Source organism: Nannobrachium achirus (genome assembly GCF_963921795.1).
Source record: "Nannobrachium achirus genome assembly, chromosome: 4".
Classification (NCBI taxonomy): Eukaryota; Metazoa; Chordata; class Actinopteri; order Myctophiformes; family Myctophidae; genus Nannobrachium; species Nannobrachium achirus.
Window position 1 is genome coordinate 1,949,786 of NC_137813.1, and position 72,089 is coordinate 2,021,874.

The following is a 72,089-nucleotide window of genomic DNA, read 5'->3' on the forward strand; positions in this document are numbered from 1 at the left end:
GTGTGCGTGCGTGCGTGTGCGTGTGCGTGTGTGTGTGTGTGTGTGTGTGCGTGCGTGTGTGTGCATATCATCTTTGATCTCATCTCATAGTGTCCTCCCCATGTCGTCATGGTAACTGTTACTGTGACCTTTGATCCCTTGTCCTTTGATGACTTCCTGATCAGTCATGTGACCACACCCTGCGCCCGAGGCCAACACACACACACACACACACACACACACACACACACACACACACGCACACACACACACACACACACACACACACACACACACACACACACACACACACACACACACACACACACACACACACACACACACAGGGTCTCAGGAATATAGAGTGTCCACAGATCTAAGATCAGATCTTTAAGTAATGAATGTGATTGTTGTTCTTGTGTCATTAAAACTACAGTGTGGTTCACTGCAGGTTACTAGAGTTCAACTAACACTAAACTATAAGACAGAAAGCAGAGACCAACCGGTGCTCAAGGGAGATCAAATCATATTAAAAGTATGTGGTGCTGCTAGGATCAGAGGGGAGATACAGTAGAAAAAGGAAGCGGTGATCCAAGCACTCGAGGAAATTCAGGCCTAGAATTATTGAATGCTTTAACCAGTGAAAAATAGCAGGTATACAAGCTCGCAGCGCGGCACCGAGTGCCGCGCTGCGAGCTTGTAGATCTGCTATTTTTGAAAAAGTCATGAAAATGTGTGCAAATCTTTGAATATATGCATTTTCAAAGCGAACGTTTGTAGCTCAAATTTTGCTTCTGGGTGGTCCCTGGAACTAAATATTTTGAGATGGGGGTCCGTGGCCGAATAAATATAATTTTGGGGGTCCTTGACATGAAAAGGTTTGAGAACCACTGACATAGTAGTCTCTCAAGAACAGACTAACTGAGCTCCAGTTAAGTGAAAAGGAGCTTTTCTTTGACGATGGCTGGCCAGATTGCTGACATAGAAACATAGCTTTTTCAAAAAACCTTAGAAGGATTCAAAAGACACTTATAGAATCGGGTCAAAATTCAAATTTTCATGATTTTTCAAAAAGAGCAGATCGACAAGCTCGCAGAGCAGCACTCGGTGCCTGTATATCTGCTATTTTTCAATAGTTAAAGCATAAAATAATGATACACAATAATGTGTACCCGTTCTGAGTGGGTTAAGATTATTTTAATCTCCTCGAGTGCTTGGATCTCCGCTTCCTTTTTTAACACTAAACCAGAAAGAAGCAATTGGAAATTGCAAGTGTGGCTGCCGTGACTCGAATTTCACACATGCATTTTGTCACCGTTTGGATTTATTCAAGCCATTCATGGGGAAAATGTATTCACTAATAAATGAATGGCCATACTGTATATGGAGATCTCTGTGTCAGCCCTTGCCCCTCTTACCTTGGAAAGCTGTTGGAAAGCCCATATATAGACATACTGTGTCAGTCTCATCTGGTCTATGATATCAGACATAATGATGTCAGCCATCTCCACGTTTAGGAAAAGATCTATTCAATTCAATGGAGAAAATGTATTCAGGATAAATGAATTTCAGATCAATTAAACTATATAACGTATCTGGTAGCATAATGCACCCAAGCGTGTGACGATGACGCCGGACAATTTGAGGAGTAGCAATACAAATAAAATAAAAAAATAAAATAAAAAAAACCACACACAAAGTGATATGGAAAAAATCCAGATGGTGCCACCTTGTACCACTCAGCCTTTGAGAAGCCCAGAGAGATGGCACCTGGACCTCCCACCAGATACTGAGCACAGAGGACCACCTGGACCTCCCACCAGATACTGAGCACAGAGGACCACCTGGACCTCCCACCAGATACTGAGCACAGAGGACCACCTGGACCTCCCACCAGATACTGAGCACAGAGGACCACCTGGACCTCCCACCAGATACTGAGCACAGAGGACCACCTGGACCTCCCACCAGATACTGAGCACAGAGGACCACCTGGACCTCCCACCAGATACTGAGCACAGAGGACCACCTGGACCTCCCACCAGATACTGAGCACAGAGGACCAGTGTCCATGTATTATCTGCTTATTGTAAGTCACTCTGAACTAAGAGCGTCTGCTATTGCCTGTTGCCGCATGGAAAACGACTACGCAGTCTCAAAGCTACTAGCAACAGACTGCAGAAGAGCTTCTTTCCACAAACAATCGGGCACATGAACAAACTGTCAAAGACGAGAACGGTCCAGGGCAAAAGGAATCGCTAGCCGAGCCCCCCCTCTCCCCCCCTCGTCCCTTCCATGCACTACTATGCTCAAGCCTCACATACAGTAGAATATATACTGTGAGGCTGATCTGCACCTATTGTACATAAATACTGTATATTTACTGTGAAGTTTATAACTATACAGAAAAATATTGCAAATAGAACACATTGTGAAGTTGTTTACAAATAGTTAAAGTACAGTAGCTACGACGGGAAAATAATGCCATTGGTGCATAAAATACACCAAACTTTATGCACAGCTGAGGATGCTTCTTTCATTCTCTTTGCTCTTTTGCCTTTTGCACTCTCTTTCTTCCTAAGTCATTATTACTTATTATTTTATCTTAAGATGTGTTGTTTTCTGTTGTTCTGCTTTATTTTATATACCACTGCATTGTCTGTAAGGAAGCCGACAAATAATACGTTTTACTCTTATGTACCTGTACAAAAGACGTAAAATAAAGTACAACATTGAACCTTAAATACCTCCGTATAGAGATCTGATGCCACCCTTTCCACTCCATATAGATCTGATGCCACCCTTTCAGCTCCTAGAGATCTGATGCCACCCTTTCAGCTCCGTAGAGATCTGATGCCACCCTTTCTGCTCCTAGAGATCTGATGCCACCCTTTCAGCTCCGTAGAGATCTGATGCCACCCTTTCAGCTCCGTAGAGATCTGATGCCACCCTTTCAGCTCCGTAGAGATCTGATGCCACCCTTTCTGCTCCTAGAGATCTGATGCCACCCTTTCAGCTCCGTAGAGATCTGATGCCACCCTTTCAGCTCCGTAGAGATCTGATGCCACCCTTTCAGCTCCGTATAGATCTGATGCCACCCTTTCAGCTCCGTAGAGATCTGATGCCACCCTTTAAGCTCCGTAGAGATCTGATGCCACCCTTTCAGCTCCGTAGAGATCTGATGCCACCCTTTCAGCTCCGTAGAGATCTGATGCCACCCTTTCAGCTCCTAGAGATCTGATGCCACCCTTTCAGCTCCTAGAGATCTGATGCCACCCTTTCAGCTCCGTAGAGATCTGATGCCACCCTTTCTGCTCCTAGAGATCTGATGCCACCCTTTCAGCTCCTAGAGATCTGATGCCACCCTTTCAGCTCCGTAGAGATCTGATGCCACCCTTTCAGCTCCTAGAGATCTGATGCCACCCTTTCAGCTCCGTAGAGATCTGATGCCACCCTTTCAGCTCCGTAGAGATCTGATGCCACCCTTTCAGCTCCTAGAGATCTGATGCCACCCTTTCAGCTCCTAGAGATCTGATGCCACCCTTTCTGCTTCGTATAGATCTGATGCCACCCTTTCAGCTCCGTATAGATCTGATGCCACCCTTTCAGCTCCGTAGAGATCTGATGCCACCCTTTCTGCTCCTAGAGATCTGATGCCACCCTTTCAGCTCCTAGAGATCTGATGCCACCCTTTCAGCTTCGTATAGATCTGATGCCACCCTTTCTGCTCCTAGAGATCTGATGCCACCCTTTCTGCTTCGTATAGATCTGATGCCACCCTTTCTGCTCCTAGAGATCTGATGCCACCCTTTCTGCTTCGTATAGATCTGATGCCACCCTTTCAGCTCCTAGAGATCTGATGCCACCCTTTCTGCTCCTAGAGATCTGATGCCACCCTTTCTGCTTCGTATAGATCTGATGCCACCCTTTCAGCTCCTAGAGATCTGATGCCACCCTTTCAGCTCCGTAGAGATCTGATGCCACCCTTTCTGCTCCTAGAGATCTGATGCCACCCTTTCTGCTTCGTATAGATCTGATGCCACCCTTTCAGCTCCTAGAGATCTGATGCCACCCTTTCAGCTCCGTAGAGATCTGATGCCACCCTTTCCGCTCCGTATAGATCTGATGCCACCCTTTCAGCTCCGTAGAGATCTGATGCCACCCTTTCTGCTCCTAGAGATCTGATGCCACCCTTTCAGCTCCGTAGAGATCTGATGCCACCCTTTCAGCTCCGTAGAGATCTGATGCCACCCTTTCAGCTCCGTATAGATCTGATGCCACCCTTTCAGCTCCGTAGAGATCTGATGCCACCCTTTAAGCTCCGTAGAGATCTGATGCCACCCTTTCTGCTCCGTATAGATCTGATGCCACCCTTTCAGCTCCGTAGAGATCTGATGCCACCCTTTCAGCTCCGTAGAGATCTGATGCCACCCTTTCAGCTCCTAGAGATCTGATGCCACCCTTTCAGCTCCGTAGAGATCTGATGCCACCCTTTCAGCTCCGTAGAGATCTGATGCCACCCTTTAAGCTCCGTAGAGATCTGATGCCACCCTTTCTGCTCCGTATAGATCTGATGCCACCCTTTCAGCTCCGTATAGATCTGATGCCACCCTTTCAGCTCCGTAGAGATCTGATGCCACCCTTTCAGCTCCTAGAGATCTGATGCCACCCTTTCAGCTCCTAGAGATCTGATGCCACCCTTTCTGCTTCGTATAGATCTGATGCCACCCTTTCAGCTCCGTATAGATCTGATGCCACCCTTTAAGCTCCGTAGAGATCTGATGCCACCCTTTCAGCTCCGTAGAGATCTGATGCCACCCTTTCTGCTTCGTATAGATCTGATGCCACCCTTTCTGCTCCGTATAGATCTGATGCCACCCTTTAAGCTCCGTAGAGATCTGATGCCACCCTTTCAGCTCCTAGAGATCTGATGCCACCCTTTCAGCTCCTAGAGATCTGATGCCACCCTTTCAGCTCCTAGAGATCTGATGCCACCCTTTCAGCTCCTAGAGATCTGATGCCACCCTTTCTGCTTCGTATAGATCTGATGCCACCCTTTCAGCTCCTAGAGATCTGATGCCACCCTTTCTGCTTCGTAGAGATCTGATGCCACCCTTTCAGCTCCGTATAGATCTGATGCCACCCTTTCAGCTCCGTAGAGATCTGATGCCACCCTTTCAGCTCCTAGAGATCTGATGCCACCCTTTCAGCTCCTAGAGATCTGATGCCACCCTTTCTGCTTCGTATAGATCTGATGCCACCCTTTCAGCTCCGTAGAGATCTGATGCCACCCTTTCAGCTCCTAGAGATCTGATGCCACCCTTTCAGCTCCGTAGAGATCTGATGCCACCCTTCCCTGGAAAGGGCATCACCTGAGAGAGGAGGATCTACAACTAACGTCTCAGCCGTGCCAGGTTTGTGTTTCAAATATTTTTTATTTGAGCAAATAACATAACATGAAGTCAGAAATGAAACGAATTTATACCTGCAACAATACATGCTCTTTTTTCATTTGTATTCCCAATATGAAGCTAATTTCCGTTTTTCTGCCAGGTTTGTAATTGAGAATGCATTTGGCATCCTCTCTATGCAGTGGCGTACTTACTGTACGTACCATGGCGTCATTGGGGTCTCGAGGTGTATCGAGGCCACATCACAACCACATGAGGTTGGCATCTGTGAGGGGGAACAAGAAGTCACTGCAGCTTCCAGTTTCCAGGAGGTCTCCTAGAAACAAGATGAGAAGGAAATTACACCAACGTCATTTTCTCTACCCTGCAATCCTTGCCAGGCAGATTCATCAATCTCGGTGGCAAATTCACACTGGAAGTTTGGTGAATAACATTAAAGAGTCTATGAGAGCCAGCTGCACATGACTGGTATCGTTAATGCACGGGTAGTTAAGACACCACCGCTATTGTTTTCTCATTAAGGTTTGTCCTGTTTGTAAAGTCACGCTGTTTGTTTCTTTTCCCTGTTTTGTATCCCACCAACACGCAGAGCAGCGCTGCTTTCATTGGATTCAAGAGCTCAGGTAGATATCATGTCCGTGTCGTTTGAGAATGAGGGGCGGAATGAGAATGAGGGGCGGAGGTTGGGTCCAATTCATTCTCAATGGAGGTCACATGGTTTTTTGTCTCTTGCTAATCTCTTGGCCAAGAGACAATAAGATTCAAGCCAAGAGGCTTGGAAGAGACATGAAACCATGTGACTTACATAGAGAATGAATTGGAGTCCGCTCCCCCCTACATTCTCAAACGATGCCCCCCCACATTCTCAAACGATACGGAGAAGATGTCTCACACTTATGTGTGATTGCGGCCTCACAAGCCTCCATTGGAAATGAATGTGATGCCTTTTATAGTGTTTGGGGAGGGCCTGGCCTCCGCCGATTGCCTCAGACTCCACCCTCCAAACCAGCACTACAACAGATAATAGGGAATGTAAGGGGCGCGTTTCTACTACGGCAACGTGAGGCGGGGCTACGGCTGCTATGACGCAATCGCCGTTGCGGTCCAGATTGTTAAGCAAAGAGCCGACGGCGACAGGGTCCCACCCCTTTTACTGAACACTTTGGTTCCCATGGCGACGCGTCTACGCAGCAGGCGTTTTGGGCGCAACGTGGAAAGGGACCTTCTGGCGTAGTACAGACGGCTGCTACGGCGGCAGGTTGATCTATCGAGCGCTGATCATTTCCGGTTGCCGTTGTCATATGCCGTTACCGTACTAAGCTTAAATAGATTATTGATTAGTAGTACAGGCACACCTTTAAGACCCCAGGGGGCCGTCACACTGGTGACTTGATACACTGTCAGATACATGAATGTGTCCTCCTTATGTTGTCATCACTTTACCCACATACAGCTCAATGGAGTTAGGAGGTTTTTATATTATCATCACTTTACCCACATACAGCTCAATGGAGTTAGGAGGTTTTTATATTATCATCACTTTACCCACATTACAGCTCAATGGAGTTAGGAGGTTTTATATTATCATCACTTTACCCACATACAGCTCAATGGAGTTAGGAGGTTTTATATTATCATCACTTTACCCACATACAGCTCAATGGAGTTAGGAGGTTTTATATTATCATCACTTTACCCACATACAGCTCAGTGGAGTTAGGAGGTTTTATATTATCATCACTTTACCCACATTACAGCTCAATGGAGTTAGGAGGTTTTATATTATCATCACTTTACCCACATACAGCTCAATGGAGTTAGGAGGTTTTATATTATCATCACTTTACCCACATACAGCTCAATGGAGTTAGGAGGTTTTATATTATCATCACTTTACCCACATACAGCTCAATGGAGTTAGGAGGTTTTTATTTTATCATCACTTTACCCACATACAGCTCAATGGAGTTAGGAGGTTTTATATTATCATCACTTTACCCACATTACAGCTCAATGGAGTTAGGAGGTTTTTATATTAATCAGGCTACCTCACAGTCACTGGCCTTAATTGGCTGCCCCTCTCATCAGTAGCATGACATCACCTGTGCTGCAGCAGGTTAGCATTGAAACTTGGAAACAAAACTCACCAGAGATCACAAAGTGATCAAACACAAAAAGAAAACGTCTTGATGGGCATCTCTGCTTCACACTTAGAACAAACTCATGCAGCAACTTAAAATAATTAATGTAGAATGCAGTGTCCTGCAGTCTGCTCCCTCTCACACACACACGCACGCACCCACGCACACGCACGCACACAGCCCAGAACTACTAGTGTAGTGTGTGTTGATGGAGGACACAGTCAGAGGTAACACACAACACAACACAACACAACACATGTGGACTCTGTTTGAAGCTACCAGCGGCAGATAGGAGGAAGAAAAGACAACAATACTCTGACACGTGGTGCTTGATTGATTATTTACCGGTTTTAAATGAGTGATTCTGTTGCAGCTTTAGCAGGTAATTATGTTCACTTAATGTATGATTGTCACCAGGCACTGTGTTTGTTGTAGCCAGTGGTGTGTAAAGTAACTAAGTAGATTTACTTAAGTAGCCTACTGTATATGAGATGCATAAAGTGGTTCCTGTGTAAATAAGCTGAAAAGCTTACTAGGATCTCCTTTTAGAGCTTTAGTTGACCTTGTAGCCTACCAGTGATTTGTACTGTCATGAAACTGTACTTTTTCCTATGAAAACTTATAATAAATCCTTCAATCAATCAATCAATCAATACTTACAATCTTTAAGGTAGGCTACTTTAACTATATTGGAGTATTTTAAATTGTCAGTAGTTTTACTCCACTATATCTCAGAGACAAATATTTTCTACTTTTACTTTTGGTATTTTGAGTACATTTTAATGCCAACACTTTCATACATTTTGATTTACAGACTTTTACTTGTAACCGAGTATTTCTATATTGCAGTATTGATACTTTTACTATTTTACTAAGTAAAATATATGAGTAATTTTTCAACCACTGCATTTAATGTTGTTGCGACCGTAGGTCGCATTTACTATCAACAGCTCCACGGGCTGTCCGTCAGTCAGTGAGTCAGTCACACTTTTGCCCTGCTCATATCTCCACAACCGTTGCCCCGACCCATGCCAAAATTTCCACACAAACTCCTTGCCTGCCAAACTACAACCTCCAAGGACCCCCGGAGTTCCAGGGACCCCCAGGTCCCTGGGGGACCCCCAGGTGTAAACACATTACCACATACACGTCACACTTTCCCCCTACTCATATCTCGGCCACCGTTGGCCCGATCCATGCCAAAATGTTCACACAAACTCCTTGCCTGCCAAACTACAACCTCCAAGGACCCCCCCAGTTCCACGGACCCCCAGGTCCCTGGGGGACCCCCAGGTGTAAAAAAAATACCAAATGTGCAAAAATGACCAAATCACCACCCCCACGGGGCTGCTCACGGGGAATTCCCGGGGACCACCCACTCCTGGTGCTCCAGAACGGATGCAAAAGTGGTGGCGCCCCCAGTGGAGGACCCCCTGCCACTGCAGCTCACATAAAATGCCGTAACTCGGGCTAGGAGCGACCGGGAGAGCCGGGGCCGGTACCTATTCGTCCGCCTTGCCGGCGCGGAGACCCCACCCCTCATTTCTCACATGGCCCTCTAGCGCCACCATGAGGCCGATTCAGATTTTGCCCTAAAATCACGAAAATCACTACACAGTATGTCTACACTCATGTCATCAACATGGATCAGGAAGATTTTGGAAAAACAAATTTTTGCTCTATTTGTGGAGATAAGTGACCTACGGTCGCTTATCTCCCGATTAGGGAGTCTTACTGGTTTTATGTTGTTTACGTTGTTTAAATATGGTGAATTATTGAAGTGCAGGTAATGGCAACAACCAGCCATTGCTGTTCAATGTGTTGTCACATAATACATTTTGATATTTCAACAATTGCTACAAAAACTAAACCTTTGGATATATATGCCATATCATTTGGGAAGGGAAATTTATCATTGTTTCAGAGTCAGAATATTTTTCAAAGCATTCTTTTAATTCTTTACTTTAATTTCCATATTTTTAAAGAAATGTCCAGTTTCACATTGAGGTGCCCATGCAGATTTCTCAGCTGCCCACTCTTGAAAGTCTATTCTCTGCGGTGGGAAACCTCTCAGCACCCCAGTGACCCCACCCAGGCACCCACTCTGTAAAATACACTATTTTTGTCATGAAATAAAATGCATCCAACTCCACCCTCGCAGACACAACCCGGTCCAGTTGGTAACATACAGTACTTTCAACAACGCAAAACTGCCTTTGTTTAGCTGAGTAGCAGAGTGGTTTAGTTTTTTTTTTTTTTTACTGAAGTGGAGCCCTTGTAGGACAGTGGAAATCCTGGTCTGTATCTGAGCCAGCTTAGAGAGAACACTCTGGACCAGAGCTAGGGTAGGAAGCAGTGGGACAAACATAAATGAAAGTGTGATATAGCTACTGAAGTGAGTGCATTTCTGCTTAGTTAGTATAACTGTCATTTATTCCACAGGTTGGAAGCCACAAGGGAAAAATGCTCCCCCGAAAACGTTAATATTAAGTCCATAGATGTATATGGATATATATTAATAAAGGATAAAATAAATAAAATGTCCAAATACAGTATGGGCATTCCCAGATGATGCCCTGTTAGGGTACCCCTTATGCCCATAATGTGTGGAGATCCCCAGGCATCAAACCCAAGCCCTAACTCGCCAAGGCCCTGCTTGGCTTTACTAATTAACACACGTTGTATACCCATATATGGAGATTCCTATATTATCAATATTAAGGACATTATTAAGGATATTATGTTATCAATATTAAGGACATATCTTGGAATGCCCATATTTGGTAATGCCCATATATGGGCATGTTTTGAAATAACATTGTTGACTATCATGCAGGGGTTTCCATATATGAGTAACCATACCCATATCACTGGCCAGATGGGCAAGAATTGTCTCATGCCACCCTGAGGTGTCTTACTAGTTGTAAGTACAGGGAGATGATTATAGGTGGTGTCAATGTGAGGCCATACAGGTAGAATTGGCAGTTGCCAGTTGGGCATCTGGCAAATCCGGTGACCTCGTAACAGTGGGCACCTGGCGCTAACACTGAGTGCAGGGGTTGACACTAAGGTAGAGCACTGCTTCTATTTTATATTTTAATTGTTGTACCAATTGAAAGTGGTGTAAGCAGATGTAACAGTGGTGTGTTGTGTCAGGAGTGTAAGCAGATGTAACAGTGGTGTGTTGTGTCAGGAGTGTAAGCAGATGTAACAGTGGTGTGTTGTGTCAGGAGTGTAAGCAGATGTAACAGTGGTGTGTTGTGTCAGGAGTGTAAGCAGATGTAACAGTGGTGTGTTGTGTCAGGAGTGTAAGCAGATGTAACAGTGGTGTGTTGTGTCAGGAGTGTAAGCAGATGTAACAGTGGTGTGTTGTGTCAGGAGTGTAAGCAGATGTAACAGTGGTGTGTTGTGTCAAGGAGTGTGTCCATATTTCGACATAACATTTGTTCAACCTGGTGAATGTTAACCTGGTGAATGTTATCCCAGACTATGCCTAAACCTAGTCTGGGATCACTTCACTTTTCGGGTTTGTAACCGGTCTGGAGCGGAAACCACAACACTTCATGTTGTAGTACTCAAAGGACTACAATTTGCCGGAAAGATCAAACCGGATTCAGTTTCAACCCAAAATATTCCCCTGCGCTCAATGACATACTTTTAGGGCCTACCTAATAAACTCCTTGATGCGGAGTAGTTTTGCTTTTGAAAAATGTGGTATGTGCATCTTTTAGTCCAACAGTTAGCGACTGGAAAGACTACACTAGGCTACTGGAGCATTTAAATAGGGATTGGGGAAACAAACGGGGGGAACCAAATCAAACTGACGCCGCTTCTTCTAGTGGTTTCCGCGCTTTAGGCGGAAACCAAACGGCCTGTAGTGAACGAACACCAGGCTTTCCCCCAGAAAGCCTGGTAGGCGAGGTTAGCCTAAACCTAACCCTAACCCTAACCTAAAGCTATGCCTAACCCTAAAACCTAACCCTTGGTCAAAATAATGATGACATGTAGAAATAATAAGATTTCACTGTTGTGTCTGCAGACTCCTCAGCCATGGATGACAACGTACCCGCTGCTGCATGCGGGAGTCAACCATCACAGGCTGCCAAGAAGAAGAGACTGGACTCTGACCAGGATGTGAGTGTCTTTCACTACTAAACCTGTTGAATACAATATGGTATATTTGACAATAATGACATACCCAACATAGGGGGAATACCAGGCAGGTTGAAAGTGGGTTAAAAAGAAAGTTATGGGTTTATGTTTAAAATGTGGGACTACAGTAGGGATGTGGGACTACAGTGTGGGACTACAGTAGGTCTGAACAGACATGAGCTTTGCTGGTCTAAACTGTAAATTGAAGGAGATCAGCCGGAGAATGGGAGCAGCAGGAGCGGTGTTGCAGTCGCTTTACCATCACTGAAAAGAGAGCTGAGCCAGAAGGCAAAGCTCTCCGTCTACCATGCAATCTTCGTTCCTACTCTCACCTATGGTCATGAAGTGTGGGGCACACAAATCACACTTCATTGTAAATCCTTTTAATTGTCATTGAGGGACTAATAAAACCCATTTCACAGGGACTGTATCAAAGCCACCGTTACGATCTGGTGTTTATTTGTCTGATTATATTCTTCTTCTTCTGGACTTCAGGAGGACGTCAGCAGTGCTCCTCCCCTTCCCTCCCTGGATGAGGAGCTGTTTGAGGAACCCAGACATCCCAGCAGGGTGTTGGAGGGTCTGAACAGACTGCGTCTCAACGGTACCCTGTGTGACCTGATCCTCTGCTGTGAGGGCCAGGAGTTCCCCTGCCACCGCTACGTTCTGGCCTCCATCAGCTCCTACTTTGAGGTTTACAGTTTACAGTTTACAGTTTAGGCATTTAGCAGACGCTTTTAATCCAGCGACTTACAATAAGCAGATAACATCACAATAATAAACAAGATAATATGTCAGTACATCATCAACAATATAACAAATGCAAGTGGATATCTATCTAGAAAAAACACAGTATAATCAAAGTTCTAAAAAAACCTAAAACAAAAACAAATGCTAACTAGCTTCATGTATGGTCATTGATTTTTTGGGTTTAGGTGAAGTCTGAAAAGGTGAGTCTTCAGTCCACGGCGAAAGCTAGCGAGTGAGTCCGTTGTTCTAAGTGCGACAGGGAGTTTGTTCCACAGCTTGGGGGCCAGGAGGGCAAACTGTCTTGGACGAGTGGATTTTTGCCCTGGAGTTTTTAGCGAGGGTTCTGTCAGCATCCCTGTGTTGGCTGATCTAAGGGCACGGGTGGGGGTGTAGGGGTTGATCAGGTTTTGGAGGTATGGAGGAGCCATACCTTTGGCTGCTTTGAAGGTCAGCATCAGTGTTTTGTATTCAGTGCGGGCCGCAACCGGGAGCCAGTGGAGGCTGCGGAGAAGGGGAGAGACATGTGAGAACTTAGGCTGGTGAACACACAACATTTATTCACCTGCTTCTGCTGAGGGAATGACCTTCAATTCTGGCTTGGCTTACATGTGAACCCAAGAAGAACCAACATTGTTCTCTTAAAACAGGAAACAAACCAACATAAAGTATAAGTGTCACATTTCTAAAGTTACAATTTAATTACTTTAAGACCTTTTTAATACCAAATTATGCAAATTGTGAAATATTACATAAGAAAGAGTCAAACATTGTGAAATATACAAGCTCACGTGAGCTTGTATACTTTGGCTATTTTCACAACATTTATCTGTGGAACCGATTCAAACGTAATGCCTTAACTCCTACAATTCTTCTCTGGTTCTTATCGGGGTGGGGGGTCCCCAGTTCAAATATGATGTATTTTGGGGGGTCCCCAGTTCAAATATGATGTATTTTGAGGGGTCCCCAGTTCAAATATGATGTATTTCCGGGTGCTCTGGGCCAGCCACTCACCTTTTCATTTCAACCTCACAGGCCATGTTTAGCTCTGGTATGAAGGAGTGCAGCCATGAGAGGGTGAGCATCGCTGAAGTGGAGCCTCAGACCATCGGTCTGTTGCTGAGCTACGCCTACACATCCAAGGTGTCCATCTCCACGGACAATGTGCAGGTGATTACTATCATTAAAACCTTATGAAGCTCCAAAAACAGAGACAATGAATAAACGTATCTCTAGGTCTCAAAACCCCAGGACAAAAATCGTATCATCCTAGACTCTTCTCCCTCCTGGCCCTCAAACTGTGGAATAAACTCTCTGTCACCCTGAGAACTACAGACTCACTCCCTAGCTTCCATTAGAACTACAGACTCACTCCCTAGCTTCCATTAGAACTACACACTCACTCCCTAGCTTCCATTAGAACTACAGACTCACTCCCTAGCTTCCATTAGAACTACACACTCACTCCCTAGCTTCCATTAGAACTACAGACTCACTCCCTAGCTTCCATTAGAACTACAGACTCCCTAGCTTCCATTAGAACTACAGACTCAGTCCCTAGCTTCCATTAGGACTACAGACTCACTCCCTAGCTTCCATTAGAACTACAGACTCACTCCCTAGCTTCCATTAGAACTACAGACTCACTCCCTAGCTTCCACAGTGGACTGAAGACTCACCTCTTCAGACTCCACCTAAACCCATAGCACTACTGTAGCACTCACCTTCCCTCAATGACCATACATGAAAGTTAGATCGCTTTTTTTCCTTATATATAACGTTTTTACTGAATATGTGCTTGGTCTACCTACGTTCTTTTTCTTAGATTACTTTTTCTATACGTTTGATGTATTGATTTCTTTACTGGAACTATATCTGCACTGACTCTGACCTCCAAGGACCTTCCAGGGAGGGTGCTCTTGTGCGTCTTGCGGCATCACCCTTTCTTGTGTTTTTCTTTTGCTAGTTGTTTTTATCGCTCTGACTTTGGACACTGCACTATTAGGTTGTGTTAGTAGTTTTTTTTTTTTTTTTTTAATTTCTGCTTGTGTTTGACATGATGTAGAGATTCTTGTTGCACTAACTAGCATTGACTGTTATGGTCACTTTCATTTGGGCACTGTGTTATATTGATAGTTGTGCTTTAGGACACTTTATGTATATATATTTATATATATATATTATTTGTTCCCTTTCTTGTACCTTGCTCTTACTGTACGTACTGTACTCTGTTCTCTGTTCTTGTTTTTTCTTTTTATCTTTTTCATACTTCTCTGTAACTTTGTAAATAACCTTATACTGCTGTGCTGCCTCTGGGCAACTGATTTTCCCCCTTGGGATAATAAAGGTATCTATCTATTACCTGCTTATTGTAAATCACTCTGGATTAAGAGTGTCTGCTAAATGATAAATGATAAATTCTAGGCCCTGCTGGCAGCGTCCAGACTGTGGGACATCAGGGCGGTTCTGGAGGCCTGCTGTGGCTTCATGCAGCGTCGTTTGGACGCCAGCAACTGTGTGGGCGTTTACTGCTTTGCTGAGGCTCACTGCTGCAGAGCGCTGGAGAAACGCAGCATGGACTTCATCCTAGAGCACTTCACTGTGGTCCACAAGCAGGTCAGAGACTGAGGGAGCAGACATAACCCTTTGTTTGATTGTTTGTTGTTGGCCTTATCTCCTATGATAGACAGACAGACAGACAGACAGACAGACAGACACACAGACAGATCAGGGGTTTTCAAAGTGGGTGACGGGGCACCCTGGGGTGCCGTGATGGCAGTCCAGGGGTGCCGCAAGATAATTTGGTAAAACACAGCCCTGCTTCATCATACAAGACTGTTGCGCACAACTCGTGAACTGTTTTCACTAGTTTAGTACATTTTATAGATGATAAATACAAAACGAACGGTTTTGGACATACAAGGTTTCCACCCGACAACGACGATATCCTATAAATATAAGGTGCTGGGAGTGCCTCGGATTAAAAATATATTCATGGGGTGCCCTGAGACAAGAAAGTTTGAAAACCCCGGAGATAGATAGATAGATAGATAGATAGATAGATAGATAGATAGATAGATAGATAGATAGATAGGTAGATAGATAGATAGATAGATAGATAGGTAGGTAGGTAGGTAGGTAGGTAGATAGATAGGTAGGTAGGTAGGTAGATAGATAGATAGATAGATAGGTAGGTAGGTAGGTAGATAGATTAGATAGATAGATAGATAGATAGGTAGGTAGGTAGGTAGGTAGGTAGGTAGGTAGGTAGGTAGGTAGGTAGATAGATAGATAGATAGATAGATAGATAGATAGATAGATCGATCGGTCGGTAGGTAGGTAGGTAGATAGATAGATAGATCGATAGGTAGGTAGGTAGGTAGGTAGGTAGGTAGGTAGGTAGGTAGGTAGGTAGGTAGGTAGATAGATAGGTAGGTAGGTAGGTAGGTAGGTAGATAGATAGGTAGGTAGGTAGGTAGGTAGGTAGGTAGGTAGGTAGGTAGGTAGGTAGGTAGGTAGGTAGATAGATAGATAGGTAGGTAGGTAGGTAGGTAGGTAGGTAGGTAGGTAGGTAGGTAGGTAGATAGATAGATAGATAGATAGATAGATAGATAGATAGGTAGGTAGGTAGATAGATAGGTAGGTAGGTAGGTAGGTAGGTAGATAGATAGATAGATAGATAGATAGATAGATAGATAGATAGATAGATAGATAGATCGATCTGCGCCAAACGATGCCCAGCCTGAACAGGCTTACAAGACACTCAACACACATACATACAACATACATACAACATACATACAACACACATACATATAATTTACATTTACACCAAGATACACCACACACAGAATACAGTTATGGACACAACGTTCTCCAACTGTCATGCTTTCTCTACACATTTTACCAAAACAAAAACGTCCTTATTGAACAGCCAGTTCAACATATAACATTCAGACCTCCAAAACAAATCTGGATTCTTGTCTTGCATTTGTTCAAATAAGGAATTTCTTAAAACATGGCCCTGCAAACCAAATGACGTCATGATGACGTCATGATGACGTTATGATAACGTCCTCCGGTGACGTTCAGAACTAGCGCCAGATCACAGCCCATATGGGGATGATCTTGACGTCATACGGACTATAGGATTATTGTTATTGTTTGTAATGTTAGTTGAAATATGACCACATAAGGTTATATTCTGGGACATATCTGACTAGTTATCTGGCCTCGATCAGACCCTCTCTGATTAATCCAGGACGTCCGTTTTCGTAGGCAGGATTTATGTTGGTTGAAATCAGGTGATATTCTAGGCCAGATCTGACTAGTCATGGTTTGACTTGATCTGGCCACAATTGAGACGTCACTGATTGGTCCAGGTCCTGACCGTGCTTGCTGGGGGCCTATGACTTTGTTTCATCACCATTACTCAACCTTTCACCATCACGACCCACCTTGGGTCAGTGAAACTTTGGGTCAGTGATTGAATATTATATTATGTTAACACATGGCCTGCTTAGGTTTATAACATTTATAGCTGTTGCTGGTGCCACCATTGACTTACGCTTTGTTTTGACGTGCCTCGCAAGCTTCGTGCGTGTGCACGTGCGTGTCCAGAGAAGATTGAGGAGGATAATCCATTTGTTTACAAACGCTCGCGAAACTAAAATCCAAAAATCGCGGTAAAATCGCGGTAAAGTGTCGCCGTGAAAACAATCAGCTCTCTGCTTCCATGGGGCAGTTTTCATATCATTCTCAGATAAAGCCGTTCTTATGTTTCAAAGTAGAATCTAAAGCCATGTTAAGTTCTTCCGTGAAGGGAGAGACAGAGGGGCTGCGTTCACTGACTGGGTGACGTAATGGATTCAGGTCATGCAAAGGGCATCTGCTGCCTCAAAAAGTTAACTGTTTGTTGCATCGTTCACAGACGATATAACTTCCTGTGGCAGGGGGACACCTAGTGGCCATAACTCGTCCCTGAACGAGTTTGGCTCCCCAAGTGTTAATAAGCTACAGTCACTGAACAAACCTTCTATCACCAATGAACACTTCAGAAAGGTTGGAAGTGTGGAAGGGAGCTGAAAGGACCACTTCAACACTTTTCAACCTATGTTCATATAATTGGTCCTCACCAATGTTCATGATAAAATAGCACAGAAAAATCAACTCTCTGTGTCTCTTATGAGAGCTGTGGGCAGTTCAAAACCCTGTCTGCCAGTGACGCTATCGTTAGGCAGCCCTAGAAAATAATGGTGCTATTTTATTGTGAACATTAGTGAGGACAGGTTGAAAAGTGGTGAAGTCCTCCTTTAATTTATCAGACAATTCAATGGTCCTTGATGTGTTTCTCAAACATATTCATCACTTTCTCATGAATAGACAAAACAGTCTCTCTCTGTTGAATCCTGACTATTATTGAGAATTTGAAGTGAAACATTGAGCTAATCAAGCGTATTTATTTTCATCCTCAGGCAGAGTTCCTCTCTCTCCCTCTAGAGGGCGTAACAGCGGTCCTGTCCAGTGACCATCTCAACGTTCCCCAGGAGGACATGGCTTTGCAGGCGGCCATGCTGTGGTTGAAGCAGGATCCCAGCCGCAGGCAGAGCTTTGGAAAGGTCACTTATCTCTTCTAAAGGTCCTTGTAGACTAGTGTTGTCAAAAATATCGATTTATAATATAGTATCGATTTTCAATATGACTATGCCATAGTATCGATAATATCGATACTCAGTTTTTACCTCTCTCGTTGTTTTACACCAACGTTACTTTTATGTGTATCCTTCCTACTTTGGCTCATTCCTAGTTATGTGAAAACATCAAAGGCAAGCCTTTAAAAAGTGCACTACCATCTACCTCAAGAATTTCTGTATTTTTATTTAAATAAGAATATTATATTTTTGCACAAAAATCGCAGTGGTTGCATGGTATCGAAAATGGTATCGACATTTTTCAAAATATCGTATCGAAGTTAGAAATCCAGTATCGTGACAAGCCTATTGTAGACCAAACTGAGCTGTGCTGACTAGGGGGAGATCTCGCTCTTTCCATGGGTCATTCTTTCGACAACGCGTCTGTCGGCAGGTTAGCTGCTCACACCGCATCATGGTTACCGAGGTTAGGGTTAGGTTTTGGGTTAGGATTAGGTTTAGGCATAGAGGTTAACATTCACTCGTGTCGGTAGGTTAGCTACTCACACCGCGTCGCGGTTACTGATGTTAGGGTTTGGGTTAGGTTTAGGGTAGTCTCGCGTAGCCAGACAACTATTCCACAATCTCCGAATGCTATGTAGAGTCTGGAACGGCAGCTCCCGAACGGCGAGTATCGGAAAGTAGCCACTGCTGCACGGAACTGTAGTCCCACTGGAAACATAACAGAAGCACACTCGTACAGAGTCATTCGAGCGGCATATTCTTGTTATGGGTGTATAGTTTAAGAAAACATTTGAAAACATCATGGAGGTAACACCAACAACACCAGAGAAAGACGAAATAACGCCCCAAAAAATGTTGAAAGGAGACATAACGCTTCCAGTAGGACATGTTATTGCTACTGCACCAAGGGAGCGGTTGCGTCACATCCGCTCTATCTCGCACTCATGGTTTCTATTTCCGTGACCCAGACTGTATGCCGGGAGCATTTGCAAATCGCGGAGGCAACAGTCTGGCCACGTGAGACAAGGTTTAGGGCATAGTGTCGAAAAGAATGGACTGTCAAACAGATTCTACGTCGCAATATGGACACGCTCTCGCTGACGAGGCCCTGTTTCCACTGGCTGAATCTGATCTGTGCCACATCCAGAGTGGAATCCCATTTGTTTAAATAAGGCCATGGCTACACAGAGCTGGATATTTCTGAAGCTAGACATTTTTTGTGCTGTTGGGGCTTGCAGCCACATGAAGCTGGATATTTCGGCTGCGAAGCTGGATATTTTTGAAACCGGATAAAGAAGTGGAGAGATTGAAAAATATCCGATTCACTGGATCCGTGTGACAGGGAACCCGGATATCTCTGAAGACTTTACTGTGTGCGTGCTTGTTAGACCTAGATATCTTTGTCGTGTGGACCTAGATATCTTTCTATGTGGATATCTGAAAAAACGGGATATATGAAATATCCAGCTCCGTGTAGCCATGGCCTAAGTCTAAACACAAACAGGTCACATGGAATCTGATTGGTCAGGCTAATAAAGGTATGTGTGTGTCTATCTATCTTAAGGTGCTGGAGCAGATCCGTCCGGCTCTCCTCAGCTGGTCCTGCCTCCTCACTGTGACGGAGACTCTGGACGGGCTGAAGGACCACCAGGGGGTCGAGAGGTTCATCCTGGAGGCCAGGGAGCAGACCAGGACCCTCAGAAAGAGGAAGAAGCGGGGCAGGGCCCGGCGCAGGGAGCGCGGTGCCATGCGCCCGGGCAGGAGCACAGGTACCCTGCATGATGGAACCAGGGCTCGTCAACATGTTCCTACACAGACACACGTGTCTGTGGCAAATTCTAGATTTTACACACCATTATAATTTACTTATTTTCATCATACAGTTTACAGTTTAGGCATTTAGCAGACGCTTTTAATACAAAGCGACTTACAATAAGCAGATTAAAAACATCTCAATAAAAACAAGATAATATGTCAGTACATCAACAGCAATATAACAAATGCAAATGAATATCTATCTAGAAAAAAACTATATAATCAGTAAGGAAAAAAAGGTTTCTAAAAAAAAGAAGAAAAAAAAAACACACAATCACTGAATGTCAGTATCCAGGTTTTCTTCAGAATATGTTTGACGACAATGATTTACTGTGACACTATGGCTTATTAGGAGTCCAATATTTTATTTTTTATTTGCAAGGACCCCCATGGTCATTCATGGCTATATCATGTTGTTTGTCCGTGGCAAAGTTTTACATTTCAAGCTTTGATTTTGAATAGACTTTTGTGCTTTTGTAGAAATTAAAATGTGTACAGATTTTGTCTGGATTCATTCAGTGACTGCTGAATCACTAATCATTTGACCTGACGACTGTGTTGTTTATGTTCTGTTCCTCTTTATTAATAACCACTTCAGACTCTTGTCTTACTACTAATAAGTGAAAATATCAGATCTACAAGCATGTCACAATACGAAGGGTAATGAGCCAGCTTGTAGATCAGATCATGCTTCAAACGGTTCAACACATTTGGCAGGTTTCCCAGTTTCAGTGAAATGAGAAACTGTTTTACAGGCCTGGAAAAAGCCTGGAATTTATCAAATGTTTTGTAAAATGTTTGGATATGCTTTTCTTTTCTTTTTTTTTACTAAATGTAGCACCAACGTCTGTGTAACGCTAAGCGCTGGAAGGCGTTGTGGAACGGGTGGTGTGCGTGTCGGGTAGAGAGTTTTTAGGGAATTATGGAAAGCCAACCAAACTTGCCCGGTCGGCTACTGGTTTGTTTTGGTCCGAGTTGCCTCAGCTTCTCTGAGCTGACTACTGCCACCTCCTGGTTGAACTCTGAACTGAACCTACTCTTCCCCGCCTGTTGCAGTGATCGTGACGATGGGAGGATCTGGCAAGATGAGGAGCTTTGATCTGCAGAGCAAGCAGTGGAGGACTCTGGGAAGTCTGCCCTACGCAGGGTTCAGATGTAATGCTGTGGCCGTGGCAGGTGAGGAGAGGGTCTGTATAGGCCTAGAATTATTGAATGCTTTAACCAGTGAAAAATAGCAGATATACAAGCTCGCAGCGCGGCACCGAGTGCCGCGCTGCAAGCTTGTAGATCTGCTATTTTTGAAGAAGTTGTGAAAATGTGTGCAAATCTTTGAATATATGTATTTTCAAAGCGAACATTTGTAACTCAAATTTTGCTTCTGGGGGGTCCCTGGAACTAGATATTTTGAGATGGGTGTCCGTGGCCAAATACATATCATTTTGAGGGTCCTTCACATGAAAAGATTTGAGAACCACTGACATAGTAGTCTCTCGAAAACAGACTAACTGAGCTCCAGTTAAGTGAAAAGGACCTTTTCTTTGACGATGGCTGGCCAGATTGCTGACATAGAAACACAGGTTTTTCAAAAAAACCTTAGAAGGATTAAAAAGACACTTATAGAATCGGGTCAAAATTCTAATTTTCAGGACTAAAAAATAAGAAAAAATAGCAGATCTACAAGCTCGCAGCGCAGCACTTGGTGCCGCGCTTTGAGCTTGTATATCTGCTATTTTTCAATAGTTAAAGCATAAAATAATGATATGGGTCAATAGTCCAGTAATTTTAGGCCAAAATTAGGCTAAACCTAAAACAAATTGCGATAGTAGCAAACTCAACTGATTCTGTATCCTCATTATGTCCTTAGTGAGGGGAAAAAAAGTCCCAAGGAATCCCACCGGGGCAAAGTTTTGAAAACGACCTACCTACCTTCACTTACTATAGGAAAAATGACTCCCAAAAAAATCTGCTTTAAGTGGGATGTGAGGGGTCAAACTAGGGGTTTTTAATTATTCTGAATCCATTGCAAGCATTTGTTTTGCATGAAAAACATTCCTTGGGCAAGAAATGGCCCCTCAAAATGATGGTTTAGTGATGAATCATCAATTTTCACAGTCTTTTGGGGTCCGTTTTTAGCCCAAGGAATGTTTTTCATGCAAAACAAATGCTTGCAATGGATTCAGAATAATTAAAAACCCCTAGTTTGACCCCTCACATCCCACTTAAAGCAGATTTTTTGGGAGTAATTTTTCCGTTACAGTGTAGTGTATAGTAAGTGAAGGTAGGTAGGTCGTTTTCAAAACTTTGCCCCGGTGGGATTCCTTGGGACTTTTTTTCCCTCACTAAGGACATAATGAGGATACAGAATCAGTTGAGTTTGCTACTATTGCAATTAGTTTGAGGTTTTTTCATATAATGACTGGACTATAAGGAGGAAAATCCAAGATCTCTGCACCTACTGTATATATCATAAACCAGCAGGCATAAGGCCATGTTCAACAATAATATAGATCGTAGCATTCACGCTGTGTCTGCATATTAAAGTCTTTATTTATTTGACAATCATTTTAATTCTTCTCTCGTCCCACCACAGGCTCCACTGTGTACGTGACCACGTTCGGCAGGGACATGTGGCGCTATGACATCACCTGTAACTCCTGGCAGAAGACGGCTCCTATGGACCAAGGATCTTCCTTCTATAGTAAGATCAAAGATACAGTATGACACCTCCATACCTCCACAGCCTGATCAACCCCTACAACCCCACCTGTTCACTCAGATCAGCTAACACAGGGATGCTGACAGAACCCTCGCTAAAAACACCAGGAAATTCTACTCGTCCTAGACAATCAGCCCTCCTGATTGGCTAAGATTGGCTTCCAAAGTTTGCAACAGTGCTCCCTTTTGAACACAATCGTTCAGATTTTTCCTGACTATTACCTTTTGAGGAACGAATGCCACTAAACATTTTTCAAATCAGCCTCATGGTGGCGCTGTAACAGGCCGATTCATGTTTTTACCAATAACTCTGTGTAAAACTTTGTATGCGCTGCATTCTTCACATCTGCTTTTATAGCGCCACCAGAAGGCCAACTTATGTAAAACAAAATGTTTTGATATTACTCCTTAATTTAGATTTGTTCCAAAAATCATGCAAATCACTACAGAGTATCTCTATAGTCATGTGATCAAGACTGATCTGTCTGATATTTCATATTAATTAGCTAAAATTGCTTCCAAAGTTAGCAGGAGTGGTCCGTTTTGAAAAGAACGCTTCAAATCATGAATTCAGCGTCCGCACATTCCCACTAGGCCGAGGAAGAAATGCCAAACCTTTCACATTGGCCTTTTTTTAGCGCCACCAGGAGGCAGAGTTTTGCCAAGCAATTACTCTGCATTTTGTCCAAACATCAGGAAAATCGCCGCACATTACGTCTCTAGTCCTGTGACGGCAGTGTTAATTTTGTCGACTAAGACTAAGACTAAAAGACTAAAAGAGTTTCAAAAGACTAAGACTAAGACTGTTATTTGTGTTATTCAAAAGACTAAGACTAAATCTAAGTCTAAGACTAATGGCTGCAAACATTAACATTGGCATGTAACTGCAATGAAATTAAAGCCAAATACATCTTTTATGTATGGTTTATGTTGACCAAGTGACAGGCAGTAAAAGACAATGACTTGTTCAGAGTTATGTGGTTATATTAGGCTAAAAAACGTATCCTAAAAGACAAAGACTAAAAGCCTGAGACTAATCCCAAAAGACTAAGACTATGACGGATGTGTTTTTAGCCCACAGATGCCTGGTGATGCTGGACGGCTACGTGTACGCAGTGGGCGGTCGGTTCGAGTCCCTGGAGCGCTACCACCCAGACACCAACCACTGGCAGGTCATCCAGTGTGAGGAGGTGGAAGCCTACGCTGATGCCAGACTCCCTCCTGTGGTCTCACTGGATGGACTGCTCTATTTCTTTGGTATGGAAGGTTTGCACGTCAGCCGTCGACACGCAGACAAGCCATCAGTCTGCTGAAGATATGTGTAATCGCAGTTTACCATGAGAAATGTCACAGTTTGTCCGCGTGTAGACATGTGTGTACACATTTTTACAGTCTATGCGTTGGTTCCCTTTACACATCACGAGTTGCGTTTCCATAAAGCTTGTGTGCACACAGTGCACTGTGTGCACACAGTGCACACAGTGCACACTGTGCACACAGCGCACACAGTGCACACAGCGCACACAGTGCACACAGCGCACACTGTGCACACAGCGCACACAGCGCACACAGCGCACACAGCGCACACAGCGCACACTGTGCACACAGCGCACACAGCGCACACTGTGCACACTGTGCACACAGTGCACACAGTGCACACAGTGCACAGAGCTGGGATGGGGCAGATTTTTTCAGACCGAACCCGAGACGCGAGCACTGCACGTCTGACTGCTGTGCCTCGCTGCATCTGCGTCTGGAAGGTGGCCAATCTACAAGCTCACAACGTGTCGCGGATGCGAGCTGCTGTGAGCTTGTAGATCGGCCACTTTTGGCACGCAACTGCAACACGGTGTGATGACGAAGGCTTAGCCAGGATTTACTTGGGTGATGTGACGGACGAGGCTTGCACACAACAGTGCCGTAAAATAAACGTCCAATGCAAGGTACAGTAGTTGGGAACACGGCACTAACAAGTTGGTAGCTCCCTTCAGCTCCCTTCAGCTCCCTTTAACCAAATCGATATCATGCAAGTTCAATGCATTTTAATTCAAAACTTATTCGCTTAGTGTTTCCATTGCACTAATGCTATTATGTTTTTTTCGATAAAGCCTCAAAATCCACCTCCTCCAAGCACATACAGTAAATGTTTTTGTGGATAATGAAAGTTTATTCGATTTTTGAAGTGTTTCCATAAAAAGATTCATGTGCAAAAGCCTTAGTGCGCAAAAAACTGCTTTATGGAAACGTAATTACTGTGACATCACAGGTGATATCACAGGTGACTAAAAGTAAAAGTCCATATATGGGTATTCCCCAGAATCCCTTTTATGCCCATATATGAAGATCCATGATGTAATTGATATACTGTATATCACCCCATGGCCCATATCTGTGTGGCTGGTTCAGATGGGGATCTCCATGTATGGGCATAAAATATATTGTATGTTGTGATGTCATGGGATCCAGTCTAACATAAACCCTTTTATGCCCATATATGGAGATCCCTGATGTCATCAATATTAAGCCCATATCTAACAGGACTTCATATGGGAATGCCCATACAGTATATGGAGGAAGACAGTCCATATCTGTCAGGCTGGTTCAGACAGGGATCTCCATGTATGGGCATAAAAGGGATGTACTAGTACATGGATCTCCATATATGGGTAACTGGTCCGATATCCATCACTGGCCAGATGGCCAAGAATTGGCGCGACCTAGGTCGTGTGTGGGTGCACACTCCCTGTCCTTCCATCCTTTTTCCTCCTGTGCTCTAGGGGGCGCTCCAACTCCTCATAAGCCCAGCCCGGCCCAGGTGTCCTCCTACAACCCAGAGACATCGGTGTGGAGGGAACTCAGTCCTATGAAGAGCCCCCGTGACAAGGCAGCCACCTGTACTATGAATGGAAAGATCTACCTTATACATAATGTTCTATACATCTACCTTATCATAATGTTCTATACATCTACCTTATCATAATGTTCTATACATCTACCTTATAGGTATCATAATGTTCTATACATCTACCTTATAGGTATCATAATGTTCTATACATCTACCTTATAGGTATCATAATGTTCTATACATCTACCTTATAGGTATCATAATGTTCTATACATCTACCTTATAGGTATCATAATGTTCTATACATCTACCTTATAGGTATCATAATGTTCTATACATCTACCTTATAGGTATCATAATGTTCTATACATCTACCTTATAGGTATCATAATGTTCTATACATCTACCTTATAGGTATCATAATGTTCTATACATCTACCTTATAGGTATCATAATGTTCTATACATCTACCTTATAGGTATCATAATGTTCTATACATCTACCTTATAGGTATCATAATGTTCTATACATCTACCTTATAGGTATCATAATGTTCTATACATCTACCTTATAGGTATCATAATGTTCTATACATCTACCTTATAGGTATCATAATGTTCTATACATCTACCTTATAGGTATCATAATGTTCTATACATCTACCTTATAGGTATCATAATGTTCTATACATCTACCTTATAGGTATCATAATGTTCTATACATCTACCTTATAGGTATCATACTGTTATTACACATCTACCTTATAGGTATCATAATGTTCTATACATCTACCTTATAGGTATCATAATGTTCTATACATCTACCTTATAGGTATCATAATGTTCTATACATCTACCTTATAGGTATCATACTGTTATTACACATCTACCTTATAGGTATCATACTGTTATTACACATCTACCTTATAGGTATCATAATGTTATTACACATCTACCTTATAGGTATCATAATGTTCTATACATCTACCTTATAGGTATCATAATGTTATTACACATCTACCTTATAGGTATCATAATGTTCTATACATCTACCTTATAGGTATCATAGTGTTCTATACATCTACCTTATAGGTATCATACTGTTATTACACATCTACCTTATAGGTATCATACTGTTATTACACATCTACCTTATAGGTATCATAATGTTATTACACATCTACCTTATAGGTATCATAATGTTCTATACATCTACCTTATAGGTATCATAATGTTATTACACATCTACCTTATAGGTATCATACTGTTATTACACATCTACCTTATAGGTATCATAATGTTATTACACATCTACCTTATAGGTATCATAATGTTCTATACATCTACCTTATAGGTATCATACTGTTATTACACATCTACCTTATAGGTATCATAATGTTATTACACATCTACCTTATAGGTATCATAATGTTCTATACATCTACCTTATAGGTATCATACTGTTATTACACATCTACCTTATAGGTATCATACTGTTATTACACATCTACCTTATAGGTATCATAATGTTCTATACATCTACCTTATAGGTATCATAATGTTATTACACATCTACCTTATAGGTATCATACTGTTATTACACATCTACCTTATAGGTATCATAATGTTATTACACATCTACCTTATAGGTATCATAATGTTCTATACATCTACCTTATAGGTATCATACTGTTATTACACATCTACCTTATAGGTATCATAATGTTATTACACATCTACCTTATAGGTATCATAATGTTCTATACATCTACCTTATAGGTATCATACTGTTATTACACATCTACCTTATAGGTATCATAATGTTCTATACATCTACCTTATAGGTATCATAATGTTCTATACATCTACCTTATAGGTATCATAATGTTCTATACATCTACCTTATAGGTATCATAATGTTCTATACATCTACCTTATAGGTATCATACTGTTATTACACATCTACCTTATAGGTATCATAATGTTCTATACATCTACCTTATAGGTATCATAATGTTCTATACATCTACCTTATAGGTATCATAATGTTCTATACATCTACCTTATAGGTATCATAATGTTCTATACATCTACCTTATAGGTATCATAATGTTCTATACATCTACCTTATAGGTATCATAATGTTATTACACATCTACCTTATAGGTATCATAATGTTCTATACATCTACCTTATAGGTATCATAATGTTATTACACATCTACCTTATAGGTATCATAATGTTCTATACATCTACCTTATAGGTATCATAATGTTATTACACATCTACCTTATAGGTATCATACTGTTCTATACATCTACCTTATAGGTATCATAATGTTATTACACATCTACCTTATAGGTATCATAATGTTCTATACATCTACCTTATAGGTATCATACTGTTATTACACATCTACCTTATAGGTATCATAATGTTCTATACATCTACCTTATAGGTATCATAATGTTATTACACATCTACCTTATAGGTATCATAATGTTCTATACATCTACCTTATAGGTATCATACTGTTATTACACATCTACCTTATAGGTATCATACTGTTCTATACATCTACCTTATAGGTATCATAATGTTATTACACATCTACCTTATAGGTATCATAATGTTCTATACATCTACCTTATAGGTATCATAATGTTCTATACATCTACCTTATAGGTATCATAATGTTCTATACATCTACCTTATAGGTATCATAATGTTCTATACATCTACCTTATAGGTATCATAATGTTCTATACATCTACCTTATAGGTATCATAATGTTCTATACATCTACCTTATAGGTATCATAATGTTCTATACATCTACCTTATAGGTATCATAATGTTCTATACATCTACCTTATAGGTATCATAATGTTCTATACATCTACCTTATAGGTATCATAATGTTCTATACATCTACCTTATAGGTATCATACTGTTCTATACATCTACCTTATAGGTATCATACTGTTCTATACATCTACCTTATAGGTATCATAATGTTCTATACATCTACCTTATAGGTATCATAATGTTCTATACATCTACCTTATAGGTATCATACTGTTCTATACATCTACCTTATAGGTATCATAATGTTCTATACATCTACCTTATAGGTATCATACTGTTATTACACATCTACCTTATAGGTATCATAATGTTCTATACATCTACCTTATAGGTATCATACTGTTATTACACATCTACCTTATAGGTATCATAATGTTCTATACATCTACCTTATAGGTATCATAATGTTCTATACATCTACCTTATAGGTATCATAATGTTCTATACATCTACCTTATAGGTATCATAATGTTCTATACATCTACCTTATAGGTATCATAATGTTCTATACATCTACCTTATAGGTATCATAATGTTCTATACATCTACCTTATAGGTATCATAATGTTATTACACATCTACCTTATAGGTATCATAATGTTCTATACATCTACCTTATAGGTATCATACTGTTATTACACATCTACCTTATAGGTATCATAATGTTCTATACATCTACCTTATAGGTATCATAATGTTCTATACATCTACCTTATAGGTATCATACTGTTATTACACATCTACCTTATAGGTATCATACTGTTATTACACATCTACCTTATAGGTATCATACTGTTATTACACATCTACCTTATAGGTATCATACTGTTATTACACATCTACCTTATAGGTATCATAATGTTATTACACATCTACCTTATAGGTATCATAATGTTCTATACATCTACCTTATAGGTATCATACTGTTATTACACATCTACCTTATAGGTATCATAATGTTCTATACATCTACCTTATAGGTATCATACTGTTATTACACATCTACCTTATAGGTATCATAATGTTCTATACATCTACCTTATAGGTATCATAATGTTCTATACATCTACCTTATAGGTATCATACTGTTATTACACATCTACCTTATAGGTATCATACTGTTATTACACATCTACCTTATAGGTATCATACTGTTATTACACATCTACCTTATAGGTATCATAATGTTCTATACATCTACCTTATAGGTATCATAATGTTCTATACATCTACCTTATAGGTATCATAATGTTCTATACATCTACCTTATAGGTATCATAATGTTCTATACATCTACCTTATAGGTATCATAATGTTCTATACATCTACCTTATAGGTATCATAATGTTCTATACATCTACCTTATAGGTATCATAATGTTCTATACATCTACCTTATAGGTATCATAATGTTCTATACATCTACCTTATAGGTATCATACTGTTATTACACATCTACCTTATAGGTATCATAATGTTCTATACATCTACCTTATAGGTATCATAATGTTCTATACATCTACCTTATAGGTATCATAATGTTCTATACATCTACCTTATAGGTATCATAATGTTCTTAAAGGTTGACAACATTTCTTTTTGAGCGGTGCAAACCGCTCTTATAAGTGGCTGTGCGTGTGTCCGTAGCCTTTTTCCTCAGCGTTTTGCCATAGTAAAATGTGTGTACGTAGCATCATGTTTGTCTAGTGATGTCATATGTCGTATGTCTATAGCCTTTTTCCTCAGCGTTTTGCCATAGCAAAATGTGTGTGTGTAGCATAGCCTGTACATCCTAGACTTAAATCCTAGTCTGAAGATGTCATGGAAGCACGACCACCGCTCACTTCACATTGGGTGTGATTTTTTATTTTTATTCTTAGGTTTTTTTCATGAACTCAATTCCACCAAAAAAAACCTGACCTTTCAACATTCAGTGGTTTAACTGTAATCTGTAGTTTTGGGAATAATTAGGCTCAGAAAGGTGACGTACGCATCATCATCCAGGGGAGGGTGTGGTTGTAGGGCCTCCCCTACAACCACACTTTACATTGTGTTTGCATCGGTCCAATGCACCATTTACCATTTACCATTCACCATTTACCATTTACCATTTACCACTTTGGTTGTTGAGTTCACCCTCCCCTGGATGATGATGATGCGTACGTCCAGAGACAAATGAACTCACCTTTCTGAGCCCAGTAATTAAAAAAAAAACTACAGATTACAGAAAAACCACTGAATGTTGAAAGTTCATTTTTGGTCTGGACCCTGGCCCTTGGAGATGTTGCGTCTGTCACAAGTATGGCAAACGGTGGGATACATTTTATCCATTGATTGTTGTTGATCAAACAGGTGGTCTAAACATCCGTGGCGAGGCTGAGAACACGGTGGAGTGTTTCAACCCCCAGACAGACACATGGAGCCTGGTCTCCCCCATGGCTGAGCCCCGCTGTGAGGCCACCGCCCTGGCCGTGGAGGGGAGGATCTACGTGCTCGGAGGGAGGGACGGGTACAGCAGGTAACAGTTTGACACTTGTCTTTTTGACAGGATAGACGTGGCAAAATAACTTAAATATACCTACAGTGGAAACGACAAATCATTTAATACTTAGAGTTTACAGTTTAGGCATTTAGCAGACGCTTTTAAACCAAAGCGACTTACAATAAGCAGGGTAATACACATCACTATAATAAGCAAGATAATATGTCAGTACATCAATAACAATACAACAAATGCATAGGAATATCAGTCTAGAAAAAAATAACAATAACATAGGTAGACCATGCCACAAATCAGTAAAAAAAAACCTTCTAAAATCTAAAAATGCTATCTAGCTTCATGTGTGGTCATTGAGGGAAGGGGAGTGTTACAGTAGTGCTATGGGTTTAGGTGGAGTCTGAAGAGGTGAGTCTTCAGTCCACGGTGGAAGCTAGGGAGTGAGTCTGTAGTTCTAATGGAAGCTAGGGAGTGAGTCTGTAGTTCTAATGGAAGCTAGGGAGTGAGTCTGTAGTTCTAATGGAAGCTAGGGAGTGAGTCTGTAGTTCTAATGGAAGCTAGGGAGTGAGTCTGTAGTTCTAAGTGCGACAGGGAGTTTATTCCACAGTTTGGGGGCCAGGAGGGCAAATTGTCTAGGATGAGTGGATTTTTGTCCAGGGGCTTTTAGCGAGGGTTCTGTCAGCATCCCTGTGTTGGCTGATCTGAGTGAACGGGTAGTAGTAGGGGGAATTAAGTGCAAAATCGTTAGGCGGCGGATAAAAGCATGAAATTTGATAAAGAGGTCCCTTGGGTCATCCAAAAACATCCTAGAAGGGGTGCCCAAAAAAATCTCATACAGGAAGTGAGTTATGGACAAAATTCAAAATGGCCACTTAAACTGTTGACCGTTGACTCAAAAGACACCAAAAGAATCTCCAAAAAGCATAAGATTTGGCACACATGTCTCTTGGGTCATCCTAAAACATCCTAGAAGGGGTGCCCAAAACAATCTTAAACAGGAAGTGAGTTATGGACAAAAGTCAAAATGGACGCTTAAACTGTTGACTGTTGACTCAAAAGACACTAAAAGAATCTCCAAAAAGCATAAGATTTGGCACACATGTCCCTTGGGTCATCCTAAAACATCCTAGAAGGGGTGCCCAAAAAAATCTTAAACAGGAAGTGAGTTATGGACAAAAGTCAAAATGGCCACTTAAACTGTTGACCGTTGACTCAAAAGACACCAAAAGAATCTCCAAAAAGCATAACATTTGGCACACATGTGCCTTGGGTCATCCTAAAACATCCTAGAAGGGGTGTCCAAAAATTATTTAAACAGGAAGTGAGTTATGGACAAAAGTCAAAATGGCCGCTTAAACTGTTGACCGCTAACTCAAAAGACACCAAAAGAATCTCCAAAAACCCTATAGAATCTCATAGACGCATACACTTTGGCACATGTATCCCTTGGGTCATCCTAAGACATCCTAGAAGGGGTGCCCAAAGAAATCTGAAACAGGATGTTAGTTATTGCCTAATTTACAGTATTGACAGATGATGTAAAAGACACCTAAAGAGTAAAGAATATCATAAAGGCATGAAATGTGGTACAAATATCCCTTGGGTGATCTTAACACATCCTACCTACAAGGGGTGCCCAAATATGTTTTAAACAGGAAGAGGGTTTTTGTCGAATTTCAAAGTGGCCACCTAAAGCAGTTGACACAAAAGAAAACATAAAGGGACACTATATAAACATATTATTTGGCATGTATGCCTTCACCTTATTATATCCTAGAAGGGGTTATTTGTTTGTTTGGGAAGGGACCATACTGAAGTAATTCTAAAAGACTGTTTAAACAGTTGACAGCTGCACAGTCTGCATAAACCTGGGGTATTTTTCAGTCTACCTTCTGTGTACATCCCCCTTCTCTGTGTACATCATCTCCCCCTTCTCCGCTCCCTCCACTGGCTCCCGTTTGCTGCCCGCACAGAGTAAACAGAGAATGGCACTACCATACCATCAAAACCCGATAGAACCCTACCCTTAATGTACTTTAGTCTTTGAACCTTCTTTATTTATCTAACCCTCTGCATGCATATTCATACCTATTTTACTCAGCATCTTATCTTCAGCATATTCTTATTTTACTCTCTGCATTTCTATTTTGCACTCTACATCTTCTTGCTTATTTTGGTCTATCTTCACTCTATCTTTTCTTCTAGATCATTACTGTTTTTTTGTGATTAGTGTTTAGTAACTATTCATGTGTGCCATTTCATAATGACCAGCACATTGACATAATGCTGTGCAAGGTAACCCAGCATCCCAGCATCTACACTTTCTCGAACAGAGGGGCTACTGCTCGATTTGAATGTTGTAGCAGTGCAGCCTGTGGGAGGAATTTCCATTGAGAGACAATTATGAGCAAACAGGTCCTCCCAGTTTCATAATAGCGACTTTAAGCTTTTGACGGCTACGGCAGATGAAAACGGTAACCGGAAATGATCATCGCTCGATAGATAAACCTGTCGCCGTCGCGGCCGTCTCTACAACGCCAGAAGCCCCCTTCCCACATAGTGGCTGGAACGTCTGCTGCCTGTATGTATCACCATGGGAACCAAAGAGTTCAGTAAAAGAGGTGGGACCCCGTCGCCGATGGCTGTTCGCTTAAAGATTTTGACTGCTACGGCGATTATGTCATAGCAGCCGTTGTCCCGCCTCACGTTGCGGTTGTAGAAACGGGCTGCTTAAACTGCCTAATGTCCGTTGTCTTGTCATACAGAACACAGGTGTATATTTCAAGCACTGTAACACTGTTTGATTCTTGGCTAAGCACTTCAAAAGGATTAACCACACAATAAATAACCCCTTCTGGGATAATAAGCAGTACTCAATATAGGCTTTTATGAAGTCCCTTTATAATAATGATGATAATGATAGCTCAAATGTATATAGCTATTTTCTAAGTACCCAAAGTCGCTTTACATAGGGAAAGGAAGGAACCAACTTTGTGTTCTTTTGGGTCAACTGCTTTAGGTGGTCATTTTCCATTTTGTTTAGCTGTTTCAGATTATTATGGGCACCCATTCTATAATGTCTTAGGATGCTTTTGTATGCTTTTATGAGATTCTTTAGTTGTCTTTTGAGTCAATCGCCAATACTGTAGGCGGCCATTTTCAATTTTGTCAGTAAGTTCCTGTTTCAGATTTATTTGGGCACCCCTTCTATAGGATGTCTTAGGATGACCCAGGGGACACATGTGCCAAAGCGTATGCCTTTATGAGATTCTATAGGTTTTTGAGTCAATAACACTGTAGGTGGCCATTTTCAATATTGTCATTAATTCACTTCCTGTTTAAGATTTCTTTGGGCACCATTTCTAGGATGTCTTAGGATGACCCAAGGGACATGTGTGCCAAATATTATGCTTTTTGGAGATTATTTTTGTGGTTTTTGAGTCAACGGTCAACAGTTTAGGTGGCCATTTTGACTTTTGTCCATAACTCACTTCCTGTTTAGGATTTTTTTGGGCACCCCTTCTAGGATGTTTTAGGATGACCCAAGGGACATGTGTGCCAAATCCTATGCTTTTTGGAGATTCTTTGGATGTCTTTTGAGTCAACAGTCAACAGTTTAGGCGGCCATTTTGAAATTTGTCCATAACTCACTTCCTGTTTAAGATTTTTTGGGCACCCCTTCTAGGATGTTTTAGGATGACCCAAGGGACATGTGTACCAATTTTGGTGCTTTTATCCGCCGCGTAACGATTTGGCCATTTTCTGAGGTTAATTCCCCCTACTATAGGGGTTGATCAGGTTTTGGAGGTATGGAGGAGCCGTACGTTTTGTTGCTTTGAAGGCCAGCATCAGTGTTTTGTATTCTGTGCGGGCCGCAACCCTGAGCCAGTGGAGGCTGCGGAGAAGGGGAGAGACATGTGAGAATGTTGTGCCGTGGCATTTTGGATCAGTTGGAGAGGTTTAAGTGCACATGCCGGGAGACCAGTGAGGAGAGAGTTACAATAGTCAAGTTTTGATATGATAGATGTCTGGATGAGGAGCTGGGCTGATTCCTGGGTGAGGAAAGGTCTGATTCTACGGAAGTTATAGAGCGATTCTTAAAAAAAAGTGTTTGAAAACATATGAAAGTTTTTTCAACATGGTGACGATTGTGGCCATCCTGTGAAATACTTGTGATTATCTCAAATAAATTGTGATCATGTAATAGTTGTGACATTTCTCTCATGGCTGGTGGTCTGTGTCGGTGCAGGTTTCCTGACAGCATCGAGTGCTACTGTGAGACGACGGCCTCCTGGGGAACGGTGGGACGGATGCCCAGCGCTCCGCACGGAGCTCACTGCTCGCTCAACTGTGTGTCGTTAAGGCTCAGGAACGACTTCCCATACACTACGTACACTGTCTGAGTTACAGACCTGTAAGGGTCCATTTGGTCCCATGTGTACACTGTCTGAGTTACAGACCTGTAAGGGTCCATTTGGTCCCATGTGTACACTGTCTGAGTTACAGACCTGTAAGGGTCCATTTGGTCCCATGTGTACACTGTCTGAGTTACAGACCTGTAAGGGTCCATTTGGTCCCATGTGTACACTGTCTGAGTTACAGACCTGTAAGGGTCCATTTGGTCCCATGTGTACTCTCAGAGTTACAGAGCTCTAAGGGTCCATTTGGTCCCATGTGTACTCTCAGAGTTACAGAGCTGTAAGGGTCCATTTGGTCCCATGTGTACACTCTCAGAGTTACAGAGCTGTAAGGGTCCATTTGGTCCCATGTGTACACTCTCTGAGTTCTGAGGGTCCATTTGGTCCCATGTGTACACTCTCTGAGTTCTGAGGGTCCATTTGGTCCCATGTGTACTAGGGGTGTCTTCTAAAAATCGACGAATCGACGCGTCGTTTTAAGCCCCGGGAATCGACGCCAATTGTTTGAGTCGAAGCGAAAATATATATTTTTTATATCACCAGTTAGCCTACTACTGCCAGTACTGCGGTGCACTGCTGGACTGGTGTGGTGTCATGTACTTCCAATGAGAAGTAGCAATTGGCGAACAGTTATTTATTGTCTCGCACCAGCGTCGGGTTGAAAGTGAGACGGAACGGCCAGAACGGTTCAGACCGCCGCTTCGTTAAAACATTCAGAGCCGGGACAGTGTTCCGTTAAGAGGAGGAAGCACGCTGTCAAAATCCCATATTAAATAACCTGCCACAGCACAAACGCGCGTCCACGAAGTAGTAAACAATCTTCTAAAGTCAAATTAACATACACAAGTGTAGGCTACAAGTTACATTTTCTAATTAAAGTGCTTCTGAATTGTTCCAGTGTTGTAATCCATGATGAATGATTGTGTTTCGCTGTGTTTGCGTCCATGACATGTCCACACTGAGGGCTCTAGCTGGGAGCTGTGCCTCCACCTTTTTATGATCAGTTTCTGAAACGAATCCGTTCTCGACACTGACTCATTACTCTGTCAGTGCGCTGTGTCCCGCGACTGCGGACTGGATCCCATCGTTCATTTAAAAGAGCCGTTCAAGAGAGCGGAATCGTTCGCGAATGTCTCATCTCTACTGCACGCTGTGCAGAGAGTCGGGGCAGAGTTGAAACAGTGGAGATGTTTTATTTGTTTTAACGGTGTGTTATAACTCTATGGTTGTACACTGCTATGCAGATAACATTTGTGCTCGCGCACCGATATCACCGAAAACACTGTGTATTCAATTCATCTCTTAATGTATTATTCGTTGACGTGGTTTAAAGCAACACTTTTTTTTTTTTTTTTTACACAAAGTAGACTATAAAACGATTCGTCGACGCGTCGGATTAACCCCCGCGACTCGAATCGACTTCATAAATCCTGTGTCGAAGACAGCCCTAATGTGTACACTCTCTGAGTTCTGAGGGTCCATTTGGTCCCATGTGTACACTCTCTGAGTTCTGAGGGTCCATTTGGTCCCATGTGTACACTCTCTGAGTTCTGAGGGTCCATTTGGTCCCATGTGTACACTCTGAGTTCTGAGGGTCCATTTGGTCCCATGTGTACACTCTGAGTTCTGAGGGTCCATTTGGTCCCATGTGTACACTCTCAGGGTCCATTTGGAACCCCCTAAAGGATGTTTAAAGGAAACGGGACCGTTAAAGCCTCTATCATAGTCCAAGGAGAAGAGCTATCACCTCACTGCGGTGTAGTTTTCTATCTCAGGGGTTTTCAAAGTGGGTGACGGGGCACCCTGGGGTGACGGGGCACCCTGGGGTGACGGGCGCCCTGGGGTGCCGCGACGGCAGTCCAGGGGTGCCGCGAGATTTTGATAATGTTTGGAATTTATTTGGACACAATATTTAGTATAATTCTAAACTTGAAGTACAAAGTTATTCTCAGTCAGTTCTAACCAAAATAGCTATTATCTCAACGTTTTCCTCGCAATATAATCACTAAAATATCGTCACTGTCAGGCAGAAACCTCTGTCGCACAAAACTAGTGAAAACAGACGATCTACAAGCAGTGCTTGTAGATCTGCTGTTTTCACTAGTTTAGTACATTTTTTAGATGATAAATAAAAAACGAACGGTTTTGGATAGACAAGGTTTCCACCCGACAACGACGATATGCTATAAATATATAGCATATCGTCTATATATATATATATAGATATATATATATAATTTTCTATGCTGGGAGTGAAAATTATAATGTAGGGGTGCCTCGGATTAAAAAAATATTTATGGGGTGCCCTGAGACAAAAAAGTTTGGGAACCCCTGATCTAGCTAATACCTAGGCTTTGTTATACATGTTTAGGTGATAGCTAGAAAACGACACCGCGCTGAGGTGACAGCTCTTCACCTTGGACTATGATGGAGGCTTAAGAGTTAAGGAACAGTGGTGAGATTTAGTTTAACCCCTCGAACCCCATATGGTTGAGCGGAGTGCCTCAGGGTTCTTTATGTTAGTATATTTCTGTTATTTTAGAGAAAACCTATCTGCTATGTTCAGTGAAAGCTTTGGGATGCGGTTTGTGGTTGACTTAATTTTATTTATTTATGTTTCACATTATGTTTAAACAGTCTGTTTATACTGTATATTCTCTGTTCATTGACTACATAATATATTCATAATATAAGTTTTGTACAGAGCCAAAAAAAAAGAGTTGTGAGTCTTCATTTTCCTAATCATGACGCATGTCCCCATGTGACTACAGTATGTACCATATATGGGCTTAATATTGATGACATCAGGGATCTCCATATATGGGCATAAAAGGGACAAGGATGGCATTTGATACTTTAACATTACAGTAGTGATACAGTATTGATACTTTAACATTACAGTATTGATACTTTAACATTACAGTATTGATACAGTAATGATACTTTTACATTAAAGTATTGATACTTTTACATTACAGTATTGATACTTTTACACTACAGTATTGATTGATACTTTTACATTACAGTATTGATACAGTATTGATACTTTTACATTACAGTATTGATACTTTTACATTACAGTATTGATACTTTTACATTACAGTATTGATACTTTAACATTACAGTAGTGATACAGTATTGATACTTTAACATTACAGTATTGATACTTTAGTAAGAAGTGTCCACCACTGAACTGCACATCTGGAAAAGCAGCACCTTGTTGCCATGCCAACCAGTGGAACATGACACAGAAAGGGAGGGAAACGGTCATGTGACCAGATGCATTTTGACACTACTAAAGTTCTCACTCCACATCCGGACGTGTTTCCTGTCAGTTTGAACTTCCTGTTCCTGTTTGCTCCTTTTTGTGTGCGTCGAACTTCCTGTGCAGAAAGTGTTTCCTGTCAGAGAGACTTTGATTCCAGTTTTATAATAAAGACATCATTCATTATGTCAGAGAGAGAGAGAGAGGAAAATAAATCAGTTTTCTGGAACTCTAGAACAGTGGTTCTCAACCTGTGGGTCGGGACCCCCAGAGGGGTCCCCAAATTATTTTGGGGGGTCCCCAGAAGTTTAGCTAAATGTTAACATTGTTTTCTCACTCAAAAGTAAACAGACCAACATACAGTATAAATGTATACAGGGTATCTGAACATTTCTAAAGTGACAATTTAAGGACTTTAAAGACCTTTTTACCTCTGGTCAAACATTGGTCAAATTGTAAAATATTAGAGGCAGAAATTATGAAAATAGCCGATCTACATGCTCACAACGCCTCGCAACGCGAGGCGTTGTGAGCATCTAGATCGGCTATTTTCACAAAGGAATAGATGGGGTCAAACTAAATGTTATGTCAACTCCTACAATTCCAAGTGCTCGTCACAGTGGGGGGTCCCCAGTTCAAATATGAATATTTTGGGGGTCACGGCCAGAAAAGGTTGAGAACCACTGCTCTAGAACACATACCGCTTCACTTCGAACCGAATGTATATACAGAGTTCATAGCTCTAGAATATATCAAATCATAACTCATAGGACGTCATAATGCATATTGTCACTGTCTGGCCAAAACCTCTTAACTCCATATTTGAGGTTTTTGATTTTTTTGGCATACATCAGGGCTATTGAACACCCTTTACATCTGAGTGTTGGTTAAAATAATATTGAACCAATAGTAAAAAGTGCTTGGGACAAAAACCTCCTTTCTGCCAAACCAGCTAACTCCACCCGATTGGCCCTCTCTTTTTTACATATGTATGTGCTATTGAACACCCTTTACGTCTGTGTGTTGGTTAAAATAATGAATAGTAGTAAACAGTCCTTCGGTCAAAACCTCCTAACTCCACTTGAGATCATTTTCCTCATTTAGTTTTTGTTTGTTTTCTTGCGGTGAGGGGACATTTTCAAGCCTATTTGATTTTATTTGACAGCTATACAGTGCAGAGATACATGGCACAAGAGAGAGATAGGAGAAACATAGAAAAACGTGGGCATAAAATATATACATCAAATGTGGAAAGATATACATTAACCCATTTAGAATGGGATCATTATTTTATGCTTTAACTATTGAAAAATAGCAGATATACAAGCTCACAGCGCGGCACCGAGTGCCACGCTGCGAGCTTGTAGATCTGCTATTTTAGAAAAATCGTGAAAATTGGGTTAGACCTAATTCTGTCTTTTGAATCCTTCTAAGATTTTTTGAAAAACCTATGTTTCTATGTCAGCAATCTGGCCAGCCATCGTCAAAGTAAAGGTCCTTTTCACTTAATGGAGCTCAGTTAGTCTGTTCTTGAGAGACTACTATGTCAGTGGTTCTCAAACCTTTTCATGGGAAGGACCCCCAAAATGATATGTATTTGGCCACGGACCCCCATCTCAAAATATCTAGTTCCACGGACCACCCAGAAGCAAAACTTGAGTTACAGACGTTCGCTTTGAAAATACATAATCTTCAAAGATTTGCACACATATTCACGACTTTTTCAAAAATAGCAGATCTACAAGCTCGCAGCGCGGCACTCGGTGCCGCGCTGTGAGCTTGTATATCTGCTATTTTTCACTGGTTAAAGCATTCAACAAGCCTAGGCCTAAATGGGTTAAATGTGGAATGAATCGATATACATAAAACGTGGGCCCACAGGTGGGTCACCTGGTAAGGTCATAGCGTGGTCAGACGGTCCAGTCCCTGGACGGTGGACCAGGCCACCGGGCAACACTTCGTGTCCGGATTCACGGTGTGCACATCGGGGTTTGAACTCACAACCAAGGAACCGAACCCTGGCTGGCACCACGGTACGTCGGACTCTACCCGCTGAGCCACCTGCACACCCACACCTGCTCTCCATGGTCTGAGATATTTAAACAAAAAAACAATGGTCGTCAATGGAGAGTCAATGGCTGAGGCCGCCATGACCAAATATGGAGTCATTACACCATAGGTGTATGACGTCACATGCCTAAAATGGGATCAGGCCTGATTTGCCCATATATGGAGTTGCACCCGGCCTCTTGTGGAGAAATGTTGCTCCACCGAGCGAGAATCTGACACAAAGGCTTTAGAATCTCAAATAAAGATTGAATTGGAATGGAATTAGACTCTCTCTCTCTCTCTCACACACACACACACACACACACACACACACACACACACACACACACACACACACACAGAGAGGAGAGGAGGAATCAGTGTCAGGAGCACCATCCTGTCTCAATACTGACCCCTGCTGACTGTGTGTCTCAACTGCACCTCACTCTTTTAGAGTCTCTCTCTCTCTCTCTCTCTCTCATCCCTCCTTTCTTCCTCTCCTCCCTCATTTCCTCTCCTCTCTTCCTCCTGGCTGACAGTCTTGGGTAAAGGTCGCGCAGGGGTCAGAGTTCACAGGGAGTTCACTGTCTCACCCTCTCAGCCAATGAGTGATGACTTCCTATTTACACCAGCAGAGAGAGACTGATGAACCGTGTGTGTGTGTGTGTGTGTGTGTGTGCGTGTGCGTGTGTGTGTGTGTGTGTGTGTGTGTGTGTGTGTGTGTGTGTGTGTGTGTGTGTGTGTGTGTGCGTGTGCGCGTGCGTGCGTGCGTGCGTGTGTGTGTGTGTGTATTTAGATGGATGGATGTCATAGTGATTGTGCATTTTGAAATGCACGTGTGTGTGTGCATGTGTGCGTATGTGTGTGTGCGTGCGCATGTGCGACCCTATGTCCTCTTAATGACCCAGTCACCAGTTCAAGTGCAGTTCAGAGGCGTGCACACACACACACACACACACACACACACACACACACACACACACACACACACACAGATTTGTGAATTACAAAAATATTGAAACTCAAAATGTGAATTGAATTTCCTGCAGGTTCATTAACAAATGATTTCATGAATCCACATATAACTAGAAAATGACAATAGTTTAATGATTAGAACACTAATTAGTAATTACAGTATGCACTGTATTACTGTATTATTGTTAATATGGTAATTATATAAGTGTAATAATAATAATAATTACAATACTATATGTTAATAGTGTCCTATAATATTGTCACTGTTAACACATGTTAACACATTCATTTTTAAACTTTTATACAATATTTACATTTAGATTCCAGCACTTTTTGTTTATTTAGAAAACCTGGAAATTATCAGTGAAAATACGTAAATAATCAGTCAATACATAAATAATAACATAAATGACATTTCATAAAACATAAATATTAATTGCACTTTTCTTTTTTTTTCTTTTTGTGCGGCGCAATAAAAAAACATTAATACAGTATAAAAAATGCTTGCATTATGTTCCTCTTATAATGTACATGATTATATAATTATAGGGCACTCTTAATATTATGTGTTAATCTTGATAATTGATAAATAATCCATAGAAATTAGAAAGGCAAAAGGAAAGGGAAAGAAACATTTTTGCAGGAAATTTGCAGGAAAAGAGCAAAAACATCTAATTCCTCTTTTGGGTCACGGGGGCATGGAACGTTTTTTTTGAAATAATAATAATTAAAAAGAATTGTAGGAAGCAAAAAACTAAGGGACCCATGCATAAAAATGTGTCCATGACCCACTGCTTGGTAAACACTGGTCTAAAATATTTAAAATAATAATCTATACAGTGAAACCTATGGGATACCAGCTAAACAATGAACAATACATCTGCATTTTAACATTGTGGTCAAGAGAAGAAAAAAATATATATAAAATAAAAAAACAAGCCTCTAACAAAGACATCAGAAGGAGGTAAGTATATTTGAAAGGTGGTTACATAATATGTAGTATATCTATTGTATATATACTGTACATACACATAGACCTTATATAAAGCTGTACACAAGATGTAACAATAAATAAACCTTGAACCTTTTATTTGTCAGTTTATTTGGTGAAGAGACAATTGTACTGTTAACTGTATTGTATATTAATCACATAATGCCAGTCTAAATGAATGGAAATGTCACTATTATACCAACATACTACCAAATGTATGGTTATCAATATAACCTCCTTACAATCTTCTATCAAACAGTCTGCTAATACTGCTGATGATAAAATACATCTGATACATTTAATTGATTAGGCAGATGTTCATCAGCGGTCTGATATTTCACTAATAATCACAATCATAACTCAAAACATGAGGAAGCCTTTTAAACTGACACCTTCAAAATGTGTTTTATTTAATCTGATGTGAAATGTTTCTGGCACACACACACACACACACACACACACACACACACACACACACACACACACACACACACACACACACACACACACACAGCAGAGGAAACCATGCGCAGCACCAACCTGCTCATCAGGAGCAGTTACCCATGCAGGGGAATCAAACTGGGAACTGTTATAGCATGTTAAATGGCATCATTTCAATAAAGAAACACATCTGAATTATAGCTTGGACTCGATAAAAAAAAATCTGATTAATTACAGGCTTTGTAATTAATTAATCACAATTAATCACATTTTAATTTAAACATTTTAATCAATACTTGACCTTAGAATATATTTTTTTATGGATTTTGGTATTTAATAGTGAATACATAAGATTAAGCAACAAAACATTGCTTATTTTTTTAAGGTGGTACTTTAACCGAGGACAACAGATTAGTGCGTTTTCTGCATGCATTAAAGTGCAGCAGTTTTAGGAATACTGTATTATACAAAATACTGTAGAATACATTTGAGATTTGTAGCCTATATATACTGTACATTCTATTTTAGGAACATACTGTAGTATAGATTATTATATAACATACAGAATACATTTGAGATTTGTAGCCTATATAAATTCAAGGACCTTCAGTAGACTCAACTTGAATTTATATTATCGCATATTATCCTTAAATAACAAATATTTTTGTTTCTGGACAAAAAGTGTATTTTACAAGTGACGAGGGGGGCTCAGAGCGTTGCCACTAAAGTCTTTCAACATCTTAAAAATCAAACCTCGGTTCCAAGTGGAGCGGTGAATCTGAGCAGCTATACCCTGTGTGTGTTGCTAAATGCCTAAACTGTAAACTGTAAACTGTGCCTGTGAGTGAGTGGTGAGTGTGCCTGGCCTGCACAAAACAGCGCCCCTCCTTTAACTAGTGTGTTGTGTGTGGCCACTCAAGGTATTGCCAGGCTACGGACACGGCCAGCCAGCCACCCAGCCAGCCACCCACCCACCCAGCCACCCACGGACATACCCACGGACATACCTGTCTATTGGGAGCGCTTTCACCGCTCCAAAAACATCTTTGTTTTGGTGAGCAGTGAAACAGACCAGAGGCTGAGCACAAGGGCTCATCGGTATAACACAGTGGTTCTCAAACCCTTTCATGTCAAGGACCCCCCAAATGGACACTTATTAGCCTGGGGACCCCCATTTGAAAAAGATACACCAGGGAGCCCCATATAAGAGATTTCTTTCAGCAGTGATTCCCAACCATTTTAATTTCAAGGACCCCCAGTTTGTCTATGGAGAGAGTCCTTGAGCAAGACTCTGAACCCCTAACTGCTCCTGATGAGCAGGTTGGTGCCAAGCATGGTTTCCTCTGACATCACTGTATGAATGTGTGTGTGAATGGGTGAATGTAATGAATGTGTGTGTGAATGTAATGCATAATGATTGTAAAGCGCTTTGGATAAAAGCACTATATAAATGTACCATTTACCATTTTTATTCATCTGTTATTGTTTTACAGGCATATGTCTGCAGCACGGCACACACGCACACACACACACACGCACACACACACACACACACGCACACACACCCGCACGCACGTTACACACAGTGTAACAGCTGAAAGCACTTTGTCTCCTACTGAGAGAAGAGGAGAGGAGAGGAGAGGAGAGGAGAAGAGAGGAGAGATGAAGAGAGAGAGACATCCAATAGAAACCATCTGATGGAGAGAGAGAGGAGAGGGTTAAACATAGTTCAAGGGTTCAATTTCTGTTCATACGCGCACACACACACACACACACACACACACACACACACACACACACACACACACTGTGACCACACACACTGCCTCTCTGGTCTGTTATCAGCTAGTTAAGACAATGTAATATGATCTGTGTGTGTGTGTGTGTGTGTGTGTGTGTGTGTGTGTGTGTGTGTGTGTGTGTGTGTGTGTGTGTGTGTGTGTGTGTGTGTGTGTGTGTGTGTGTGTGTGTGTGCACTCTAACCCCAGGTGGCTACCAGTGCAGGCGCCTGTCTACTTTATCCTCATAATGTCGGCTGTCCGTGCACGTGTGTGTGTGTGTGTGTGTGTGTGTGTGTGTGTGTGTGTGTGTGTGTGTGTTCATCTCCACTCGAGTGGATGACACCAGATTTGTAACAAAACCATGCCAACAGAAGGACACGCGCACACACACACACACACACACACACACACACACACACACACACACACACACACACACACACACACAGCCGTATGGTAATGTGAACTTGGTTTCACCCGTGTAACTCGTTTTCGGTGTGTATGTGTTTGTATGTGTATGTATGTATGTGTGTGTGTGTGTGTGTGTGTGTGTGTGTGTGCGTGTGCGTGTGCGTGTGTGCGTGTGTGCATGTGTGCGCGCGTGTGTGTGTGCATGTGTGACAATTTCGTCAACAAATAAAAACTAGACTAGTGGAGAAGAGATTAGTTCTACTGGATCTCTTCTCCACTAATAGTCCTCTCCACCCGTATTAGTAAAACTGAGTCTTAGTAGAACTAAGACTAGCTGAGAAGAGATCCAGAAAGTTATTTTTTGCATGGCTGTGCGTGGGTCTTGTTCAGAAAATAGCAGAACTTTTGTAGATCAGCTATTTTCGGCACCATTAAGGCCACCAGAATACAACTATCTTAGGACAGGGTGTACAGCAGTCTGATTCTAGATTCTGCCAATGCATTTCAATGGTAATGGAGCGTTTTATTTATTTATTTTTTCTTTGCAGAAATCCACAAATGGCAGCAGACCGCACCATTTCCATTGAAATAAAAATAAGATAACAAATAAGTCAAACATGATTTGAAATTGAATTTGATTCAAAAGACCCTTTGACCCTTTGATTCATAAAAACGACAACCTAGCCAGGCTACATAAAGACAACAATTATAAAACTACAGAACATAAAGATCTGCTGTCAAAGTCAACACTGGTTTGTCATCAGGCCACCTGGTTTATGTTTTGTGCAAAACGTCAAAGAACTGAAATACTGACGTACTGAACTTAAGAACTTTACATTAGATTACACCTATAGTCTCGCGTGGCCAGACTGTTGACTCTGCGATTTGGGAAATGCTCCCGTCAACATGCTGGGGCACGGAAATAGAAAGGATGAGTGCGAGATAAAGCGGATGTGACGCAACCGCTCCCTTGGTTCAGTAGCAATAACATGTCCTACTGGAAGCGTTATGTCTCCTTTCATTATTTCTGGGGGCGTTATTTTGTCTTTCTCTGGTGTTATTGGTGTTACCTCCATGATGTTTTCAAACGTTTTCTTAAACTATACACCCATAACAAGAATACGCTCGAATGACTTTGTCTGAGCTAGTGTTTCTGTTATGTTTCCAGTGGGACTACAGTACAGTGCAGCACTGGCTACTTCCGATACTCGCCGTTCGGAAGCTGTCATTCCAGACTCTATATAGCATTCAGAGATTATGGAATAGTTGTCTGGCTCTGCGAGAAGTCATAATGTACCAATTTAGAGAGAGAGAGAGAGAGAGATAGAGAGAGAGATAGAGAGAGAGAGAGAGAGAGAGAGAGAAGGGGGGGGGGGGGGGGTGGTAGAAGGAGAGAGAGAAAGTGTGACAGAGGAAAGACCTCTCTGACCAGACTGGCCGGACGGACGAACTTTGACCTTTTGACCTGGTCATTGTGTGTGTGTGTGTGTGTGTGTGTGTGTGTGTGTGTGTGTGTGTGTGTGTGTGTGCGCGCACACTACAGGTGTCCATCCAGGCTTAACACTCTTTCCTTCCTGGTCTCCAGTCATGTGACCCTGTCATGTGATTAGTTATGTAACCTTTGTCTTTATATTTCATAATCATCAGTATATTTAAACGTAATAATTCACTTAAATATCACTCTGGTCGACCTCAGTTATTTGAAACACGCTTTATGAATAAAGCTTGAATTGATTCAGGGGTGGCAGTGGCTCAGGGGTAGAGAAACCGTCATTAGAACACGGAGGGTTCCTGAAGGGTTCCCAGTTGGATCCCGGGCTTCCCAGAGTTAGTGTGGAAGAGTCCTTGATCAAGACTCTGAACCCCTAACTGCTCCTGATGAGCAGGTTGGTGTTAATTATCAAGACTCTGAACCCCTAACTGCTCCTGATGATCAGGTTGGTGTTAATTATCAAGACTCTGAACCCCTAACTGCTCCTGATGAGCAGGTTGGTGTTAATTATCAAGACTCTGAACCCCTAACTGCTCCTGATGAGCAGGTTGGTGCCAAGCATGGTTTCCTCTGACATCACTGTATGAATGTGTGTGTGTGAATGGGTGAATGTAATGAATGTGTGTGTGAATGGGTGAATGTAATGAATGTGTGTGTGAATGGGTGAATGTAATGAATGTGTGTGTGAATGTGTGAATGTAATGAATGTGTGTGTGAATGGGTGAATGTAATGAATATGTGTGTGAATGGGTGAATGTAATGAATGTGTGTGTGAATGGGTGAATGTAATGAATGTGTGTGTGTGTGTGTGTGTGTGTGTGTGTGTGTGTGAATGGGTGAATGTAATGAATGTGTGTGTGAATGGGTGAATGTAATGAATGTGTGTGTGAATGGGTGAATGTAATGAATGTGTGTGTGTGTGAATGGGTGAATGTAATGAATGTGTGTGTGAATGGGTGAATGTAATGAATGTGTGAGTGAATGGGTGAATGTAATGAATGTGTGTGTGAATGGGTGAATGTAATGCAAAATCTATGTAAAGCGCCTTGGATAAAGGCGCTATAAATGCACCAATTTACATTTAATTGAATTTGACTTAATTTGCAAACTTGTGTGAGAGTGTACAAAATATAAGTAAGTAATAAGACCCTTGATGGTCCATTTGGTTCCATTGTTACCCTACCAGAGCTAAATGAACGCTCTCTATTAGCAGAGAGCTTAATTAATTCACTAAGCAATTAATCTTAATATCTCAGGGTCTCTTGATGCTGATTGGTCAGATTCCCTGGACACTGACCAGAGACAGACTGGCCCCTGGGTGACCTCTGGTCTGTTACCATGGTAACCAGGGTCATCTGGGGGTCGTGGAGAGGTCAGGGCTGCGAGGTCCAGTGGCTGGAAAAGTACTCAATGTTTTACTCGAGTAAAAGTATCAATACCGCGATGTAGAAATAGGCTACTCTGTTTAGGCCTAGAATTATTGAATGCTTTAACTACTGAAAAATAGCAGATATACAAGCTTGCAACGCGGCACTCGTGTAGATCTGCTATTTTTGAAAAAGTCGTGAATGTGTGCAAATCTTTGACTATATGTATTTTTAAAGCGAACGTTTGTAACTCAAATTTTGCTTCTGTGGGGTCCCTGGAACTAAATATTTTGAGATGGGTGTCCGTGGACAAATACATATCATTTTGGGGGTCCTTGACATGAAAAGGTTTGAGAACCACTGACATACTCAAGAACAGACTAACTGAGCTCCAGTTAAGTGAAAAGGACCTTTTCTTTGACGATGGCTGGCCAGATTGCTGACATAGAAACATAGGGTTTTTCAAAAAACCTTAGAAGGATTCAAAATTCTAATTTTCACAATTTTTCAAAAATAGCAGATCTACAAGCTCGCAGCGTGGCACTCGGTGCCGCGGTGTGAGCTTCTATATCTGCTGTTTTTCAATAGTTAAAGCACAAAATAATGATACACAATAATGTGTACCCGTTCTAAATGGGTTCAAAATCTGGAATTAAAATAATTACTTGAGTAAAAGTACAAAAGTATTGGCATCAAACTGGATTTAATATGCCAAAACCAAAAGCACTAAAAGTAATTAGGCAGAATGTAAAATGTATAACATCTTTTGAAAATAGCAGATCTACAAGCTCACAATGCGTCGCATCACAACAAATTGTGAGCTTGTAGATCAGCTATTAATGTATAACAGCTGAATTGGTTAATGTACTGTATGTGTTGTAATAATAATCAAAATTACAAAGTAACTAAAGTTGTCAAATAATAAATTGTAGTGGAATAAAAGTATAATGTTTGCCTGAGATTTAGTGCAGTAGAAGTAAAAGTATTGGAAATTGGAAATATTCAAGTTAAGTACAAATACTTGAAAATTGTACTTAAGTACAGTACTTGAGTAAATGTACTTAGTTACTTTACACCGCTGGTGAGTTCACAGAGGGGTCAGGGCTGCATGATTACATGCAGTTCAGTGCTGGAAAAAAAGTATTTTTTACTTAAGTAAAAGTATCAGAATTAAAAGTCTGGAATTCAACATTTACTTGAGTAAAAGTACAACCGTATTGGTTTTGGTAAAAATGTACCAAAAGTAGAAAGTACTCATTATGTAGAATGTCCCCATTTCACAATTACATTTCAAATGTATATAAAAATATTTGTAAAATAGCAGATCTACAAGCTCACAATTCATTGCATCGTGTTGGCTATTTTCTGTTGGCAGAAATGTACAATGTCTGCATTAAATTGATAGCTAAGGAATTAAACCTTTAAATTACAAACATTATTTGAAAAGGACGCAAAAAGTGTTCCATCCATGGTTTATTCAAAGACGTTCTGTCAAGTATCGAAATACAACAGATTATACAGGCTCCTGGATTTAGACACTCCCTACAAAGAGAGGATAAGTCGGATTGGTTCAAGGACTTCCTTCCAAACAGATGGTTTGGTAAATCAAATGACAGACATTGATAACACGGTGGGGCATCCTGATCAACCAGTAGGTGAGAAACCCCCAGGAAGTCTGTCACCTCAGAGCCAACTGTCATGAGAGCCACCCAGGGACGTGCTGGGCCCCTGATTCAGCCTGGGAAAAATAATTGGAGAGGCCCTCATTGCACGCTATAGAGAGAGATCTCTCTCTATAGCGCTGCTGCTGCTACTCAAAGATTTGCCATTTCAGATCATGACAAGTGACAAGCCAGTGGGCCAATTACATGAGTTATATTTCGTCGTTGTCGGGTGGAAACTTTGTACGTCCATAACATTTGTGGTAACACTTTACTATAAGGTACAAAGTAATACACTTAGTTAATGCTTAAATAACACTTTATTCCTGATTAACTAATACACCAGTTAATCATGAATTAATCATGAGAAATCATCAAGTAATGTTGGAATAGCTATTACTTAACTAACTTAATCTATCAGTAGTTAAGACTATGTTAGTTAATAGTTAGTTAACATCAACCATATTATGGATGGTTTGTAGATCTGTTTTTTTCTGGTCAATTCTATGCCCAGGATGAGTGCTTCATAGGCGAGTAGGATTAGTGCATTGACCCGTGATACTGGTTGGTCTAAAACTTCCAGGGGTCTCCCATATTGGACCAGAAAAAACTGATCTACAAACCATCCATAATATGGTTGATGTTAACTAACTATTAACTAACATAGTCTTAACTACTGATAGATTATGTTAGTTAAGTAATAGCTATTCCAACATTACTTGACGATTTCTCATGATTAATTCATGATTAACTGGTGTATTAGTTAATCAGGAATAAAGTGTTATTTAAGCATTAACTAAGTGTATTACTTTGTACCTTAAAGTAAAGTGTTACCACATTTGTTTTGTATTTATCATTTTTTAAATGATTTAAACTAGTGAAAACAGCCGATCTACAAGCACACAACGCCTCGCAGTTTTCACTACCTTTGTGCAACGGCCTTGTATGATGAAGCAGGGCTTTGCTTTGCGAAAAAATGTATACATTTAAAACTTGGAGATACAAGGTTTCTGCCCGACAGTGACGATTTACTTTGTTGGCTGCCCAGCCCCCAAAATGGAACGAAGGCTGACATTTTATTTTTTATTTTTTTCCTAATGGCCGGCCTGGAGCGGCCGGGAATGAACCGGCCGTTCGGGAGTTGTCCCGCTTTTCCCAATGGCCAGCACTTCGAGCCACAACAGCAAAGGCAGGGGAATCATCTTGGTAATCGCTCACAGCATGCCACTTTATGCAGATCCTGGAACAATCAGTACTCAGTACTGGGTCACAGTATAGCAAAATATACAATGATTAAATAAAACCTTTTTATCATAACTAGTAACTAAAGTTTTCAAATAGTTGTAGTGGAGTAAAAAGTACAATATTTGATTAAAATCAGACATACTCAAGTAAAGTTAAACATTTCACTCAAGTACTGTACTTGAGTGAATTGTGTACTTAGTTACTTTACACCACTGTATGTGTACAAGATACACTATTCATGTTGTGAATGTACGAACAATCTCAGTTAATTAGAATATTTAGTAAAAACATTGCAGATGCCATAGCAGCCCAAATCATAACTGACTGCATAAACTTCCCCCTGGACTTCAATCAACTCTGACTTCAGAAGGCTGACATTTCTCTGTTATAAATCCTTGTTTTGAGTCTCCTGTAAGATTGTACAATTTTAAAAAATGGACTTTTGATATTCATGAGCTGCGTGCCATAAAGAAAATCTGAATTTTACCAAAAAAGGGGTAATAATTCACTGAAGGTGCAATGTATCTAGAATATTTACTTCTACAAAATATTCTAATTTTCTGTACAGTAGTCTATCAATGCCTTGTCAAAAACTCTTCATAGAGTGCAGATTTATTATGAATTTTTACACATTAAAACCCAGTTTAAACGCATTTTCAGCTCCCGGCGGCCATCGTGGACGCCATCTTGAAAATGGTGCCTTTCTGGCAGATATTTTTTCCTGAATTTTTAGTATGTTGTTTATCATACCCAATAGTAACAGAATCCATTGAAAAATCTCTTTTATCAATTATTTGGGGTTTCAACCATATACTGATGTATCGAATATTTGATTAATTGCAAACAGACCACTAGGGCTAACCCTAACCCAACTTGTTTGCGATGGTTTTTGAAAACCTTATACCCATATCTAACACCATACCAAAAATCTAAAACTTTTCACCAAGTGCACGAAATTGATGATTTTTGACCAGATTCTCCCCAGCTATACACCCCTACCTGCCGGGGTCCCTGAGCTCCTCTCCAGGCAGATCATGCCGGGTTCCTCCGCCGCCACAACTCCCCCCCCCGTCCAGCACCGGCTGCCCGTGGTCCAGACTGGTGGGGTGGTTGATGATCACTGCAGCGTTGCCCATCCTCAACTCTACACAGAAACACACACATCTCACTATAGGATCAATGGATATACTTTTAGTTATTTAGTTCAAATAAAAAAAGAAGAAAATATACGTAATATATATTATGAATATTATGACACAATCAAGTCCATGACTTATTTTCCTTTATGGTCTTCATACGCACGATGAATAACAAGACAATAAATATAAAGACATTATTTCACTCTTCTAAAAACCCTTTCTATGCTAGTTTTAGAGTTTACATTACATTTACATTGGGGTTTAAATGTTACCCATTCTCTTGCAACCTTAAAGGGAGCGTGTCGCTGTTACTACATGTCATCTTTTCGACACCCGACTCTAACCCTCACCCTAACCTTAACACATCGGGTGCCCGGATGTATGACGTGTGTGTGTTTGCTGGTGCCCATGGCAACGCGTCATTTTACCTACCGGCGAGAGTACTGGCGAGAATTACGAGTAAATGTAATCGGAGTATGTCCTGTTTATTTTGCGAAAATCTTCTCTTTCAGTCAGGACCGTTTTTTATCAATTCTGAGCCACATTGTTTGTGTGACGGCCGGTAGAAGAGGCTGCCGTTTTGAAATGAAAGTGATTTAAAAGCTAGATTAGGAGAAAACAGCATTTTTGTGCAGCCGATAAACAGGAAGTCAACGAGACACACAGCGCGTCCGGATGGCGTAATTGCGCGCTGCATGTTGGGAAATGGAGTTTGCTTCATCACCGCGGTAGCCAAGTGCAGTAGCTACAGTACAGTATAGTTTACTGTACAACGCGTCAAACGCGTCGTGGGCCTCCAGCGACATCAAAGAAATTTACTTAGACACCACGTGGGCACCCGATGTGTTAACCTCCGTGGAGTGAGTCGCTAACCATCCGGTCGAAATGATGGTCGTTCGAAAGAGCGCGATTTTGCCACCTTACATGCATAACATGTCACACCCTAACAACAATCAATGCGTGTTTACCAGTTACCAGTGATGTCTGGTTGTTGATCTGTGCTGTGCAGTGAAGTGATCTGGTTGATCCTGTCGACTTCAGATGATGATGAGAAAAGTAGAGACGCTCTTGTGTTTTTATAGCTTCCTGTACTGGTTACGTACGGTAGTAGGGAGGAGGACAGGTATGAACCAGAAACTCCATCTAATTCATCACCTTTCAGACTTTAGAGTTTACATGATAGGTTTGATCGACTGACTTCTGTTTGGAAGTTTCCCCTGGTGTTTGATATCAACACTGGATGTTTGGCAAACATCATTTTCATGACTTACAGTAAACCCTGCTGGTATGGGTGCCGTTATGACAGGCATCATTTCAGAGGTTATTTAAGGATGCCATTGTTTTTTTCTAAAGTTCGTTGTCTTTTTTCACATCATTTACTCGTCACCTTCCTCAGACGCAATCAACCATTAAGATTATTTTGGTGAAATGTGGGGATTATTTAATTCGCCCACCTTCTATAGCAGGGGTTCCCAAACTTTTTTGTCTCAGTCAGGACACCCCATGAATATTTTTTTAATCTGAGGCACCCCTACATTATAATTTTCACTCCCAGCACCTTATATTTATAGCATTTATATTTATAGCATATCATATATAAAATGTACTAAACTAGTGAAAACAGCCGATCTACAAGCACACAATGCGCGTTGTGTGCTTGTATATCAGCTGTTTTCACTAGTTTTGTGCTACAGTCTTGTATGATGAAGCAGCGCTTTGCTTTACCAAAAGACGTACACATTTGAAACTTGGATATACGAGGTTTCTGCCCGACAGTGGCGATATTTTAGTGATTATGTTGAGAGGAAAACGTTGAGATAACAGCCATTTTGGTTAGAACTGACTGAAAATAACTTTGTACTTAAATTCCAAATATTATCAAATTATCTCGAGGCACCCCTGGACTGCCGTCACGGCACCCCAGGGTGCCCCGTCACCCACCTTGAAAACCCCTGTTGTATAGACTCTCCCACAAGCCTCTGTCAACACAAATAAAACACATTCACCTTATTTTGCTCTCTGACTTTGCACTCGTTGATGTTAGATCTCTACACAACTCTTTGAGATTGCAAGCGAACGCTGCCATGTCATGCATGTTGAACACTGTTTGTCTCTGTTTAGGTTTTACAAAAAGTGTTTTTTTTTTTTACTTTTTGGTCCACCAACGTTCTTTAATCTTGTTTCGACACTAACTCTGGGGGAGCACGGGATCGAACAGGGAACCTTTCGGGAACCCTCCGTATTCTAAGACGGCAACTCTACCCCTGAGCCCCTGCTGCCCCTGTGTAATGGACAGCAGGGATACACTGAACCATGCAGGGACAGGACGGACAACGAAACATATCTGACCCTGTGCTGGACATGGAGTTCTCAACGGGCCTGAAAATTAAGTCCCGGCCCTAACTGGGCCCTAACTGGGTCGGCCCGAGGCCCTACCCAGCCCGACTAGTTAACATACATTTTAGGCCCTACCCTACCCTAAATGTTGGGTCTGGTTCGGGCAGAATTTGAGAACTCTGACATAGAGCCATGTGGCGCGCCAGCCTTGTTTGTACAATGTTGTTTATAATATAACACAGCTCTCTTTGGACCTGCATGCCCACATATCTGTGGAGTGTGTGTGTGTGTGTGTGTGTGTGTGTGTGTGTGTGTGTGTGTGTGTGTGTGTGTGTGTGTGTGTGTGTGTGTGTGTGTGTGCGTGCGTGCGTGCGTGCGTGCGTGCGTGCGTGCGTGCGTGCGTGCGTGCGTGCTTGCGTGCGTGCGTGCGTGTGTGTTTAATTAGGTGAACAGGAGCAAACTGTGCAATGATGTCACTCATACAATAACATTTGATCAAGTTCAAGGTCAGCATCCATTGGGGTTGGTGCTGTTGGTTCACTTAGATCAGCCAACACAGGGATGCTGACAGAACCCTCGCTAAAAACCCCAGGGCAAAAACAGTTTGCCATCCTGGCCCCCAAGTTGTGGAATAAACTCCCTGTCGCACTTAGACTCACTCGCTAGCTTTCACCGTGGACTGAAGACTCACCTTTTCAGACTCCACCTAAACCCATAGCACTACTGAAACACTCAATGACCATACATGAAGCTAGTTAGCATTTGTTTTTAGGTTTTTAGAACCTTTTTTTGACTGATTATTTAGTTTCCTAGATAGATATTCATTTGCATTTGTTATATTGCTGTTGATGTATTGACATATTATCCTGTTTATTATTGTGATGTTTTATCTGCTTATTGTAAATCGCTTTGGATTAAAAGCGTCTGCTAAATGCCTAAACTGTAAACTAAACTGTAAACTGTTCTTCTATGAGTCCAAAGCAATCTCAATCTCAATTTACAATTTAGGCATTTAGCAGACGCTCTTAATCCAGAGTGATGTACAATAAGCAATACATCAATACATCAATACATCAATACATCAATACATCAATACATCAATACATCAATACATCAATACATCAATACATCAACATCAATATATCAAATGCATAGAAATAGTAGACCAAGCACCTATTAAAAAACACATATAAAAAACAATGCTATCTAAAATACATGTATGGTCATTGAAGGTAAGGTAACAATGTTACAGTATCTAAAATACATGTATGGTCATTGAAGGTAGGCGAGTGCCATGGTAAGTGTAAGCCATTTACCATGAGAGGGAGTGGGTTGTTGGCTGATTTACCACTGTTTCAACCCTGAAACAGTGCCCACGACCCTCGAATGGTCAATTGCTTTTCTACCACTTCTACCATATAAATGAAAGAAAACACAGTTGTAACTTGCAAGGTTATTTAGTTACGATCATTAATTGTTTCAGAATACACAACAGTGGGCGGGGTCCATGAGCCAACTCAAGGTTGTTGACTGATTTACCACTGTTTTAAGCCAATCAGAATCCAGTATCTGAACATGTGACCACAACAAGTGTTATAAGCTATGGGCTTACAGTAGGTGGAGTGAAGAGGTGAGTCTTCAGTCCACGGTGGAAGCAGGGAGTGAAACTGAATGTTCTTTCTCCAGATGTTGGACAAAAAATATGGACAGAAGGGTTAATGTGTTCAATAATGTGTTATTAAATCAATAGAAAGAATTCAAGAAAACTTCTTCTATGATTTTCTTACCCTATAGACAACATTCCTGGCCGATTGCAGGAGGGACGCCCCGCCCCCAAGTCGAAAGGGAACTTCCGTTCTCTCTGTCAGGCATGCATATAAACGTGTTGCCAAGTCAATTTATTTACCTAAACTATCTTGTTTTTTTTGGTCTGTTTTATTAGAACCGACATTGTTTGTTAATAGAGAAAAAAAGGCGAGAGAGAGAGAAGCATCGGGCGATAGAGAGATAGAGAGAGAGAGAGAGAAGAATAAGGCTATAATATAATAATGTTGTTGCAGATTTCGTTTGAACATGTCTCAAAGATTATTAAGAAATTTTAATTTGTAAAATTTGGGTTACGGTTAAACAAATTAAACTAAGTGGCATATTAATTAATATGGCATGATGGCATGGTTGATTGATTAGCAGAGCCTGTTGCGCAGTGGAGTGGTCGTGCTGACCTGCGCTCAGGGCAATACCTGGATGTGAACCATTTGTTAGTCGGTACCTCAAGTTAATGCCAGCTGCCTCCACTGTGAGTGTGATCCGATCCATATGAAGAATTAATGATGAATCCATGCATTTTGAGGTGAGAACACAGTAGGCTTATCATAAGTTTGCTGAGAACCATGTTTAATGTAAATTTTAGTAGTCCAGAGCAGACCAGCTGGCTGCATGCTCCGCTAATTAGTTTGATCTAAATCTGCGTCTTTCTGGCAAGATGTAATGAATTCTTTTGTAGCAAGATTCCAGTAGTAGCCTATAACATTTTAAAAGGCTTTCATAATTTCCCCCTTGGGATAAAGGTAGGCCTATCTATCTAGTTTATATATACATGTTTCTTCTTTTTTAATCGGACCTTGTGTGAGGAGGAGGCGAGAAAAAAAAAGAGAAGAATCTTCTGGTGGAACCAATTAAATGAAATAAAATATATCCCCCCTCATTTCGTTTGATAATGGATAAACATTAATATATGTACACATGCCAAGACATATTTAGACATTTACATTTGTAAAATTAGACCAGAATTGACAGAATAGAACGAATATAGCTATTGGTTCTTAATTAAGAGCTGCGCATCCTCTCCCAGGGGGAATAAACATGTCATTTAGCGCATAGAAGGTGATCGAAGCACGTCTTATTCTATGCGTTATTTCTTTTTAAACTTGATGAAGTTTGCATATGAAAAAAGGTAGTTTCATGACAGTACACTAGTACAAGGTCAGCATACGCCCAAGAAAGCCTATGGCAATTGTTTCAATTGAGATCTCTTTTTTTTTTCCCTCCAACTCATAACATTGAATGATGGCAGAACAGGTGTGTATCGTCACAACTCATTTATTTATCAGCAGAGTGGATGAGTGTTGCCATTAAGTGACATTGTTAACATAAGTTACAAAGTAAAATTACAAAGTAAAACAATCCCGTCTCATTAGTTAAGAGGAGAATCAGATCAGATGAACGTAAACAGGAAATCGCGCTACGATCAAGCCCAAAAAAGGGCTTCCGGTCGGAAGTAGGGGGCGTGGCCAGGCATGTTGTCTATAACCTTTAAGAAATGTGAAATATTATACATTAAACTTTAATGTATAATATTTCACATTTCATATTTCATATCATGTTATATCATAAAAATCACAATAATTGTAAAAATAACGCCAAGATCACTGAACATAAAATACTGTGTGTGTGTGTGTGTGTGTGTGTGTGTGTGTGTGTGTGTGTGTGCGCGCGCGTGTGTGCGCGTGCGTGCGTGTGTGTGACAGCTCTTTAGCCAGGCACGGGGGTTGGATTTTGACCTCTGTGTGACCCCTGCATGACCCCTGACAGGGTCACGACCCCTAGTCTAGGTCTGGACACACACACACACACACACACACACACACACACACACACACACACACACACACACACACACACGGAATTCCAACAATCCTAAGCATGTTTTTCGTGCATAAATTATCCGCCACACCACAACGTTCCATTTCCTGGTTCTACAGACAAGCCACGCCCCCACACCCATCAGCCTGTTTAGTATCATTTCAAAAAGGTTTCCAAAGTTTCCATGCCATACCTGAAGGCAGCATTCAAGAGAACTGCCTTGTCCAAACTCTCCTGAACTTGAATGCAGCATCTTATGTTGAAGTAGAAATCCATGCCGTTACGCCACATCTCCAGTATTGTGCTTAGTTCAGTGTGGTATCGAGCACCTCCAAGCTCACAACACATCACGCTGTGAGCCTGTGACGTGTTGTGAGCTTGGAGGTCGGCTATTTTCAATATTTTCACCAAAAGGCCCTTTACATTAAACATAACATTCTCTGCAGGCCCCTGGTTGATGCAATCCTGCTCAGTACGAGAGGAACCACAGGTTCAGACATTTGCACAAAAAGAAAACACAACACACGCAACATTTATTTTGTTTTTCATTTTGTCTTTCCTGAAAACCTTCCTAGATAACGCAGGCATTGAAGCTTTAACAAGATAATATATGTATACTATATATATGATGTTTGGTCCATATTTCATGTGAATCACCTTGCTGGTGTTCATGTTTCTGTGTGTGTGTTCGTGTTTGGGTATGTGCGTACCGTGCATGCGTGTGTGTGCGCGTGCATGCGCGTGTGTGCGCGCGTGCTTGCATGTGCGCGCGCGCGTGTGTGTCCTTTCAGAGTGAGGAGAGGAGAGGAGAGGAGGATGAAGGATGGACAGAGAGGAGGTGAAGGAGAGGTGATGAGGCCCCAAGGAGGAGGTCATTCTACGGTCAAATACTCTCCTCTCCTCTCCTCTCCTCTCCTCTCCTCTCCTCTCCTCTCCTCTCCTCTCCTCTCCTCTCCCCCCCTCCCCTCCCCTCTCCTCTCCTCTCCTCCTCTCATCACTCTCTTCTTCTCTAGGTGATAATGATCACTTCCTGTTCAAATACCTTTCATACTTGTTTCCTGTCTTTCACTCTTTCATTCTGTTTCTTCATCCCTCGCTTTCTGTCTGTCAATCTCTCTGTGTGTCTGTGGTTGTGATTTCATGTGGAACACACACACACACACACACACACACACACACACACACACACACACACACACACACACACACACACACACACACAGTGCACAAGCGCTATCTAAATCAGTCCTGATACATCAAAATATCGTACATCTAATTATAAAGTGTGTATTTATTTGATTACACAGCAGGATTCATTAATGTGTCCATCACAGGGTTAATCTTTGATATTTTAAATTCAGTTATAGTGAGTGTAGTGAGATCAGGTGACATCTAGTGTCTGTAAGAGGTTACTGCACCCTGGCCACGTTTCACATGCAGTGTAATGTTTTTGACATTTTGTTGCGATATAACATTTAAGCCTTCCTGTTACTGTATATCCATTATGTAAATATGATCAGGACAATAACAAACATCAATAGAGGATAACACATTCATATTAATTAAATGTAAACATTTCATTAAGACATTTGGATGTTTCTCTCTCTCTCTCTCTCTCTCTCTCTCTCTCTCTCTCTCTCTCTCTCTCTCTCTCTCTCCAATTTCCACAATAAACATGTTCTAATTACATTTATATAAACAAATAATGTAATACGTTTAATTAACCCTCTAAGGCCCGCATTAAGAAATACTTGAAATAAAAAATTGAAAAAAATCAGATGGTGTTGTAGGAGTCATATTAAGAGGAAAATGTAATGTTTTTTTCAAAAAAATGTTTTTGTAAGATTTTATAGCCATAAATCAAAAATCATAAATCATGCTCTAATTTACATATGGGGGATATTTTTCACAATAATGACATATGTACATGTTCTAGACATTCTAATGATCACCAAAAAAAATAGTACAGGCATTTTACTTATGTTTTTGTGAGGTATAGCTTCCATGAAAAAGTGAGATGTTGTTCGTCAAAACTCTGGAATTTCAGCGGGTGTGGCGGGTGTGAATGTCAGCCCCTGTGGGGGGTATTTATATGCAAATATTGTGGCCAATGGCATTGTAATACTAAACAATAGAATCCAATGGTGGTGTTTAGGTGGTAGGGGGAGCTAAAATAAAATGATTTAAACCTTTTTTTGGATAAAATACAAACGTTGTAATATTACAACCGTGGGCCTTAGAGGGTTAAGAGATTTTTATAGTTCCTATCAATAAAGGGATATTTAACCTTCAAGCATTTGTATTTTACCCCAGACAGTTTGGCTGTAGGCTGTTTGAAAATAGCAGATCTACAAGTTCACAAGGTGTCTCGATGCGACGCCTTGTGAGCTTGTAGATCTGCTATTTTTCTTTTGGTGCTTTATTTTGATGCCAACACTTTTGTACTTTTACTCAAGTACATTTTGAATTCCGGACTTTTACTTGTAACAAAGTGAATATGATAATAATAATAAGAAAGGGGCGGGGTCGACTACATCATACAGCAGTGTTAATTTTGGCAGTACATTTTTGATTTTAGTTTTAGTCACAGTCTTTCGAATAAAATGCGATTTAGTTTTAGTCATATTTTAGTCATCTGAAATGTTTTAGTTTTAGTCTAGTTTTAATCGACTAAATATCATAATATTTTAGTCGACTAAATATAATATTTTAGTCGACTAAATATCATAATATTTTAGTCGACTAAATATCATAATATTTTAGTCGACTAAATGTACAGTTGATTTGGTCGACAAAACATTTTTGGCGGGCCTTGATGGTGTCGTAATGGCTGATTTTACACACTTTATTGCACTCTGAAAATAGCCGATCTACAAGCTCACAACGCGTCGCATCGCAACACCCGAGTGCAACCAAATATAAAACGACTTGTCTTTTAGTTCTACTGTATCTCTTCTCCTCCACTAGTCCCTACCGTGACATTTTAGTCTAGTTTTTGATTGTTGACAAAATTGTCAATATATTTAGTCTTAGTTTTAGTCATCACAGCTTAGTTTTCATTTGGTTTCTATTTAGTTTTCGTCAGTGAAAAAAGGCAGTCGACGAACTTTTTTCGTCATAGTTTTAGTCGACGAAATCAACACTGTCACACAGGAAGTGAAAGCCAGTTGGTCTCGGGGCGCGCTGACCCCTGGACGACCCCGCTGTGAACTCTACGTGACCCCACCGTGAACCCTGTGTGACCTCTGGACGACCCCCGAGAGGAGCAGACAACAGAGGAACTCACAGACAATCAGTTACCATGGAAACCAGCCAGACACCTCCTTAACATTGTTACACACTGTTTACACTGTGTGTGTGTGTGTGTGTGTGTGTGTGTGGGTGGGTGTGTGTGTGTGTGTGTGTGTGTGTGTGTGTGTGTGTGTGTGTGTGTGTGTGTGTGTGTGTGTGTGTGTGTGTGTGTGTGTGTGGTTGTGTAGGGGTGTGTGTATACGTGTGTGTGTGTGTGTGTGTGTATAGCCTATGTGTGCATATGTGTGTGTGTTGATGTATTGATGTATTATCTGCTTATTGTAAGTCGCTCTGGATTAAGAGCGTCTGCTAGATCGGGGGGGGGGGGGGGGGGGTTCCCAAACTGCACCCCATATATATATTTTTTTTTATCCGAGGCACCCCTACATTATAATTTCCACTCCCAGCACCTTATATTTATAGCATATCGTCGTTGTCGGGTGGAAACCTTGTATGTCCAAAACCGTTAGTTTTGAATTTATCATCTATAAAATGTACAAAACTAGTGAAAACAGCAGATCTACAAGCACGCAACGCCTCGCATCGCGAGCCATTTTCACTAGTTTTGTGTGACAGTCTTTTATGTTGAAGCAGGGCTTTGCTCTTTCGGCTTATTTGCTCAGGAAACCTTTACAGTATGTATCTCATATAACAATGAATGACAGACGGATAGAACACAGTACTAGTCTAGTATGCAGTAGATATCGACAGAAAAAACAAAACAAAAACAGTGCAAAAAATCAAACCTCGGTTTGAGGTGAAGCAGTGATTTTTTATTCTATGTGTTCTAGAGCTATGAAATCTGTGTTCTAGATCTATACATTCTGTGTTCTAGATCTATACTTTCTATGTGCTTTAGTTCTATATTTTTATGAATTCTGAATCTGGAGGGCCAAATTGGCATGTGAAGCTTGACCAATCCTCAATTGGTCAAGCATGCACGGGACATGTACGGGACAGACAAAATTGACAGGACAGACAAAGCCACACCTTGGAAAAATTCAAAAATTAAGATATTTACAATAGAAGGGTCAGGGAGGGTAAGGCTAGGCTAGGTTTATCTTTAACCAGTTACAAGCGGCTGCCGCCTGTAAGTGGTTTTTCAGGATGTTAGGGATTGGCACACCTGTAAGGCCTTCATTAAGGTTTTCCACATTTTGGTGGTATAGCAGGAGAACGAGCCTCTGGTGTTGTGTACATCATACGTCACATGAGATTGTCACAATATGTTCATATATGCTTGGGCATTCCCAGATATGGGCTTAAGGTTGACGACATCAGCGATCTGCTTTTACAGCATATCAGGGATATGCTGTAAAGGTTTTGGGTACATAAGAACGTTTGTTGATGACATAAAAGAAATCCCTTCTAGCTGTCCCCTTACAATACATTGGGATGGTTTTCACAAACATGGGAGCGACAGGGAGAGAGGTGGATTTCAGCAGCCCTAGTACTCAGGTCTGCAGCGAGAACCTCCTGCGATGGGATCTGAGCCCCGAACAGATCCGGCAGTTGTGTGACCAGCTCATCGCCAACACCAGGAAGGTGTACTTAGGACTCACCCCAACGGACGGCCTGAAGGGCCTGGCCCACATGGAAGCTGCATACGCCGTCCAGCAGAGCACGTTGGACTTCCCCAGGCGCGTGTCGCCCAGCGCGGAGGTGAGGGCCGCCAGCACCGAGGCTTGGGAGAAGCTGTCCAGGTTTCACAAGGCCATGAGCATGAGAAAGGACGTCTACCAGAGGATCGTTGCTCTGGGATTGAAGGAGGCATCAGACCAAGACAGTCTTACTGTGGAGGATAAGAGATACATGGAGAGACGGCTGGGGAGAAGCATCAAGAAGATACAATCTGAGAATTCAAGTTATAATCTTCGTAGTCATCACAATACAAAGGCTAAGAAATACAAGGGGTCACACCGGGGCAGAACAACTCCCTCGTCTGTTAGGAAGAAACCAGTCAAGGTCAACCTCTTAGAATTCTTACCTCGTTATCGATGTGTCGATTTAAAAAAGAGAAGCGTATCAAAGTCTGCCAAGGATGTCTCCATCTTCCTGGAGGAGCTGCTCCATAAGCTGAAGCCACTGGGAGACGAGGAGAGAGCGAACCTCCTCAAACTAAAGCAGGATGAGAGTCAGAAGAGAGCTCTGCCCTTCGATGGAGAGCTGTGTATGAAGGACCTGCCAGAATACATGGCCCGGGTGGTGAAGATCCAGTATGGAGTGGACCACGACCGGTTGAAGGAGTATTTCCACTTGGAGGTGGTGACCCGGGGTCTGCTAGACATCTGCCAGGACCTGCTGGGTCTGTCCTTCAGCCTGGTGCACGGCGCCCCCGCGTGGCATCCCGACGTCACGCTGTACCGCGTCACCGACTGCTCCTCTGGACAGACGGTCGGACAGTTCTACCTCGACCTGTTCCAGAGAGAGGGTAAGGACCTGGGAGCGTGCGTCGCTGGAAACTGCACACAGCTGCAGCCCGGCTGTCTGCTGTCCGACGGGAGCAGACAGACCGCCGTCGCCGCCATACTGACCAAGTTCAGCAGACCCGCGGCCGACGCCCCCTGCCTGCTGAAACACAGCGATGTGGAGATCTTATTCCATGAGTTTGGTCATGCCATGCACCTCCTCTGTGCCCGGGTCGACTACGCTGTGTTCGGTGCCTTCAACCAGGAGCGGGACTTTGTGGAGGCTCCGTCCCAGATGATGGAGAACTGGGTTTGGGAGAAGGAACCGCTGCTGAGGATCTCTCAACACTACAAGACGGGAGCTCCCATTACTGACCACCTGCTGGACAAACTGCTCAGGTCTCGCCTCGCCAACATCGGTATGAGCACCCTGATGACCATAGTCTGGGCTAAACTGGATCAGGCTTTTCACACCCAGACTGGTTTGGACCTGGCTAACGAACGCATGAGGCTCAGCAAAGACATTCTGGGAGTCCCTGCTTCTCCAGGGCCCTGCAGGTCAGCCATCTGTGACTATGTGGAAAAGGTCTCTGACGGCACGTATCACAGCTACCTGTGTGGCCAGGTGTTCTCCACGGACATGTTCTACAGCCGCTTCAAACAGGAAGGAGTCATGAACCCTAAGGTGGGTCTGGACTTCAGGAACTGCATCCTGAAGCCTGGTGCCTCCAAGGACGCCCAAGAGATGCTGAAGAACTTCTTGGGTCGCGAACCCAACCAGGAAGCGTTCCTCCTGAGCAAAGGAATAACAGCTAAAAAACAGAAGAGAAAAGGGAAAAAGAAACAGGATTCTAGCGAGCTCCCAGCTACCCGCCACCCAGTGTAGTGTCTCAGTAAACTATAGGATCATAGAACGCAGAGAGACAGTGTAGTGTCTCAGTAAACCAGTAAGGCTCCCTAATCGGGAGATAAGCGACCGTAGGTCACTTATCTCCACAAATAGGGCAAAAATGTGTTTTGCCAAAATCTTCCTGATCCATGTTGATGACATGAGTGTAGACATACTGTGTAGTGATTTTCGTGATTTTAGGGCAAAATCTGTAGGAGCAGTGTCCAAAAATGTGTTTTTAAAAATCGGCCTGGAGGTGGCGCTATATGGGAGAGATTCATGTTGATGGGATGAGTGTAGACATACTGTGTACCGATTTGCGTGATTTTAGGGCAAAGATTGTAGGAGCAGTGTCCAAAAATGTGTTTTGCAAGAATCGGCCTCATGGTGGCGCTAGAAGAGGGCCATGTGAGAAATGAGGGGTGGGGTCTCCGCGCCGGCAAGGCGGACGAATAGGTACCGGCCCCGGCTGTCCCGGTCGCTCCTAGCCGGAGTTACGGCATTTTATGTGAGCTGCAGTGTAGGGGGTCCTCCACTGGGGGCGCCACCACTTTTGCATCCGTTCTGGAGCACCAGGAGTCGGTGGTCCCCGGGAATTCCCCGTGAGCAGCCCCGTTGGGGTGGTCATTTGGTCAGTTCCAGGGACCAGGGACCTGGGGGTCCCTGGAGCTCCGGGGGTCCTTGGAGGTTGTAGTTTGGCAGGTAAGGAGTGTGTGTGCAAAATTTGGCATGGATCGGGGCAACGGTTGCGGAGATATGAGCAGGGCAAGAGTGTGACGTGTGAGGTGTGACAGACAGACTGACGGACTGACGGACTGACGGACTTACACTTTGTGCAGGGTTTGATAGTAAATGCGACCTACGGTCGCAACTATAGGATCATAGAATGCAGAGAGACAGTGTCTCAGTAAACTATAGGATCATAGAATGCAGAGAGACAGTGTCTCAGTAAACTATAGGATCATAGAATGCAGAGAGACAGTGTCTCAGTAAAATATAGGATCATAGAATGCAGAGAGACAGCGTAGCGTCTCAGTAAACTATAGGATCATAGAATGCAGAGAGACAGCGTAGCGTCTCAGTAAACTATAGGATCATAGAATGCAGAGAGACAGCGTAGTGTCTCAGTAAACTATAGGATCATAGAATGCAGAGAGACAGCGTAGTGTCTCAGTAAACTATAGGATCATAGAATGCAGAGAGACAGCGTAGTGTCTCAGTAAACTATAGGATCATAGAATGCAGAGAGACAGCGTAGCGTCTCAGTAAACTATAGGATCATAGAATGTAGAGAGACAGCGTAGCGTCTCAGTAAACTATAGGATCATAGAATGCAGAGAGACAGCGTAGCGTCTCAGTAAACTATAGGATCATAGAATGCAAAGAGACAGCGTAGCGTCTCAGTAAACTATAGGATCATAGAATGCAGAGAGACAGCGTAGCGTCTCAGTAAACTATAGGATCATAGAACGCAGAGAGACAGCGTAGCGTCTCAGATAACTATTGTACCTTCCATCAATATACTATCAAAATAATCATCTGTACATTGAAACTATAGGATAGCAGGTTAAAAATGAACCTATCATCTGTCTAAACAATATAATATCTAAATCTTAACACTGTGGTCAAGAAGAAAAAAAAAGAAACGAGCCTTAGTAACAGAAACAAATGACATGGATCAAGACAAGTTGGTGGTCAGTGCTACGGGTTTATAGAATAACTTTGTTTTTTTACAACAAGGGTTCATATTTTTTTGTAATTAGATAAAAGAAAAGATGAGCGTTTAAATGATTTCTATCGTTTTAGCCATTTTAACGAGTTCAGTGTTTGGGGGCATGCGTACAAGTGGCTAAATATGTCTTTTTAGACACGATAAGCCCATTCCCAAGATGCACTGCAATCTTCCATGGGCAGATGTGACTTATGGGGGCTGGTAGTGTTACTGTAAAGAAATCTCCGGCTTCTTTGTGTCTAAAAATATTTAGCCACACTCAAAATCGCTAAAACCACTAAAACGATAGAAACTGTAAATTAAAAATGTTCTGCTTTTCTTTTCTCTAATTACAATCTAAAATATGAACCCTTGTTCAACAAAGTTGTCCTTTAAGGTGGAGTGTGAAGAGTTGAGTTGGTGGGAGGTTGCAGTGAGTCTGCAGTTCTAACTGCAGTGGAGAGTTAAGTTCTACAGTCTGGGAGACGCCTTCTACTGGCACCAGGATCTTCTTCTCCTGGCACCAGGATCTTCTTCTACTGGCACCAGGATCTTCTTCTCCTGGCACCAGGATCTTCTTCTCCTGGCACCAGGATCTTCTTCTCCTGGCACCAGGATCTTCTTCTCCTGGCACCAGGATCTTCTTCTACTGGCACCAGGATCTTCTTCTCCTGGCACCAGGATCTTCTTCTACTGGCACCAGGATCTTCTTCTACTGGCACCAGGATCTTCTTCTCCTGGCACCAGGATCTTCTTCTACTGGCACCAGGATCTTCTTCTCCTGGCACCAGGATCTTCTTCTACTGGCACCAGGATCTTCTTCTACTGGCACCAGGATCTTCTTCTCCTGGCACCAGGATCTTCTTCTACTGGCACCAGGATCTTCTTCTCCTGGCACCAGGATCTTCTTCTACTGGCACCAGGATCTTCTTCTCCTGGCACCAGGATCTTCTTCTCCTGGCACCAGGATCTTCTTCTCCTGGCACCAGGATCTTCTCAGACGGGCGTCGGTGGTCAGATTATCAGATACATATTCATCTTTCACATCCTGGACATGGAGATGTTTGAGCACCACAATACAGTACACACACACACACACACACACACACACACACACACACACACACACACACACACACACACACACACACACACACACACACAATACAGTATATGGTTGAACTATCTTACAGTGGGGGGAGGGGGGGGGGGGTAATGGTAACCGAGGCGACACAGAGACCACACACACACACACACACACACACACACACACACACACACACACACACACACACACACACACACACACACACTGTGTTTTAGAGGCATTTAAATCCACTTTACATTGATTTTGCAGTTTAGATGAAAACACTCCATTATAGTGACACGCACAAACACACTAAACTACACAACACAACACAACACACACACACACATGCACCACAACTCTTATGCACACGGGCCTGAGTGACGCCAACCAGGGGCACATGCACATGCACAGTCATGCATGCACACGCACACGCACACGCTCACTCACGCACGCACGCACGCACGCACGCACGCACGCACGCACGCACGCACGCACGCACACACTTATTTGACCTTGCACAGATCATCTAACCCCAAGATGACCCTGACAAGAGAAAAGGACAGACAGACAGACAGACAGACAGACAGACAGACAGACATAATGATAATTTTCTGTCTCCAAAACTCTCAGACTGTCTGCCTAGTGAAACATATGGAGACTGTGTGTGTGTGTGTGTGTGTGTGTGTGTGTGTGTGTGTGTGTGTGTGTGTTGACTCATTAGCCAATCCTTGCAGTGTCTGTATGCAAATCACCACGGAGTACACACACAGTACACACACACACACGCACGCACGCACGCACGCACACACACACACGCACACACGCACACACGCACACACATAGGCCTACTGTACAAGCAAACAAGCCCATGCACTTACACACAAACGCACACATGCACACACACGGGCACGCACACACACAAGCAAGCACGCACGCACTATATTCCGATTAAGTATGACATGAAACATATTTTGCACGGCCAAAGCATCTCAAGTCACATAAAATGATATACGTGAAAGATATTAATTTTATTTGTTTTAAGTATTTATTGGGCTGTTAATGTCAGAGAGAGAGAGAGAGAGAGAGAGAGAGAGAGAGAGAGAGAGAGAGAGAGAGAGAGAGAGAGGGAGAGAGAGAGAGAGAGAGAGAGAGAGAGAGAGACATTATAATTCATAGGTCAAGTCTCAGAGAGTAAAACAACATTTTCACTACAATGAGAGGAGGGGGGGGGGGGGGGGGGGGGGGGGTCGTCATTTGTGATGTCAGAGCGCCTCCAAGTGGCCAAACAGGAGATGACAGGACTGATCATTCAAGCAGTGATGTGGTCTCACACTTTTATCTGAAGATACTGTAAATATTACTGTTACAGTTACTATGTACAAGGTTAGGGTGAGGGTTAGAGTCGGGTGTCGAAAAGATGACATGTAGTAACAGCGACACGCTCCCCTATAAAAGTATGACTGTTTTTGTAGCGACACAATTCCTTTCCACCTATAAAATATTGGGACGACCCAATTTATACCAATCCTATATAAGGAGCACTGAGGGGTCATGTGACTCTTTTAGACTCCTCCTACCAGGAAGAGGTCATGGCAGTATGGCTGTTTGTTTGGTAATGATACTGACTATAAACTGTTTGTTTGGTAATGATACTGACTATAAACTGTTTGTTTGGTAATGATACTGACTATAAACTGTTTGTTTGGTAATGATACTGACTCTAAACTGTTTGTTTGGTAATTATACTGACTATAAACTGTTTGGTAATGATACTGACTCTAAACTGTTTGTTTGGTAATGATACTGACTCTAAACTGTTTGTTTGGTAATGATACTGACTCTAAACTGTTTGTTTGGTAATGATACTGACTCTAAACTGTTTGTTTGGTAATGATACTGACTATAAACTGTTCGTTTGGTAATGATACTGACTCTAAACTGTTCGTTTGGTAATGATACTGACTCTAAACTGTTTGTTTGGTAATGCTACTGACTATAAACTGTTTGTTTGGTAATGATACTGACTATAAACTGTTTGTTTGGTAATGATACTGACTATAAACTGTTTGTTTGGTAATGATACTGACTCTAAACTGTTTGTTTGGTAATGATACTGACTATAAACTGTTTGGTAATGATACTGACTCTAAACTGTTTGGTAATGATACTGACTCTAAACTGTTTGTTTGGTAATGATACTGACTCTAAACTGTTTGTTTGGTAATGATACTGACTATAAACTGTTTGGTAATGATGCTGACTCTAAACTGTTTGGTAATGATACTGACTCTAAACTGTTTGGTAATGATACTGACTCTAAACTGTTTGGTAATGATACTGACTATAAACTGTTTGTTTGGTAATGATACTGACTCTAAACTGTTTGTTTGGTAATGATACTGACTAAACTGTTTGGTAATGATACTGACTCTAAATTGTTTGTTTGGTAATGATACTGACTCTAAACTGTTTGGTAATGATACTGACTCTAAACTGTTTGGTAATGATACTGACTATAAACTGTTTGGTAATGATACTGACTATAAACTGTTTGTTTGGTAATGATACTGACTCTAAACTGTTTGTTTGGTAATGATACTGACTATAAACTGTTTGTTTGGTAATGATACTGACTATAAACTGTTGTTTGGTAATGATACTGACTATAAACTGTTTGGTAATGATACTGACTCTAAACTGTTTGTTTGGTAATGATACTGACTTTAAACTGTTTGTTTGGTAATGATACTGACTCTAAACTGTTGTTTGGTAATGATACTGACTTTAAACTGTTTGTTTGGTAACGATACTGACTCTAAACTGTTTGTTTGGTAATGATACTGACTATAAACTGTTTGTTTGGTAATGATACTGACTTTAAACTGTTTGTTTGGTAACGATACTGACTCTAAACTGTTTGTTTGGTAATGATACTGACTCTAAACTGTTGAGAATAAAAGAAATCTTTTAAACCAACCAATGATCTGTGTTATTTGTAATCTGAATTATTTAAGGTATGAAGAATGAAATATGTAAATGCAAACTTGTTTAAGATGTGAAACAAATTCTATGAATACAGTAGCATTCAAGTGGCATACAATAGCATTCAACATGTTTGTTGCAGACCATGACGCTCTAACAAAGGGAATATTATGATAGGTAAAGTTGAAGTGTGAAAGGCAGTGTTTGTCTTTACCACTGGAGTGTGTTTGGTGATCACTGGGGGTCTGTCAGAATGACCCTCCTGGAGGTGTACTTCACATAACAATCAATCAATAAAATAAAACGCACCCATCTCGAGCCACCGCAGATACAATGGTTCACAACCCGGAAATAAGCGGCGGTCAAGTTGGATGCACTTTATTTCATGCCATAAATAGTGTATTTTGCAGAGTGGGTGGGGTGCTGAGGGGTTCACCAACGCGGAGAAGACTTTCAACAACGCAAAACTACCTTTGGTTTGGTGAGTAGTGAAGTAGTTTTGTTTATTTTGACTGAAGTTGAGCGCTGGTAGGGGCTGAGAAAACGCGGTCTATTCATTTGCCGACGGGTCTGTCAGCGCGTCACTGGAGGTGACGCCATGGACCAGAGCTAGTGCTACCACAGCATCCAGGGGAACATCTACCTTCTCAGGGACTCCCCGAACGATTTTTAGGACCCCTGGGGTCTGCAGCAAAGGGACGAGAATGACTTCCCCCATGTGTACATGAACGTTCCTACTGTCGTAAGGTCAAACCGTCCACCAGTTGTCATTGTGAGGCCTAATGGTAGAAACACTACAGTAGTGTGGTGGCCAGGGGGCGTCACAAGGGGGGGAAAGTGGGACTGAGTTACAAGGGCCCAAGGTGGAGGGGCCTGGAATTATTTTATACTTTAGCTATTGAAAAATAGCAGATATACAAGCTCACAGCGTGGCATCGAGTGCTGCGCTGCGAGGTTGTAGATCTGCTATGTTTTGAAAAGTCGTGAAAATGTGTGCAAATCTTTGAATATTATGTATTTTTGTTAAGCAGACATTTGTAACTCAAATTTTGCTTCTTGGGGGGTCCCTGGAACTAAATATTGTGAGATGGAGGTCTGTGGCCAAATACATATCATTTTGGGGGTCCTTCACATGAAAAAGTTTGAGCACCACTGACATAGAAACATAGGTTTAAAAAAAAAACCTTCAAAGACTTGCACAAATGTTCAAAAATAGCAGATCTACATGCTTGAAGCGCGGCACTCGGTGTGAGGGTAGGGTGTTGCCCTGTGGAGTGCACATAGGACGGTGTGAGGGTAGGGTGTTGCCCTGTGGAGTGCACATAGGACGGTGTGAGGGTAGGGTGTTGCCCTGTGGAGTGCACATAGGGTAGGGTAGGGTGTTGCCCTGTGGAGTGCAGGGTAGGGTAGGGTGTTGCCCTGTGGAGTGCACATAGGGTAGGGTAGGGTGTTGCCCTGTGGAGTGCAGGGTAGGGTAGGGTGTTGCCCTGTGGAGTGCACATAGGGTAGGGTAGGGTGTTGCCCTGTGGAGTGCACATAGGACGGTGTGAGGGTAGGGTGTTGCCCTGTGGAGTGCACATAGGACGGTGTGAGGGTAGGGTGTTGCCCTGTGGAGTGCACATAGGACGGTGTGAGGGTAGGGTGTTGCCCTGTGGAGTGCACATAGGACGGTGTGAGGGTAGG

At 41.9% G+C, this 72,089-nt stretch overlaps 2 protein-coding genes across 2 annotated transcripts; both read left to right on the forward strand.

The window, feature by feature from the left end:
• Window positions 1-11,581: 11,581 nt before the first annotated feature.
• Window positions 11,582-35,224, forward strand: LOC308284341 (kelch-like protein 21; the record flags this gene model as incomplete). The annotated part of the gene is made up of 12 exons (XM_080724927.1): window positions 11,582-11,665; window positions 12,179-12,376; window positions 13,466-13,600; window positions 14,855-15,046; window positions 17,905-18,048; window positions 19,649-19,853; window positions 20,956-21,075; window positions 22,490-22,597; window positions 23,689-23,880; window positions 25,392-25,508; window positions 30,677-30,842; window positions 35,071-35,224. 12 exons carry the CDS (start codon window positions 11,582-11,584, stop codon window positions 35,222-35,224), a joined length of 1,815 nt encoding a protein of 604 aa, XP_080581053.1.
• Window positions 35,225-62,736: 27,512 nt separating this feature from the next.
• Window positions 62,737-64,620, forward strand: LOC308284344 (thimet oligopeptidase-like; the record flags this gene model as incomplete). The annotated part of the gene is made up of 1 exon (XM_080724932.1): window positions 62,737-64,620. One exon carries the CDS (start codon window positions 62,737-62,739, stop codon window positions 64,618-64,620), a length of 1,884 nt encoding a protein of 627 aa, XP_080581058.1.
• Window positions 64,621-72,089: the final 7,469 nt, after the last annotated feature.